Raw genomic sequence first — 72,089 nt, forward strand, 5'->3', positions numbered from 1 at the left:
GAGAAAGTAAGGACAGGAAAGGAGAAGAAAGTACAAACCATGTAGGCATATAAACCCCCAGAGAAAGAGAGAGGCAAAGGCCCCAGGCCTTTGTATTTTTCTTCCAAGCTTTATAATCTCTTCTGAACAGAGGCTGGGGGTATCTTGCCCACATGAAAAAGACTGGTTCTGAAATCAGTGCGGCCTGCATGTTCCCAGTTGTGACCATGAGCTATAAGCTCAAACCAGTAGGAATTTAAAGGTTACACAGGCTCTGGTGCTAAATATAAATATACATATATACGGGCCCTGGAGCAGGTAGATGGAGGTAAATAGTTAATTTTAGCCACAGAATTTTTTTTTTCCAAGAATAGGAGCTACTCTCTACCCTACTCCAACTTTTTAGCCCCTTTTCTCTACTGTGACATTGTTCTTATGCAATTTCAAGCTTTGCAATTTTAAGCAAAACTTCCATAGCTGAGTGCCCCTAGGAACATACTTAAAATGATTTTTCTAATTTTCTTCTACTCTAAAATCCCTAATCTCATCTGTTCTAATGCTACTTTTTGATTCCTGTTCATTAACCATTTTGTCTCAATTTAGGTCATGCCACCTTTCAGACACCAAGTTACAGATGCTATCACAACTCCATCCCAACTTCTCTGGGCAGATAACCTCACCAACGTGTCCTGGACCCTCGCAGAGTTCTGGTCCACTAGGGAAAGAGAGAAACAGGCTGGGGGTGTGGAGTGACCTGTCAACACCCATGCTCAGCGGAGAAGCAGTTACAGAAGCCAGGACTCCTACCTTCTGCTCCTCATAAACAACCTTGATCCATACTCCCAGGGAGGGAGAAGTGATAGGATGAAGATAAGAGGGCTCTGAACTCCAGCTCCATCAGCACCCAGAGAGAGAGAAGGAAAAAGAGAGGGACATATGGAGGTAGTTAATTTGTCATGAGTGGCTTGGAGGGAAAGAGAGAATTGAATTAGAAAAAAGAAAAAAAAAAAAGTAACCATTAAGAGGTAATCCTCCAGTCCACCTGGAGGATTCGACCTGGCCATGCAGATGGAGGGTGATAAAAAAGGGGGGGGGGCAATTATTTATAAATGTGGTCAGATAGTTGTAGTGATGATAGTTAGCCCATGTCTACAACTTTAGGGAACCTGGTGGATTGCAGTGGGGAGACTGAAGATTCAGAACTCTGGTGGTGGGAACCCCTGTTGACATGTAATTTTATAACACAAAAATAAATAAAATAATTTTTTAAAGAAGGGCAGGAGCCTCAGGGGATATGCTTCAGCCTGTGTTTTCATTTGCTTTCATCTGCCCACATTTGCATTTTATGATGTTTTGCAGACAGGCCCTGAGGGAGTTCTGGCAAGAGCTATGTTTCAGGCCTCTGATTCTGGTCCCTTCTCCAAATTTCCTGCAGGCTGCACAGGGAGTGGTGCTGCTTTCTCTAAGCTGCCGTTTAACAGGTTGAAATATGTAGAAGAATAAAATTAAACTACTACAGTTTACCACAAACAAAAGTAAACTCCAGAGGGATCCTAGATTTGGAGACTAGAGCAGAAACCATCAAATGCTTAACAGAAAACACGGGCAAAACCCTTTTCAACCTAAGCTTTAAAGATGTCTTTAATGACTTAATTATTTCCAATTGCAAGGAAAACAAGCATGATATTACATCAAATTGAGAGGTTTCTGCATGGCCAAAGGAGCCATCCCCACCCACACCCTCCCCAAACAGAGAGACTCCTTATGGAATGGAAGGAGATCTTTACATCCCATACATCAGATATACGGCTAATAAGCAATATATATATATATATATATATATATATATATATATATATATATATATATATATGTATTCAACAAATAACAAATAATCCCATCTCAAAGTATGAAGAAGGTATGGACAGAATATTCACCAAAGAGATGCAAAAATCCAATAGACATATTAAAAAAAAAAGCTTAATAACTGATTATCATGTCATGGAGGGTTGTGAAAGGGCCCTGAGTTCCTGGACGTCTTATGAATACTGACACTGAACTATATTATGTAACCAAAACTAAAGTTCTATTGAATAAAATCATTGAGAATCATGGTTACATAAACTCATAATACTAAAACTCATGAAGAAGTTGATACTTTGAAGTGGAATGTTGTGACTGCATTGTCTCAGAGATTAGGGAACCAATAGCAAGAAAAATGTGGAAAACAGGAAATCTAGGAAATCTACCACTGCTGTGGTAAAATGTTTGACTGAAAGTGTTACCTGCATTATCACTGCATTGGCCTGTAGCTCTAGGGAGAAGTGGTTTGAAAACAAGCTGTCAGTATTCAGTGGTGATTGTTACTTGATTAGCATTACAGAAGAAAGAGATGACTTCTGGCAAGTAATAAACAGTCTGTAGGTGAGGCATACAAAGGAAACAATCTTGAGATCCTTCAGAGTTGAAAAGCCATCATTTTTTAAGACTTCACACATATGAAGCAAGATTAAAAAAGTTTTGAGCAGCAAAATCACATTAAGACTCAGACATGTAGCAAAATTCAGATTAATGCTTCTCTGCCTAAATGTATTAAGTCAGATAGTCCTGAGGTAGTCACACACCATGTGTGTGTGTGTGTGTGTGTGTGTGTGTATAAGTAAATTAAGGGGGAGGATCAATCATTTTTAATAGTTTAGCTTGGATTTACTCAGAAAAAAAAACAATTATGCTTAGGAAAGAATTTTTGACATAGTTACTGGCACAGTGCTGCTTAGAACAGTTTATAAATTTAGAAATTAAATTCTAGTAAGACAAAGAATTTTTAGATTTATTTATTCCCTTTTGTTGCCCTTGTTTTATTGTTGTAGTTATTGTTGTTCTTGATGTCATCATTGTTGTATAGGACAGAAAGAAATGGAGAGAGGAGGGGAAGACAGACGGGGGAGAAAGAGAGACACCTGCAGACCTGCTTTACTGCTTGTGAAGCGATTCCCCTGCAGGTGGAGAGCGTGGGCTGGAGCCATGTGCGCTTAACCCGCGGCATTACTGCCTGACTCCGGAGACAAAGAATTTTTAAAGAATATTATCTTGCTGAAAAAAAACACAAGTTTGGAAAAAGCAAATAAACAATTTTTTTTGAATATTTTGACATTAAAGCACTTAGACTCTTCAACTAACATGAACAGAAAGGAAGCTGTTAAGGCTGTAAAACTACAACATAGAACATGGCCTGGTATGACGGTAGGGGTATGTGAGGACCTAATACCTGGTCAAGTCTTATTGGTTGTCTGGTTTTGTAAGGTTTGAAATTAGCCCGCGCTTTGCTTTGTATGGACCCCGCTTTTTGCTAAGTTTGAAATGATTGGATTTTGTGTTTGCTATAGCCTGTTCTTGGATGTAGGTTGATAAGGTGATGTGCTCCCCCTCCCTGAGTGTAGTCTGAATTCCTATAAATTGTGTGGTTTGAGCCCTGTTCGGGGTCGAGCTTGGTAGACTAACACCAGTCACCATCTCGGCCCGGATTGCAATTTGTCAATAAACATCTTTGCTTCCTTGCAGTGGATGGTGGTTTGATTTATGCTCGCTAACAAGGCCTTACTTACCCCTACTCTAACAGGAAGAACTTAACTTGCTGAAACAGACTGGAGATGATATGCCGAGAATAAGCACACCCCCCACCCTCACCAGAAGATTTACCCCTGTCTGCGCTGGACATCTACAATCAGAAATGGATCATAAAACCCATGCCATAGCCCTTCCCATACCAGACAAAAATAAGAGAACTCTATATAGGGACCAACAGCAGGTCCGACTTCATGATCTTAGCTCCCCTCAGGTGAGCTCTCCAGTCTTATTGGGGCTTCCCCCTTTCCCCTTCCCTCTCCCTCCTCCCCCCTTCCCCCTCCTTCTTACTCCTTGGCTACTCCATTAAACTTCCCTTTGCCTGCACTCCTAACTCTATCTGACTGAATTGGCTTCTAGTAATTCTAACATTTTGGTGCTAAAACCTGAGAGGGGCTAAGTAAAGATCTAGCTTCTCCCTCTGAGCCTTTAGTGTCACACTATCCTAACAGCACCAGAGGATCAAATAAATCTTGAACTCTTAAAGGTCACCTGCTGAATATCTTCAATAAAGTTACCAGAAAATAAAAGCGGTATTCAAGTCTTTTTCTAACAACATCCCACCACCATCTTGGAAATTTTGTTCAGTCTGTAGTGCCCCCACACCTGAGACACAGACATTGTGGATCAGCCAAAGCATTTGAACTTCTAGTACTCTAATAAATGTCCAGGTGCTTCTGTTCTAGAAATAGTTTAAAATCACAGATTGTGGTGGTCTGGCAGTAATGCAGCAGGTTAAGCGCACATGGCGTGAAGCACAAGGAAGGGAGTTAAGGATCTGGGTTGGAGACCCTGGCTCCTCACCTGCAGGGGGGTGGGGGTGGGGATGGGGGTTGCTTCACAAGTGGTGAAGCAGGTCTGCAGGTGGCTTTCTCTCCCCATTTCTGTCTTCCCTTCCTCTCCCCATTTCTCTCTGCCCTATGCAACAACGACAGCAATAACAACAATAGTCATAATTACAACAATAAAACAACAAAGGCAACAAAGAAAGGGGAAAAAATAGCCTTCAGAAGCAGTGGATTCCTGGGGCAGGCACCCAACCCCAGCAAAATAACCCTAGAGTCAAAAAAAGGGGGTGGGGGTAGATAGCATAATAGTTATGCAAACAGTCTGTCATGCCTGAGGCTCCGGAGTCACAGGTTCAATCCCCTGCACCACCATAAGCCAGAGCTGATTAGTGCTTTGGTAAAATAAAAAAAAATCGTTTTCTTCAAGAAACCTGAGATTACAGTGTTATTAATGACCAGTTTTAGAGTAACGCTTTAAGGAATGCTTCTTAGAATTTGTATGCCACTCAATTGTAGATTTTTTAAATCTTAATTGCCTTTACCTACTCCTGTTCCTCTTTTTCCTGTATTTATCCATCCTTTGTGATTAAAAAAAAAAATTACACTCTATTTTCTCCTTGACCTGTTTTAGAAAAGTTCTGAATAAACTGATTTAAGATGTGTGTTTTGAAGTTTTGAAAATTCATAGGAATTTGAGTCTTTACTTTCTCAAATCTAGAATGTTTTCCTTAAGAAAACTTTCTTAAGAAAAAGTCATTATTATTTGTGATTACTTGCTACTTAAACAGTTCCATATTCTTGTGAAGAGGTGATCTGCATACAATTAATGTTCAGACATTACTCTTCAGTGAATCATCTGTTACTTATGAGTCAAACTCAGAGGATTTTCAGCTTTCTTGTAGGAAACCAGGATGATCTAACAAATGAAAAAGTGAATTTAAAATAATTTGGGACTGAAAATGATAGTGATTCTTCTCTACTGAAATAAGACTTCTCTGCTCCTCTACTGAAATAAGACTATTATAAATTTTTTAGTACTCTGTATTGGAACACTAAAATTACTTTTAAAATCTTCCTTTTTGAAGGCTCAAATAAATGTATTTGGCAGCCACAGATGCATGGAAGATGTTGTTTTTGTTTTTCCTAAAATCCTTCCCAAGTCTCTTGCATTTCAATAAAGATGCATTTCTTATTCTTTTTTTTATTTTTTAAATTTTCCCTTTTGTAGCCCTTGTTGTTTTTCTTTATTGTTGGAGAGAGGAGGGGAAGACAGACGGGGGAGAGAAAGACAGACACCTGCAGACCTGCTTCACCACCTGTGAAGCTACTCCACTGCAGGTGGAGAGCTGGGGGCTCGAACCAGGATCCTTAGCTGGTCCTTGCACTTTGAGCCACAGGCACCTAACCTGCTGCCACTGCCACCGGACTCCCAAAGATGCATTTCTTAAATTAAGGTAACATTGAATGGTAATATTATATATGTTTAAGGTGCATAATATATTGTATTATGATCGTGAGCAAAATACTAATTTCCATTCACCATCATACAAATGACCTTCACTACCTAATTTTTTTTAATTTGTACTATTTTATTTTATTTTTTATTTATTGGAAAGAGACATAAATCAAGAGAGAGGGGGTGATAGAGAGAGGGAGTGACAGAGAGACACCTGCAGCCCTGCTTCATCACTCCTAAAGCTTAACCCCTGAGGTGGGGATCTGGGACACGAAGCAGGGTCCTTGCACATTGTAATACATGTCCTCAACAAGGTGTGCCACCACCCAGCCCCTTCTCTACCTATTTAAATATATATTTTTTAATTTTTTATATTTATTTATTTTCCCTTTTTGTTGCCCTTGTTGTTTTTCATTGTTGTAGTAGTAGTTGTTGTTGTGGATGTCGTCATTGTTAGATAGGACAGAGAGAAATGGAGAGAGAAGGGGAAGACAGAGAGGGGGAGAGAAAGATAGACACTGGTCCTTGTGCATTGCACCAAGTGGGCTTAACCCTCTGCACTACCACCCAATTCCCTCTCTACCTGTTTTATACCACTCCCCAACCCTTCTTCTGATAACTGCCATTCAACTCTCAACTGATTTTACTGTTTTCAGTTCAGATAAAGATAATGAGGCTGCCACCCTCTCTAGATTATTTTTCAAATATAAAAAGGTAGTGCTTTTGAAGCATACTTTAAAAGTATTTCAGTCTTATAATCTCAAAGTCTCACAATAATCTAGTTGTAATACTTTTTGAAGATTTTAAACAAAATTGTTAAAGGAAATATTTGTTCACTCTAGTGTAAGTAACTAAAGGTTTAAATTTAAAATTACTATGCTCTGAAATATACTGTCATAGTTGGGGATGTTTTCATGAGTTTTCAAATTTTCACCACCACTTCAAGTTTCTCACTTTATATTTCAATAATTAAGATGTTTTCAAGATATTCACTATATAATTTATATATAAATCGCTGATTGTATTCTTATATGTCAGTCTACTGGAATAATCTATTTCTCACTTGATTGAATCTTAGTCAGTCAGTATTCATTTCTCCAGATTCCTTTTCATGACCTTATTAATACATCTAATTTATATTTTGATGTCCTATAAAAGCACTGCCTGGGCAAATTTTAATTTTTACTTAATTGTTTTGGATATGTAGCTTTCTATGTAGTAGCAAAAAAAATTAACAAGTGATTATATTATAATCAACATTCATTTGAAAAACTACTTATATCCAAGAAATATTAATTAGCTTTTCAATGTAATAGGTAAATTACTTGCTAAAAGTAACTTTTATCAGACCTTTGGGAAGACAGTGTTTAGAGCAACGCAACAAGTATGGTAGTATAGAAGTTATCCTAACCAAATTCATTAGTCAATGTGCAAGATGAAATCTCTGCTCTTGGGGGCTGGGTGGTCACACACCAGATAACCATGCGTGTTACAGTGTGCAAAGACCCAGGTTAAAGACGCCCAATCCGCTAGACATGCAGCTTCCTGGGCCAATGGGGGGTGGGAGTGGGTAGGAGAGATGGGTCACAGTCTTTTGGTGGTGGGAATGGTGTTTATGTACACTCCTAGCAAAATGTAGACATATAAATCAGTAGTTGATTAATATGAGAGGGGGAAAATCAGTTGTATGTCTCAAAGTTTCTCAAAACACAAACTGAATCTTTTTAATATATAGGCTGTGTATTTGATATGCGGACTCTCTCAAAAGCCTAGACCAAGTAGATTAGAAGCATCCAATAGCACAGCTATATACAAGATACTGGGTACTGTCCAGCAAACCATAACAAAAGGACTTTTCAAAGTTAACCCAATTACCAAATAATGTGATGATAACATTAACTATCGATTGTCTTTTTGAACCCTAACTCAGCAGGAACCTCACATCTCCACTATAGAGCCCCTACTTCCCCCAGTCCTGGAACCCTTGGATAGGACCCACTTTCCCGTATGCCTCTCCCAATCCATACCAAATAATATTGCATCCGCCGATCACAACCTAACCAATGCAATGATTGCCACCTCAACATGCTTCACCTCAGACTGTGTCCAGAGACTTCACGTGTGGAATGACAACCCTTCAGCTTCATTACTCGGGTGAGACCTTTCCTTTTATAGTACACTCTAATTTCATCTCAGGTGGTTCACTTTCTAACAAAGTCCCATAACCTAGATATACACCACTTTCTGTGAGAGAGAGCTTATGTGCACACGTATCCATAAACTATTGCAAAATAGATACCTGAAAGCAGAAGTACACTAGAATTTGCAGTGAGTACCCCCCTAACACTTCCTCTCCACTATTCCAAGCTCGGGATCCATGATTGCTCAACAAATTGTTTGGCTTCGTATGTTAACTCTCTTTTCAATCACCAGGTTCCAGATGCCACCAGGATTCTGGCCAGGCTTGCCTGGATTGAAGACCCCACCAATGTGTCCTGGAGCTCTGCTTCCCCAGAGACACACCCTACTAGGGAAAGAGAGAGGCAGACTGGGAGTATGGACCAACCAGTCAACGCCCATGTTCAGCGGGGAAGCAATTACAGAAGCCAGACCTTCTACCTTCTGCAACCCTCAATGACCCTGGGTCCATGCTCCCAGAGGGATAGAGAATGGGAAAGCTATCAGGGGAGGGGGTGGGTTATGGAGATTGGGTGGTGGGAATTGTGTGGAGTTGTACCCCTCCTACCTCATGGTTTTGTTCATTAATCCTTTCTTAAATAATAAAAAAAAGACCCCTAATCCCCACCTGCAGGGGAAATCTTCACAGGTGGTGCAGGTATCTGTCTCTCTCCCTATCTCCCCCCTTCTCTTGATTTCTAACTGTCTCTATCCAATAAATAAATAAATAAATTTAATTTTTTTTTCAAAAAAAAAGAAGTCTGGGCTCTTTACCTTGCTTATCACCTATCTTTATTATGTCAATCATTCTCAAGTCTGTGACATAGTGTTTGTGAACAGTGTGCAAATTCTTACTGTTTTCTCTTATTTCTGTGACTTGAAATGCTATTGAATCAATTGCATTTTCCCAAATCTGCTGGAGTTGATGTTAATGAGTTTATGTAATTACATGACAACTAATGTGTTGTTTTTTTTTAACTGAGGTTTTATTTTAATATTTATTTATTTCCTTTTTGTTGCCCTTGTTTTTGTTGTTGTTGTAGTTCTTATTGTTGTTGTTATTGATGTCGTTGTCGTTGGATAGGACAGAGAGAAATGGAGAGTGGAGAGGAAGACAGACAGGGGGAGAGAAAGACAGACACCTGCAGACCTGTTTCACCGTCTGTGAATCGACTCCCCTGCAGGTGGGGAGACGGGGCTCATACCAGGATCCTTATTCCAGTCCTTGTGCTTTGCGCCACCTGCACTTTACTCACTGATTTATTATTATTGTTATTATTATTATTAGTAGTAGTATTTTGTCTGCTGATCTTTTTATTTGGGATAAGGGAATATTCAAATATCCCAGTACCAATGTATTTCTTTCTTTTCTTTTTTTTTTTAATATTTATTTTCCCTTTTTTTGCCCTTGTAGTTATTGTTGTTATTGATGTCATTGTCGTTCGATAGGACAGAGAGAAATGGAGAGAGGAGGGGAAGACAGAGAGGGGGAGAGAAAGACAGACACCTGCAGGCCTGTTTCACCGCCTGTGAAGTGACTCCACTGCAGGTGGGGAGCCGGCGGCTCGAACCAGGATCCTCAAGCTGGTCCTTGCGCTTTGCGCCACATGCGCTTAACCCGCTGCGCTACCGCCTGACTCCCTCTTTTCTTTTTTTTTTAATTGGCATTAGGCTTACTGCTGAGGCTTAGTGCTTACGCAACAAATCCACCAAGGCATTTTTCCCTCTTTTTTAAAAAAAATATTTTCTTTTTAAATTTTTTAAATTTACTTTAATGAGAAAGATACAAAGAGAGAGAGCAGAGCACTGCTCAGCTCTGGCTTATGGTGGTACTAGGGACTGAACCTGGGACTTCAGAGCCTCAGGCATTAGAATCTTTTGCATAGCCATTACTGTCTCCCCAGCCCTTAGGATAGAGAGAATTTAAAAGGGTAGGAGGAGATAGAGAAGAAGGGAAACAGAGAGACACTTGCTTCACTGCTCATGAAACTTCCCCCTGCAGGTGGGGAACAGTTTCTCAAACCCAGGTCCTTATAGCTGGTAACATGTGCTTAACCAGAAGTGCCACTACTTGGCCCCCTAATGTATTTTTTTTAAAAGAATTTATTTATTTATTCATGAGATAGATAGGAGGAGAGAAAGAACCAGACATCACTCAGGTACATGTGCTTCTGGGGATCAAACTCAGGACCTCATGGTTAAGAATCCAATGCTTTATCCACTATGCCACTTCCTGGACCATGCCCTAATGTAGTTCTATTGATGTATTCTTCTCAGTTCTCTCAATAGCTGTTTTATATAGTTTGCTGCCCCTTCATTTGGTGTGTAATGACTATTGTTAGTCCCTTTTGCTTCATTGATTCCTTGAGCATTTAGAAATATCCATTTCTCTTTTGTATTAACTTGACTGTTTTAAAATCTATTGTGTCCAAAATGAGTATAGTTGTCCCTATCCTTTTTTATGGCCCATTAATTAGCATGTATGATGTTTTTTCATCTTTACATTTTAAGCCTTTTTCTGTCTTGATAAGTCAGATGGGCTTCTTGCAGACAACTTATAGATGAGTTGTGGTTCCTGACACATACTTCTACTTTGTGTCTTTTGAAAAGTGAGTTTAGATCATGGGCATTAAGTGATTACAAATTTAAGATATTTCAAAGCCATTTTTATGTAAATCTTGCTTGTTTTTGTGTGTGTATATATGTATGTGTGTATATGTTTAAGTTTAAGTACTGATTTGTTTTTCTGAATTGTTAAAGTCCTCTTAGAACTTCTTGTACTGTAAGTTTGGTATTAATAGTTTCTTTCTGCTCTTCCATGTCTGAAAATATCCTTATGACTCCACCCATTTTAAATTAGTCTTGGAGGATAGAGAATTCTAGGTTGAAAGTATTTCTTATTTAGAACTCTGATAAATATCTTTCCATTACCTTCTGACCTTTATAGTTTCTGTTAAGAAGTCTGCAGATAGTATTATGAGTTTTCTTCTGTATGTGACCACCCCCCTTTCCTGTTCCCCTTGCTGTTTACAAGATTCCTTTTTTGTCTTTGTTCTTTGACAGTTTAATTATGATGTGTCTTAGTGTACATTTGCCTGAATAGATTCTCTTTGTGATTTTTTTGCATGTCTACAACCTTAGGGGGAATTGTGGTGAATTGCAATGAGAGTGGTGGTGGGAGTGGTGTGGATTCAAACCGCTGTCAACATGTAATCATGTAATATAAAAATAAATAAATAAATAAATAAGAAACTTAAAAGGTGCACTCTGAAATTGGGGCAGCTTAGAACATTCCTACTTATGAACACAGAATGTGAGCTCAGATCCACAGTGATGCAGAGATCACATAGTCTCCTAAGCTGAATATGAGCCCCAGATCAGATCAAGATGGGGTTTACAGTCAGCAATATTTATACCCCTTTCCCATATTTGGAAGCTATTCTCTTCCCTGACCCAGCTTTCTGGTCCTTTTTCAAGCAATGACTTCATCTCACCAGACAATAACTTAGGGACACCTGCATATCATATGTCATGCTCAGAAAAAAAAATAAAGTCACTAATATAGTCATTGACCTTTGAAATATAACTAAAATAGGCCTACTAACTATCTACAAAACGGAGACCCCCCAACTCTTCATCTGCACTATCCCAGCCATTAGGTTCATGATTAGTCAATAATTTGTTTGGCTTTATATGTTAACTTTTCTTTCAGCCATCAGGTTCCAGGTGCTACCACGACACCAAGCAGACTTCCCTGGACAGACAACCCCACCAATATGTCCTGGAGCTCCACTTCCCCAGAGCCTAGCCCAACAAGGGAATGAGAGAGACAGGCTGGGAGTATGCATCAAACTGACAATGCCCAGGTTCAGCAGGGAAGCAAATAAAGAAGCCAGATCTTTCACCTTCTGCACCCTATTATGTCCCTTAAGGAATAGGAAAGCTATCAGGGGAGATGATGGGATACAGAGCTCTTGTGGTGGGAATTGTGTGGAGTTGTACCCCTCTTATCCTATGGTTTTTGTCAGTGTTTCCTTTTTATAAATAAAAATTATATAAAAAAATAAACTTAAAAGTTACCACCAAGAGAAGTGTTGTAGAATTTATGTGTATATAGCTAAATAACAAGAATCAACACTATTGGAAACAAAAAGGCCTGGAGGGATGCTTCCTTAGCTGAGCTGGTAAAAACTTTACCCCCTTTCTTTGTGCGATGTCAGTAAAAGGATCTGGGCCTTTTGGGCTTCTGGATGGTGCCAGAACTTATGATAGATAAGCAGAAATTATATGTTTTCCTGGAAATGACTGACGCCAAGTTGTGTCTCTTTGCCATATTGCAGAGAACAGACTGGGGTAGAGTTAGGTATTCTAGCTTTTAGTTTCCTTTTCTCTTCTGTTCCTTCAGGGTATTAGCTGTTGGGTTGTCAGTCATCCTTTACTCCCTTCCCTGTGTTATTACCAAGATGTTGTCAGTTGGATGCACCTGCCTTCTCCCTATGCGTGATCTGAATTTCTGAAGGGGCTGAAGAGGAAGCTGCTAACTTCCTTCCTTTTGTCTCTATAGGGCAAAATGCCCTGTCTTATTATGTCTGAGTCTAGCCCCTTCTTTTAAGCTGTGGTGAGGTACCTGGCCCAAACCTCTGATCATCTCTCAAGCTGGAGGGGATGTCAAAATACTTAATTCCCTCAGGTTCAGGTTCCCTGAGTAGTTCTTGCCAAAACAGTGCTCCAGCTCTGGAGAAGGTATCCTACAATGGCACTGTGCTGCTCAGTGAGGGAGTGGAAAATGAGTTCCTTTTCACCAGAAAGTGCTAACCAAAACACTGGGGAATTTAGTAATTAGTGCAGCTATGTTACTACATTAGCTGTGGGAGTGCCTCTAGAAATTCAAATCCTCGGGAGTCCCTAGGACATTTTCCTCTAGATATTGGTTCCAAGGTTTAGCACGGGTGTAGGAACTTGCTAGCCCTCTTTAGATTCCAGTTACTGTTGGGGTCCCAGCACAGGTATTACCTCCTATTGCTTTTTGCTGTCCCTGTTACTGAAAACCAACTGGATTGTGTGCTCCAAGCCTAAGTGGGGATCTCTCCTAGTTCCAGTGCTCATCTAGGCTGGCTTACTCTTCCACAATCGCATACACAGACCTTCTCTTGCTCACTGTAGTTATATCCTGATTTCTCTGAAAAGCTGTCAGTTTGTCGAGTGATTTATTCTACGGCTTCATCGGTTTGTTATTCCTCTAATTCTGGATTTAGTGGTTTTCTCTTCAGACCCAATTCAATTTAAGTTGCAGTCAGGTCTACTTTGGAGCTAAAAGAGAAGGCTTTGTCTGCTTGCCACCATGTTCCCTTCTCTAAGTGTTAATTCTTAAACTAATAATTTTGTGTGACATGTGAATTATGTTATAAGCATCCAATCAGGCCCTGACAGAGAAAAGGTTCCCCACTCCTATTAATCTTAAAAATGTGTAGTCTTTTTTGTTGATAGGTTAGACAATTTTTAAACCAACATCAATTTCTAAAGTCTTGTCTGATTTTAAAACAGAATGCTTTTGCTTATGCTACCACTTCAACTTCTTTTGGATAGCAGAATACAAACTCTGAATATGACAACTTTCAAATGTTCGAAACAAAATTTGGAAAGACTATTTATGCTCTGTAAGACTTTGCTTTTCCATTTCCAAATCAAGGTTGCTGATATTATCTAGTACCTGCCTTTTTAAGGATGTTGAATAACACCATTAAACTGCTTAGCATAGTTCTATAGAAAGAAAATCAAGACATGTCACATATTATTATAAGCCCATTACCAGTTACATCTGTCTCTATTTTTATACTCAAACAATATCTAAAGGTCTATTTGCAAATTGGCTACTCATTCTTTCAAAAAATTGTTTAAGAGAAGTATTAGATTCATGGAAAAATTAGGAGAAAGGTACAGAGACGTGTCTTATCACCCAAGTCCTTGGTATATGCATACACTGTCTCATTACCAATATACCTCAACAAAGTGGAAAATTCCATGCAAACTGATGAACCTGGCCAAGGAACAAGCTCAGTCTATTAGTATAAGGCACTCTGGATGTCGCAGGCTTAATCCTGAGTAATCCATTATGCTAGAAATGAGCAGTGTTCTGCTTCTCTCTTTCTCTCTGGAATAAATAGGTGATTGAGAGATGATATATCCTAAAAAAGAAAGATGATGAACATTCATGAACCTGTTATAATCACAGAAAGACCATAATTTACAATGGGCTTTCCTTAGTGTTGTATATTCTATAGGTTTGACCAAATGATAATAGCATACATTCAGCATTACGGTATCAAATAGCCTTTTTCCTGACCTTAATATTCTCTGTGTAGCACACACTGATTTTTCTTTCATCCAGCTCATAGCACTATTTTTTTTTTTTACTATTGTCATAGTTTTCTCTATCCTAGGATGTCACACAGCTGAAATAATACATTGAACATTTCAGATCTAAATTTCCTCCAAGTCTTTCTTAGCTCAATAATTTGATTCATGCTAGTTCTCACTAATGTTTCATGGTCTAGATATTCCACAGTTTATCCATTGATACACTGAAGAGATCTTGATTATTTCCAAGTTTTAACTATAAATAACATTTGCAGTCTCTTGTAAGTAGACATATTTTTCCAATTTTTAGAAGTATAGTGAATGTTGGATTATATGGTAATGATTTATTATATACTACTAATAATTATTATATGGTTATAAGATGGTAATAATAATTTATTATACGGTAATAGTTTTATAAGAAACTAAAAAAAAATAACAAAAATAAAAAAGACACTAGGGGCGGTGTAATAGCTTATTGGGAAGGCAGCTATGCTCACCACTATACCACAACATCCTTGTAATAGCTTATTTGGACAGAGTACCACTTTGCCATATATGCAACCCAGGTTCAAGTTCGACTTCCAAAGCTTGAAGGAAGCTTTGGTTCTGTTCTCTCTTTCCTTCTCCCTCTCCCTCTCCCTCTCCCTCTCCCTCTCCCTCTCCCTCTCCCTCTCCCTCTCCCTCTCCCTCTCCCTCTCCCTCTCCCTCTCCCTCTCCCTCTCCCTCTCCCTCTCCCTCTCTCTTTCTGCCTATCTCTGTCTAGAAATAAACAAATGAAATAAAAAACATAAAAGGCCCCAAACTGAGAGGAGAACCAGATGCCCATCAAAGCCTGCTGAAGACAAGTTCTCACTTGCCCACTGCCACCCAAGTCAAAGCTAAGCCTGACTCTAAGTATAAAATAAAGGAAGGAAGAAAGAAATAAAATAAAATAACTGCATATATCACCTTGCATCCCTATCATTAGTGAATTAGAATTTCTGTTTCTCCATTTCCTTGCCACCATATGTTATCAATGTTCTGAATTCCATATACATTCCAATATATGTGCAACAATATATCGCTATTTTAACTTATAACTTACTGATCCCTTGACTTCATGTATATATCTCCTTCATCAAGGTGTCAGTTAAAACCTGTGACCTTTGTTTTTGATTTATTTTCTTATTGATGAGTACTGTAATTAAAAAATAAAAGATGCTGAAGGGTTGGCTTGGTGTGGGCTTTAAACCATCAAGGTTTATTACATGGCAGTTATTAGGTATGATGAAGAGGCAAATATCAGCAGGGCTTAGACGCGACCTTGCCCATGAGTCCATAAGTTAGTTACCAAAGTTCAGCTCCACATCTTCGTTCTCTCTGGTGAGAGGCAGCATAGAGGGTCCTGTGGAGTTTAGTTGGCATGAAGCACACAGGAAAATAAGGAGCTGGGGGAAAAGGCAGAATTCCAGGTGCCTGGCAGTTAGATAACTGTTTATGTAAGTCCATCAGCCTGATATCAGATATATACTAATTATGTCCTAAAATCTGTGCTGTGTCAAACAGATGAGTTTTTTAAAAAGTTGTCTTTTATTAGACTACAGTCTTTTCACAGAATAAAGTTTTTTTTTCCCCAGATATTGTCTCCCAACCTGTGAGTTGCATTTTGTTTTGTCTTGCATGTCTTTCACAGAGTAGAAGGTCTTCATTGTCCCTGGATTCCATTAGCTCTGAGCACAGCTTTGTCTCTTCCTTCCCAATCTGTATACATTTTTATTTAATTTTATTGTATGATTGCCTTAATTTTTCTGATGGTGAGAAAACTGCAAGTGTCTTATCATTAAGTATGATATTAGCTACAGGTCTTTGTAGATATGTTGTATCAAATTGAGAAAGTTCCCCTCTATTTATAATTTAATATAATTTAATAATTTTATAATTTAATATAATTTAATTATTTATAATTTAAGTTCCCCTCTATTTATAATTTAATTATAATATAATTTATAATTTAATTATAATTTAATTTAAGTTTTTAAATAAGTGTTGGATCTTGTCAAATATCTTTACTGTGTCTATTTAAATGATTGTGTTTCCTCCCGCCCCCATTTTCAGCCTGTTTATGTCATAGATTATATTACCTGACTTTTAGATGCTGGGCTAGCCTTTCATAGCTGGAATAAATCTTATTTGATCATGACTATATAGTTTATACATTGTTGGAGGGCATGAGTGGAAGCAAAAAAATTTAAAAATTAAAAATGCTAGCAAATAATATATCAAAATTAACCAACAATTTTAAATTTTAGAATTGAGTATCCTTCTAAATCTCAAATAGGATAAATTTATATTATATGGAAAATTTTTTATTGGAAGGATATAACATTGCTGGTATGCCTTATAAATAAGTGTAAATATAGAAAGATGTGCCTTTTAAAGCACTAAGCCAAGTCTAATGAGAACACTTAACACATATTGCTGGATGAGTTGTTGGTGCCATTAGCCCCCTAAAGCTACAAAGAATAATTCCAAGGCATTACATAACCATATATCCAGAATATAACTTAAGATTTGGCATTTGTATGTAGCAACTGTACATCATCAATATTTTTATATAGTCTAGTGAAAACATAATCTGACAGTACACATCTTAAAGACTAACCAAAACGGTTACGTAGAAGCTCCCAAAACTTCTCTGTTCCTCTGGTGCTACATATAATGATGTACTGATTCTGACTTATCAAGAAAATAGTATAATTAAAAGAGAGTAACTTTAATTTAAAACAAAATCCACCACTTGTTTATGAAAACATTGAAAAATGTACAAAGCAAGGAAAAATATAAAGCCTAGCTGTGTAGATAAATCAGTGTTCCCAAATGAACAGGGAGATCAGCTAATAGAGATCTGCATTTGTTGAAATGTAGGAACTGAATTAAGTTAATCTTATCACTCTGGACTCCAGAGTGATAGCTTTTGAAACCTTCTCCAGATTTTTGAAGTAAGCTATTGGAAGCCCTGTCCAATGACGCAGACTTTTTCTTCCCAAGGAGCTAATATGGAAAATAAAGTGACCCAAGTGCCATAGCATTTTAGCAAAAAAAATTCTATTAGTGGTTCATAATCTGCCCCTTTTTGTGATGTGGCATAAAATTATAAATATGAATTTTTTGCTATGCTAAAGAAATAAACAGTTTCAGAGTTAGATCAGAAAACTCTCAACCTTTAGACAGAGCTTAAGATATTTGCAAGTGTAAGGACTGGATCCTTATTATTCTGATTCAGAATATCAATTAAGTCAACTCTATACTTTCTTATGGACTCAAACATAAAGCCACTCTGCACTTGACAAACTTCTGTCTCTATTTACCCAGTAGAACCCACTCTCAATTGGAAGGAAGAGACACAACCCGTGAGTTCTTGCTTAGCAATGGCAATTTCCTCCTTACTCACTTGCCCTACTCTTATCTTTTTTGGAGGCAGATGATTCTTTTTACTGTCCACTCAATCTCTTCTCTTGGTGTTAATAAAATTTCAATAACCTTTACTGAATGATGGTTTATCCCCTGTGCATCACTGACTAGATGATGGCAGAAAGAAGAGACCAAAAAATCATCATTAAGGAATTCTAAACTGTCTCTATTATTGTTGAGGAAAGAAGTCTTGTTTGCTTCCATTATACCTACTAGTTTTAGAGAAATTTTAGTTTGACCTTTAAAACCTTGTCTTTAAAAAAAGAACTTTAGTTGCATTTGTTTGTTAAGAAAGGAACTCTAGGGGAGTCGGGCGGTAGCACAGCGGTTAAGTGTAGGTGGCACAAAGCACAAGGACCGGTTATAAGGATCCTGGTTGGAGTCCCGGCTCCCCACCTGCAGGGGAGTCGCTTCACAGGCGGTGAAGCAGGTCTGCAGGTGTCTGTCTTTCTCTCTCCTTCTCTGTCTCCCCCTCCTCTCTCCATTTCTCTCTGTCCTATCCAACAACAACAATAAAAACAATAATAACTACAACAATAAAACAACAAGGGCAACAAAAAGGGAAAATGAATAAATAAATATTAAATAAAAAAAAATGAACTCTAGTTTGATCCTCCTGAATATCCTGTACTGAAAAGAAACATTCAGTTTTACAGGATTAGCTTTTGGCTTATGACTGACTAAAAATGTCAAGTCTTACATGTACACAGAGGCAACAGAGACTATGTAAGAGGAAAAAGACAATAATGGCAGAGAAAGTTGAGAGATTTTGAATGATTTTCCTCTTTTACTTCCATTAGTCAATAGAGCTTTTTTATAAAGTTTGATTCTTTGTTTTTATTATAAGTAGCCTGTGATATTGATTTGGGGGGAATAGTCCTTTTTTATATCCAATTGAATTATATGCTTATTTTCATGTAGTGTAATTTTTTCTCCAGTAAACCAGATTGTAGTTATATGTGACCGGTTTCAGTTGTAATTGAAAACTCTCCAACAAGGTAAAAGCTAGCATACTGAAATCTAACCAGTCTTTCTTCTACACAGACAAACTGAAGCAAGTCATTTTGAGAGGAATTCATAAACAAGCCAGGAAATTCAGAAACAAGCCAAATATAGCTACTTCATGACTATAAAAACAGCTACCTCAACCCCCCCCTTCCATCTATGAATAACTAACTTTTAAAAAAGGACTCAAAGTATTGCATAAAGAAAGGACTCTCCTGTAATTGGGGTTGGGAAAATTGGGTTTGCATCTGCAGAGAAAAATGAAATTGAACCACTTGATCTCAATATGCACAAAAGTAAACTTCAAATGAATAAAGTATTTGGATGTTAAACCAGAAACCAAATGTTTAGAGGAAAACATTGGCAGAACTCTTTTCAATATAAGTTTTAAAGATGCTTTCAAGGACTCAAATCCATTTGCAAAGAAAACAAAAGCAAAAATAAACCAATAGGATTATACCAAGTTAAAAAAAATTACACAGAAAAAGAAACCACTATCCAAATAGAGAGACTATTTAAGAATGGGAGTTTTTTTTAATGCCACATGTCAGGCAAAAAGTTAATAACCAAAATATACAGATAGCTCAACAAACTCAGAAAAAAAAATATTCAAAAGTATGAAAAGGATATAGGTAGAATTTTCACTAAAGAAGAGATCCCAAGGACCAACTGACCTATGAAAAATGCTCAGTGTCACTTATCAGAGAAATTCAAATAAAGACAGCAATGAGATACCATGCCAATCCTGTGAGACTATCAACCATTAGAAAGGACAGGAGGGGGGAAAGCAAGATGGTGACTTTGGAGCCTCAGCTGCCCTGAACTCCAAGAGGTAGCAGCTTGCAACCTGAGATCCGCTGAATAGGGTAGGATACTGGGCTGTCTGTAGGAGTCCCATAACAATCCCATAACTCTTTTGGGCTGAAAAATGGAGGTCAGGGGGACAAAAGAAAATCCTTTGATTATTATCTGAGCTCACTCCCCCCCAACCCTAGTACCAGACCACATGGGCAACACAGCCTCTCCTAGTAGGCTCCCCGCTGAGCTGCTGAGCTATTTTCTTTACCAAGATTCCTGGCACACGAGGAGTGTCATTCCAAGCCTCTTCGTTTAACTTCTCTTCTTTTTTTAAGTGGCTGAAGCTCTATTTGAGTGACAAAATACCTGACCAATCAGAGTCTCATCCCTGTCTGGGAAAGACTACCTGGAGGGTTTGGTTTTTTTGTTTGTTTGTTTGTTTTTTGTTTTTGGATACTTCTTAGAATTGGCTGTCTTTGCTCAGGCTTCCTGCAGCCAACTGAGCAATCCAAGATGCAGACTGACTGTTAGGGGTTTTCTACTCTATTCTATCTTATTATATTACTACTACTTTACATCAGGCTCAACCTGATGCTGTTGTCTGGCTACGGAAGAAGGGCAAATGCTAGAAGAAGAAGAAGAACTACTATTATTATATCCATGTGTCCCTTTCCCATCCACCTTCTTCAGGTTGACCAAAATTAACCATTGTTGTTTTTTCCATTGCTAGGTTACTGGGTGTCCTATTCATTGTGAGAGTAACTTGTTTCTCTCTACCTCTTCTCTTCACTCTCATTTTCCCTCCTCCTAACTAATTAAAAAAAAAAAACAAAAAACTCTTTCACTGCTCTTCCTTTTTTCTTTCTTTATTTTATTCTTTTTGTTCTTCCTCCTTTTTTTGTTTTCTGAATTCACTGATACTCACTTGTGAATTATTTTGAGGAAGAAATCTGACTCAGAGTGGACTCTATGTGTGTGTGTCTTCTCTACTTCCCTTTCTCTCCTTTCTTTCCTTAGAATTTATAGTGGACAGTAGATTTGCATAATTGTCAATTCTTACTTTCCCTTTTTTCCTGTCTCTTTTTCTTTTGTTTGCTTGCTATTTTTTCTTGGACTGGAGGTGTTGTTTGGCTAAATGGTATTGGCTGAACTGCATCAATCCTTGCTTCAGTAACTATTGTTGTAATCTCTGAGGATGGTGACTGCACTTATCATAAAGGTTGTTAGTATAGCATGACTTGTACTCAAAACACAACAACTGAAGAACTATAGATCAGAAAAATAAAAACCACATCAATTTAAAAAAATGGTTAAATCAAGAGCAAATAAAAATGCTATCATAATGAATCATGACAGAAGCCCAGAAGAAACCCCAAATCAGTCAGAAGTAACCATAGATAAGAAAAGTATGCAAGCAATAGTAAACCTAATAATCAAAGAAATGAAAACAACTATGGAGGAAAGGGCTAGCAGAATGAGGGAAACCACAGAGAGGCACTCAAGCAAGAAATTCAAATGTCCCTGGAAACAAATGAAAATGAAGACACAACCTATCAAAATATTTGGGACACAGCTAAAGCAGTATTGAGAGGGAAACTTATAGCCATACAATCACATATTAAACAACAAGAAAAAGCTCAAATGAACGACCTTACTGCACACCTCAAGGATTTAGAGGAAGAGGAACAAAGGAACCCTAAAACAACCAGTTTCTGCTCTAACTAAAGTTAGAGCAGAAATAAACAACATCGAAAATAAGAGAACCATACAAAAGATCAATGAAGCCAAATGTTGGTTCTTTGAAAGATTAAACAAAATTGACAAATAGCCAGACTCACCAAACAAAAAAGAGAGAAGACACAAATTAATAGAATTGTAAACGATGGAGGAGCTATCACAACTGACACCACAGAAATCCAGAAAATCATGTGAAACTTCTATGAAGAACTATACGCCACCAAGCTAGAGAATTGGGAAGAAATGGAAGAATTCCTAGAAACATATGTTCTTCCAAAACTGAACCAAGAAGAACTACAAAACCTAAATGCGCCAATCACAGTCAAAGAAATTGAAACTGTTATTAAGAATCTCCCCAACAACAGAAGTCCTGGACCAGATGGCTTCACAAACGAATCACAAACAAAAGAAAAACCTAAAGAATCTAGCAGAAAACTACTGCAAGTTATTATGCAATATATCAAGGTATCAAGGCTACAAAATTAATGTACCAAAAATCAGTGGCATTTCTTTATGCAAACACTAAATCTGAAGAAGAAGACATCCAGAAATCACTCCCATTTACTGTTTCAGCAAAATCAATCAAATACCTAGGAATAAAGCTGACCAAAGAAGTGAAAGATGTACATACTGAAAACTATGAGTCACTATTCAAGGAATTAGAAACTGATACCAAGAAATGGAAAGACATCCCATGCTCATGGATTGGAAGAATAAATACCATCAAAATGAATATTCTCCCCAGAGCCATATATAAATTTAAAGCAGTACCCATCAAAGTTCCACCAAGTGTCTTTAAGAGAATAGAACATAAACTGCAGTCATTTGTCTGGAACCAAAAAACACCCAGAATTGCCAAAACAGTCTTGAGGAAAAGAAACAGAAATGGAAGCATCACACTCCCAGATCTCAAATTATATTATAAGGCCATCATTATCAAAACAATCTGGTACTGGAACAAAAATAGATACACAGACCAGTGGAACAGAATTGAAAGCCCAGAACTAATCCTCCACACCTATGGACATCTAATCTCTGATAAGGGGTTCCAAAGTATTGAATGGAGGAAGGAGGCTCTCTTCAATAAATGGTGCTGGGAAAACTGAGTCAAAACATGCAGAAGAATGAAACTGAACCACCTTATCTCACCAGAAAGAAAAATCAACTCCAAATGGATCAAGGACCTGGATGTTAGACAAGAAACTATCAAATGCTTAGAGGAAAACATTGGTGGAACACTTTCCCACCTAAACCAAAAGCTGTTTATTCTTCTTCCTGCATCCACTCTGTCTGTTGCCACTGTCCCACACCCACCACATTGTAGGAAGCTTTGTTGCTGTGGTCTCTATCTTTCTCTGCCTTTCTGTAGGAAAAGCTGAAATGCAGTCTCGACATAAACCTCACTACTTATTCCAGCTTTTTTCTGAGGAGCAAAAGTCTGGTATTGAACATCAGGCACCCTGAGAGATGGGTACAAGAAACGGAGATTCCAGTGGGGCTTACATATCACAAAGAAGCAATTCTCTGAAGGCTTGTGAGCACTCAGTGCTAACTGTACCCCAGGACTATTACAGATGAAGTAAACAGAAACATCTAGCTTCTAGGTTTTTATCTGGAAGGAGTTATACTGTTAGGCTCAATACTTCACAAGCTTCCATCTAATGGTCCAGCTTTAATTTACACACACCTAGGTGTTGTCTGTGATTCTGAGCCTAAATGAATCAGTAGCACTTTCTCAAAATTTCCCTCTGACTCTTTCCAAATATAAACCAAGCTACTAGTATCTCTCCGGAAGGATGTCGCACAACCATCTGCTATGCCTGTTTTCACAGCTTGCTGTGTAAACTTGAGGGGTCAGTCTTTGCAAAGATTTATACAGTCTGTCTGCTCTTCCTTCTGCTCACCTGTGACTTCTCACCATGATGGCTTCATTTTCTGCAACTTTTCACTTGCTCATTCCAATTCCAGCCCAGTTGCTATGGAGGAAGTTAGGCCCCCTGAGTAATACAGGGCTCCTTGTCTTCTAGCACCGTAAATGTGACTGTGAAGACTGTAAAACCAACTATCAAAATTGCTGTATCATAAAATTATAAGGCTTTACCAGGCTGACAGATGTAGGTCAGTGAAAACCTCCACCTTTAAGACATTTACAAATCTAAATATTCACATCACCAAGTTGAATATCAAAATATAATACTTCTCACATGGCAATTGAATAGAAGACAAATGACTGGGACAGAAAGAAATCTGCCCCTTATATCATGATACATAGAGACACAAACCTTCCCTCTATTTTCCCACAGACCCAGTTTTCATTGTACTGTATATAATCGGTGCATTCCTGCCTAGCAGGCAAACAGCTCTCTCCTTACAGAAATACTTGAGATGCAGATGACTCTTTGCAACTGTCCACCCTTCTCTTGATGACTATTTTATTATTTTATTTATTTATAAAAAGGAAACATTGACAAAACCATCGGATAAGAGGGGTACAACTCCACACAATTGCCACCACCAGAACTCCGTATCCCATCTCCTCCCCTGATAGCTTTCCTATTCTTTAACCCTTTGGGAGTATGGACCCAAGGTCATTGTGGGATGAGAAGATGGAAGGTCTGGCTTCTGTAATTGTTGGTAATTATTTCTTTAACAATAAGATCCCTAAGGGGCCAGGAGGTGGTGCACCTGGTTAAGTGCACACATTACAGTGTGCAAGGATGCAGGTTCAAACTCTTGGTCCTCACCTGCAAGAAGATGTTGTCACCCCAACAAGAGTTTGGACTATTAGCATATGAATGACATCAGCCTGAGGCTCTCTCTAGGATCCCTTGTATGTCAGTGACCAGAAGAAGGAAAAATATGTCTTCAACAATGATTGAGAAAGAGAATTTGTTGTTGTTGTTGTTGGAAATTAGAGAACAGCTAGAAGAAAAACAGGCTCTATGGTGCAGGTATTCCACAGTTAACCTGGAATTTTTAATGCTCAGAACACAGAAGTAGCCTCCAGATTCCTCCTCTGTCCAAAAACAGATGTTTCTATTCTTATTTAAAAGATTTTCCGGGTCCTTTATTATCTGAAACAAGAAACTAGAGGGCATATAGTCTTTCTTTCCTTAGCAATGACTTATTGCGTATTCATATATGTATGTATATATATATATGAATATATATGTATATATAATTTTATTATCACTATTTATTGAACAGAGACAGCTAGAAATTGAGAAGAAGTGGGAGGTAGAGTGGGGGAAAGAGACGGAGAGACACTTGCAGCCCTGCTTCACCACTTGTGAAGCTGTCCCCTTGCAGGTGGGGACTAGGGGCTAGAACCTGGGTCCTTGAGCATTGCAACATGCACTCAAGCAGGTGAGCCACCACCCAGCCCCCAAGTGGCAAATTTTTTACCTAGGTATGTATTTAATTTTACATGGAGCAAGGGTTGCAGGCAGTAATGACATGTGCCATAGCAGCGCACTGAATAAGGCAGATCCCATCCAGTCTTCACTATTGCTCTCCCCTCTGTCTCAACACTCTTTTCCTAGATGTCTGCATGCCATGCTATAAAATTGTACTCTTGGACTTTTCTATCAGGAATTCATTGACCACATGCCAGTGTTCACACTTGAACACCTGCCACCTCCTATTTCTCTCTTCTATATTCCTCTATATACTGCCTCATTGTTTTTATTATTATTATTTAAATTTTTTATTTATCAAAAGGAAACACTGACTACACAGGATACGAGGGGTACAACTCCACACAATTCCCACCACCAGATCTCCGTATCCCATCCCTTCCCCTGATAGCTTTCCTATTCTTTATCCCTCTGGGAGTATGGACCCAAGATTGTGGGATGCAGAAGGTGGAAGGTCTGGCTTCTGTAATTGTTTCCCCACTGAGCATGAGCTTTGGCAGGTCGATCCAGCAGTATATTTTTTGTTTGTTTATTTTGCCTCCCATCACTGACGCTCTGTGCTGGCACTATGAACTCACCATTTCTGGCACCCTCCCCCCCCCCCTTTGATAGGACAGAGAGAAATTGAGAGAGGAGGAGGAGATAGAGAGAGGGAGGGAAAGACACTTGCAGACCTGCTTCACTGCTCTTGAAGTGTCCCCAATTCAGGCAGAGAGCAAAGGCTTGAACCTGGGTCCTTGCACATATCCTTGCATATAGTACCATGTGTGCTTAACCAGGTGTGCCATCACCCAGCCCCCATGAAGGAAGTTCTTAAATTGGAAGGAGAGGAAATGCACATTCTCAGGGGATTAGCAGTGGATCTCACTCTCAGAATTCCAGACTTCTTGGTGGCAGTGTTAAGGGCAGCTGAGTGTTAACAACAGCTGAAGGGCGCTGGAATACATACATGACCAGAAGCTGGGAGGTGACTAACTGATCAAGCAGTCCCTCCCCTCTGCCGTTCCTCACAGAGAATGAGAGAGAATTCCTACAGCAGTATGAAATCTCTCCCTGCAATCTGGTTTGAGGCCATAAAGTGCTAGTGAGCATACCAGAAGACAAGGACTAAAAATTAATGATTACAAGATGGGGAGAGGGTTGACAGTCTGAGAAACCAGTGTGGTTCAGCACACACATGCCCCATCCCCCAACCCACTATAAAACAAGGTAGGCTAGGAAACGGAAGCATTCACCCTCTACGTCCTATTTACCTGTGCATCAATCTCTCTTTTCTGCTTTGTTTCTAAACATTTGCCTTACATGAAATGTCTGCAGTGAAGAATCAGAATAATTACGTAGTTTTCATGTAAGTCAAATGTTAGTACTTTTCACAAGCAGTGAAACAGTTTTATAGATAACTCTCTTCCTTTTTACCTGTCCTTTCTCTCTTGATTATTTTCTGTCTTTATCCAATAAATAAATATATAAATTAAAAAAAATAAACAATCTTTAAAAAGTACTAGTAAAGAAATAGAAAACTTTAAAAAAAATTTTTATCTATAAAAAGGAAACACTACAAAAAACATAGGCTAAGAGGCGTACAACTCCTCATAATTCCCACCACCAGATCTCTGTATCCATCCCCTCCCCTGATAGCTTTCTTATTTTTTATCCCTCTGGGAATATGGACCCAGGGTCATTATGGGGAACAGAAAGTGGAAGCTCTGGCTTCTGTAATTGCTTCCCCACTGAACATGGGTGTTGGCAGGTTGATCCATACTCCCAGCCTGTCTCTCTGTTACCCTTGTAGAGCAGGATTCTGGGGAAGTGGGGCTCCAGGACACATTTGTGGGGTCATCTGTCCAGGGAAGTCAGGTTGGCATCATGTTAGCATCTGGAACCTGGTGGCCTCTCCAGAGAATCCTAGGTTATAAGCTGCATCTTTTTGGAGTTCACACCAGATGTCTCTAAGTTGCCATCTTGGCTCCACCAAGAAATAGGAAACATTTTTAAAGATTAGAATAACTTTCTTTGCTTTGTTTCTTTTCTTTTTCTTTCTTTCTTTTTTTCCCCCCTTGTTTCCATGGGTCTCAGTGCCAGCACTATGAATCCACTTCTCCTGGTGGCCATTTTTTACATTTTATTGGATAAGAAAGAGAGAAAATAAGAGGGGTGGGGGAGATCTGATAAGAGAAAGATAGACACCTGCAGACCTGCTTCACTGCTTCTAAAGTGACCCTCTGTATGTAAGGAACACGGGGCTTGAATGGGGATCATTGCATGGGTCCTTGAGCTTTGTATGTGCACTTAACCCTGTGTGCCACTGCCAAGCCCCTGAATTATTTCTCAATAATTATGTCAGGAAAGACAATCATGTTTGAACTGAGATTAGATGATAAATCAGATTGGGAGTGTGATCATGGAGGTAACTTTAAACAGAAAGCCTAGTATAGCTACAGGCCCTTTGAAATATAACTAAAATATGCCTACTAGCTATCTACAAAATGGAGGAACCACCAAATCTTCATCTGCACTATTCCAGCCTTTAGGTCCATGATTGTTCAGCAATTTGTTTGGCTTTGTATGTTAACTCTCTTTTCAGCCACCAGGTTCCAGATGCTAGTGTGATGCCGACCAGACTTCCCTGGACAGACAACCCCACCAGTGTGTCCTGGAGCTCTGCTTCCCCAGAGCCCCTCCCTTCTAAGGAAAGAGAGAGGCAGGCTGGGAGTATGGATTGACCAGTAAAGGCCCATGTTCAGTGGGGGAAGCAATTATAGAAGCCAGACCTTCCACCTTCTGCATCCCACAATGATTTTATGTCCATACTTCCAGAGGGATAAAGGATAGGAAAGCTATCAGGGGAGAGGATGGGATGTGGAGATCTGATGGTGGGAATTGTGTGGAGTTGTACTCCTCTTATCCTGTGGTTTTGTTAATGTCTCCTTTTTTAAAATAAATTTAAAAAATAAACAGAAAGCCAAAGGTCCTAGATAATAAAGAAACAAGAAGAAGATAGCCTATCAACCTGACAGGAAGATAGGCAGAAGACCAGAATATAACTTGGGACATGTAAGATAAGCAAAGAGCCTATTTGGGGTTTTGAAGTATATAATACAGCTCTCCCCTTCCTTGACCAAAAAAGCTTATCTTAGCATATTACCTTTAGATATGAAGTTTTCGCTAGGGAGTTAGGTGTAATAGTTGTAACATCTTCCTCTTCCAGAATTCTGCTGTGACAGCCTTTTTATTTATCAGGCTGACTGAGATAAAACTGAATCAACAAACCTCATTTCTTATTGATGCAGACCAACTATTTTTCATGCACATTTATGGAATATAAGTTTCATTTTCAAAAATTTCAAACTATGTATTATTTTAAATAAACCATAAAATAATTATAAGCAGATAGGAATAAAATGACTTAATCCAAAGGGGTTTTACATTTAAATATTTCACAATAATTGCTTTTCTACACTGAGGAGCTTGGGAAATGCAATTTTCTAACTTACATAATGAGATTTCAGATGAAAGAGTCTAGCAAAAAATTCTTGTCATTGACAAGGAGCTCTTCATTTCCCAGTCCGTATTTTGTATTCCTGCCTAAATCCAAACCATAAAATTCTAGCTGGAGACATTTTTTCAACCAGATTTTTAAAAAAATATTTTCTCTACATTCATCTATTTTAGAAATTATGAAACCAGAGGCCCTAGTTTCTTTTTTTTAATTTATTTCTTTATTTAAGAAAGGATAAATTAACAAAACCATAGGGTAGGAGGGGTACAACTCCATACAATTCCCACCACCCAATCTCCATATCCCATCCCCTCCCCTGATAGTTTTCCCATTCTCTATCCCTCTGGGAGCATGGACCCAGGGTCATTGTGGGTTGCAGAAGGTGGAAGGTCTGGCTTCTGTAATTGCTTCCCCACTGAACATGGGCGTTGACTGGTGGGTCCATACTCCCAGTCTGCCTCTCTCTTTCCCTAGTAGGGTGTGTCTCTGGGGAAGCTGAGCTCCAGGACACATTGGTGGGGTCTTCAGTCCAGGGAAGCCTGGCCGGCATCCTGATGGCATGTGGAACCTGGTGTCTGAAAAGAGAGTTAACATACAAAGCCAAATAAATTGTTGAGCAATCACGGACCCAAAGGTTGAAATAGTGGAGAGGAAGTGTTAGGGGGGTACTCACTGCAAACTCTAGTGTACTTCTGCTTTCAGGTATAAGGATAAGAGTGAACATATGCTCTCTCACACTGAACCTGGTCTATATCTAGGTTTTGGGACTTTGTTAGAAACTGAACCACCTGGAATGGAATTAGAGAATACTCTGAAAGGAAAGGTCTCACCCGAGTAATGAAACTGAAGGGTTGTCATTCTACACGTGAAGTCTCTGGACACAGTCTGAGCTGAATGAAGCATGCTGAGGTGGCAATCGTTGCGTTGATTAGGTTGAGATAAGAAGATGCAATATTATTTGATACGGATTGGGAGAGGCATGCGGGAAAGTGGGCCCTATCCTAAGGTTCCAGGACTGGGAGAAATATAGGCTCTATAGTGGAGATGTGAGGTTCCTGCTGTCTTAGGGTTCAAAAAAACAATGGATAGTTAATGCTATCATCACATTATTTGGTAATTGGGTTAACTTTGAAAAGTCCTTTTGTTAGGGTTTGCTGTATAGTACCCAGTATCTTGTGTATAGCTGTGCCATTGGTTGCTTCTGATCTATGAGGCCCTAGTTTCTATTACTGCCTGCATTTTATTTATCTCACTTTTTTTTTTCTTTTTTGGCTAACAGAAATGTCACAAGTGCTATTTAGTCAAATTCTTCCAGAATTAAAATCTTTCAGAATGACTCTATCATCATGGAGAGACACAGAGAGAACAGGGCAGGAACAGGACCAGGGAGATAATTCAGTTTAATAGAATCCCAATCTACCTGCCCTAGGCCTCAAAGACCACAAATTCAGCCCTGGAACCATCTTATGACAGAGCTGAGGGGTGCTGTGGCCCTTTTTTTGCCTTTCCTCTCTCTCTTTCCCATAATACTAATATGTATATATGGAGAGAGAGAGAGAGAGAGAGTAGTGGTGAAAATGGATTCCATAATTTTATTCCTGATTTTAAAGAAAGATTTCAGTTTGAAAAGAATTCCATATCTTGTATATGTTTTTCATATAACATTTAGTGCCTAGAATAAATAGCATCAATCTTCAGCTGTGTAGTTCAAAATAAAACTTAAATGCTCTCAGTGACTTTCCCATGATTATATGAGAGCAAAAGCATCACAAAGTAACAAATGTACAAAATACTAATATGTTGTTGCTTTATGGAGGCATGGAGTAAGCCTCATTTCAACCTTGATTTGGGATTATTTGTACAAAACCCATAAAATAAAAATTGATTGACGTGGTTAAGTACATATGTTACCAAGTGCAAGAACCCGGATTCAAGCTTCTGGTCCCTACCTTCAGGGGGCAAAGGTTCACAAAAAAAAAAAACAGTGCTGCAGGTGTTTCTCTGTCTCTATTCCTTTCTATCCTCATCCCTTTCCATTTCTTTCTGTCCTATCAAACAAACGAAAAAAGAATCAATTTAACTTATTCAATGGACAGTTGTGTGTAGATTCTATCTATTATAAGGGTATGAGGATAGGTGATGATATTAAGAACTTTAAGAGTTAGGACCAGTAGTGCATAATTTATTTTATTTTTTCTTTGGAAAATATTTATTCACTTACTTTTTGTGGAAGAGAAACTAGAACACTGCTCAGGCATATGTGGTATTGGAGATCGAACTCAGCGTCTCACACATGAATGTACTCCCTTTATTGGTCACCAACATTGACATGGGAATTCTGATTACAGTAGGAAGTAAGTAGCAAGTCAAGTCATCAGTATTATGGCTTAAAATTATTTAAACTTTAAATAAGAAGAATTTCCTTAAATTTGTGATAGTATGTATGTACCTGGAAAACATTATACTAAGTGGAAATAATCAAACACAGAAAGACAAATACTGTATTATACTCTGTCCTCGAGACTATATCTTCTTCTTCTTCTTCTTCTACTTCTTCTTCTTCTTCTTCTTCTTCTTCTTCTTCTTCTTCTTCTTCTTCTTCTTCTTCTTCCTCTTCCTCTTCCTCCTCCTCCTCCTCCTCCTCCTCCTCCTCCTCCTCCTCCTCCTTTTTTATTGCCAACAAGGTTATAGCTGGGGCTCAGTGCCTGTGTGATGTGCTCCTGGCTCCTGTCAACCTTTTTAAGTTTCTTTTTTTTTTTTCTGGGGGGGGCTTTCCGGTAGAAACCGGAAGACCTGCTAGACAAATTCTAAAAGTTTCTTTTTTTTATCTTTTCTGATAGAGACAGAGAACAATGGGGTTGGAAAGAGGAGAGAAAGAATGACTCCTCAAACACAGCTCTACTATTTGCATAGCTTTCCCCACTACAGTTAAGGGGCACAGGATTGAACCTATGTCCTAACACATGGAAATGTGGGTGATCTCCCAAGTCACCACTCCTTTGAGCCTATCTTTTAGAATGTGTCATTATGTAATTATGAGACCTCTGTCATACTGTTCTGCAATGAAATCCTCTGTAAATATCCATAAATATATTTGATCAAATCTGTCCTTTTAGATAATGTGAATTTTATGAATAGTTTTTCCACTGTCACAGTGGGGGGTGTCATCACTGTGTTGTTGCAAACATCTCCCTTTGGGTCTGCTCATATTTTCTTGATAAATTTTTCTGTTTTTTATATATTGAGTGCCTTCCTACAATATTAAGCCATTTACTGTTATATTATGTCTATCGTGGTCTCTTGTTACCTTATTTGGCGAGAAGTATACCTTGAGTAGTGGAAGACTTCCTTCTTGCACTCTGTGAACTTGAAATAGCAACGGACACAAAAGCAAAGTTAAAAGAGTGGAGCTACATCCATGTAAAATGCTTCTTTACTGTACAGTAAAAGTAGCAATTATGAAAATGAAAACTATCCGAGTAAGTGGGACATTTATGTGCACCATATATCCAATAAGGGGTTAATATCCAAAATATGCAAAGAAATAACAAAATACAACAGCAACAAAATCAATTTAAAGAATATACAGAAGTTCAGAGCAGAAATTCTTTAAAGAAGACATCCAGATGATCAACAGGCACATGGAATGAAAGTTATAATTTTACAAAACGGAGACCCCCCCCAACTCTTCATCTGCTCTACTTCAGGCTTTAAGTTCATGATTAGTCAACAACTTGTTTGGCCTTTTATGTTAACTCTATTTTCATCCACCAGGTTCCAGATGCTAGCATAATGTCAACCAGACTTTCCTGGACAGACAACCCCACCAACGTGTCCTGGAGCTCTGATTCCCCAAAGCCTCGCCTCACTATGGAAGAGAGAGACAGGCTGGGAGTATGGATCCACCTGTCAATACCCATGTTCAGCACAGAAGCAATTACAGAAGTCAGACCTTCAACCTTCTGCATCCCACAATGACCTTGGTTCCATACTCTCAGAGGGTTAAAGAATAGGAAAGCTATTAGGGGAGGATATGGAATACAGAGTTCTGGTGGTGGGAATTGTGTGGAGTTGTACCCCTCTTATACAATGATTTTGTCAGTTTTTCCTTTTTTTGTTGTTGTAATTGTCATTTTAGTTATTATTATTTTTTCTTTTTTATTTAAGAAAAGATTAATTAACAAAACTGTAGGGTAGGAGGGGTACAATTCCACACAATTCCCACCACCCAATCTCCATATCCCACCCCCACCCCTGATAGCTTTCCCATTCTCTATCCCTCTGGGAGCATGGACCCAGGGTCATTGTGGGTTGCAGAAGGTAGAAGGTCTGGCTTCTGTAATTCCTTCCCCGCTGAACATGGACTTTGACTGGTCGGTCCATACTCCTAGTCTGCCTCTCTTTCCCTAGTAGGGTGGGTCTCTGGGAAGCTGAGCTCCAGGACACATTGGTGGGGTCTTCAATCCAGGGAAGCCTGGCCAGCATCCTGATGACATCTGGAACCTGGTGACTGAAAAGAGAGTTAACATACAAAGCCAAACAAATTGTTGAGCAATCATGGACCCAAAGCTTGGAATAGTGGAGAGGAAGTGTTAGGGGAGTACTCACTGCAAACTCTAGTGTACTTCTGCTTTCAGGCATATATTTTGCAGTAGTTTATGGATACGTGTGAACATATGCTCTCTCTCACAGAAACTGGTGTATATCTAGGTTTTGGGACTTTGTTAGAAAATGAACCACCAGAGATGGAATTAGAGTATACTATGAAAGGAAAGGTCTCACCCGAGTAATGAAGCTGAAGGGTTGTCATTCCACACGTGAAGTCTCTGGACAGTCTGAAGTGAAGCATGTGGAGGTGGCAATCGTTGTATTGGTTAGGTTGTGATCAGTGGATGCAATATTATTTGGTATGGATTGGGAGAGGCATACGGGAAAGTGGGCCCTATCCAAGGGTTCCAGGACTGGGGGAAGTAAGGACTCTATAGTGGAGATGTGAGGTTCCTGCTGTCTTAGGGTTCAAAAAGACAATCGATAGTTAATGTTATCATCACATTATTTGGTAATTGGGTTAACTTTGAAAAGTCCTTTTGTTAGGGTTTGCTGTACAGTATCCAGTATCTTGTATATAGCTGTGCTATTGGTTGCTTCTGATCTACTTGGTCTAGGCTTTTGAGAGAGTCTGCATATCAATTACACAGCCTATGTATTGAAAAGATTCAGTCTGTGTTTTGAAAAACTTCGAGACATGCAATTAATTTTCCCCCTCTTGTATTAATTAATTAGTGATGTATGTTGTTAAAATTTCGGGGGCTCTAGCCGGGCTGGCTTGCTTCATGGCGGTTAACAGAGACGCGGAGACAACGGCTGGGCAGGGAAGCTGTATTTCTTTATTCAGGAACAACGATTCATAAACTAAGACAAACTAATCACCAAACAGAACTCTGCTGTCTGTTTGCGGCGGCACAAGCACTCTCTCTTTCTCTGGAACTCTGGAACCCTCTCTTACTCTGGAACTCTCCGAACTCTGTCACTCTGGAACTCTAGCGGATTTCCTCGGGGCGGGGCCAAGCAGGCCCGCGAAATTAACTGGACTGATCTAATTCTCTTGGCGGGGGAGAACTAGAACCCAATGTAAAGCATACAACAATTCTCCCTTTTCTTTTAACTAAATGGCTACAGTATCAAGGGTGTGGGGTGAACAGAAACATATATCATACAGGCATTTTTAAAAAAGAAACTGGCACAAACTTGGAGAAACATGCAAGCAAATAACAAGAACCAGCGTGTTGCCAAGGGAAGGCCTGAGGGGGCCCTATCTGCCTCTGTGGGCTAAACTTTTTCAGCTTAAAAAAAACATTTCTTGCCTCTGGGGGGCGTACTTTCTTCGACGGGCATTTGCATGGGGGCAGGGAACGGCCTAGAGTCCCAAAGGCAGCTGGCTGCAATTTACTTACTATGAAACAAAACTTGTTATTAGCATATCTACTGCACAATCCAACGTTTCTAATAGAGAAGGAATTTGAGACTTTTACATATCAACAACGTCTTTTAACCTTTTGTTACACCCATTCAAGATGGAGTCACATTGTACTCAGGAAAGGAAACATCAGGCATGAGAATAATTAGCATAGCCATTGTGCGATCTACCATTTCTAATAGAGAAGGTAATGGAGAGTTTTACATATCAACAAGTCTATTTAACCTTTTGTTTAGACCAACTTAGTTAAAATATATTGCTTGTTAACTAATTTTTACCTTAGACTTTAAATGTAAGTTAATTTTATCTTTATGAGAATTACGTTGAAAACCTTTTTCATTTAACTTTGACTAGTAAGAATTTAGCCTTAAAGTTACTGTTTACCAAACTTTAAACATATACATAAACATGATCATTAATACACAAGGAGAGAAACCTTTGTTATGAAGACATGTCATTTTAAACACAAATTTAAATCTGTACTGTCTTAGTTGTTAGGGGGGGTTCACCATCCGGAGGTGGCTTCCCGCGCAGCTTTACTACTAGGAATTGCAGGTTGTGATCTCTGCACAAATCTCTGCGTACTCCAGCTTGTCTGCCTTCAGACCGGACCGGCGGCTGGAGATCTCATGTGCCCAGTTTTGGCAGGGAGCCCGGGGGTCCGAGAGGCCTGGGATGGTTCCAGAATTCATAGCAAGAGGACAGGCGGGCCAGTTTTGTAGAAGGTGTGGGCCTAGGTGCCCAGGGGTGGCGGCCATGATGGGCCGCCGCGGCCCTGCCCCATGGCCCTGCCATGTCTGCTGCCCTGCTCACAGTGGCCAAACAGCGTGGAGGGATCACGCGTCCAGTGCCCTGCGCCACGCGGTGGAGAGCCAGCTCCTGTGGGCTGGCCTCGGGCTCTTGCGTGTTGGCATCGGGCTCCAGCATGTTGGCATCGTGCTCCAGCATGTTGGCGTCAGCCTCCTGCAGGCTGCGGGGCTCTTGGGGCTCTTGTGTGCTTGCGTCGGACTCTTGCGGCCTGCGGGGCTGCGGGGCTGCGGGCACGGTGCGTGGGGTTGTCTGGGCGCAGCCGGCTGGCTGGCTGTTTAACCAGGTGGAAACAGCAGCTCCGCGCCTCGCCTCCCTCCCGCTGGCTCTTCCCGCTGGCTGTTATGAGTTCACCCGAGCGAGTGGAAACCACAGAGTGGTCCAGAGATAAATGTTCCAGAAACAGCAAAACAGTCTCGTGAAGAAAGAGCAGAGGCCTTTGGAGATCTCTTCACAAGCAGAAGAGAAGGCCATAGTGCATAGGTAGCCAAATTGTCTTTACTTATCTGAGAGATACGCAGGTCAGGTCCACGTGGGTGCCATTTGTTAAAATTCGGCGGCTCTAGCCTGGCTGGCTTGCTTCACGGTGGGTAACAGAGACACGGAGACAATGGCTGGGCAGGGAAGCTGTATTTCTTTATTCAGGAACAACGATTCATAAACTAAGACAAACTAATCACCAAACAGAACTCTGCTGTCTCTTTGCGGCGGCACAAGCACTCTCTCTTTCTCTGGAACTCTGGAACCCTCTCTTACTCTAGAACTCTCCAAACTCTGTCACTCTGGAACTCTGGCGGGTATCCTCGGGGTGGGGCCAAGCAGGTCCGCGAAATTAACTGGACTGATCTAATTCTCTTGGCGGGGGAGAACTAGAACCCAATGTAAAGCATACAACAGATGTATATGACTACATTTTACTGGGAGTGTACATAAACACCATTCCCACCACCAAAAGACTGTGACCCATCCCTCCCACCCACTCCCACCCCCCCACTGGCCCAGGAAGCTGCATGTCTACTCCTCACCACAGGGTTTTTACTTTGATGCCCTACTTACAATTTGGTCAGGTCCTGCTTTTAGTTTCCTTTTCAGATCTTCTTACTCAACTTCTGTTGATGAGTGGGATCATCCCATACTCATCTTTATCTTCCTGACTTAGCTCACTTAACATAATTCCTTCTAACTCTGTCCAAGATGGGTCAGAGAATGTGGGTTCATTGTTCTTGATAGCAGCATAGTATTCCATTGTGTATATATACCACAACTTTCTCAGCCACTCATCTGGTGTTGGGCACCTGGGTTACTTCCAGGTTTTAGCTATTATGAATTGTGCTGCTATGAACATAGGAGTACACACCTTTTTTTGGTTGGGTGTTATGGAGTCCTTGGGGTATAAGCCCAGGAGAGGAATTACTGGATCATTTCTAGCTTTCTGACAGTTTTCCAAGGACTAGTCCATGTCTAGCTTTCTGAGAGTTTTCCAAACTGCTCTCCACAGAGGCTGGACCAATTTACATTCCCACCAGCAATGTAAAAGGGTTCCTCTGTCCCCACAACCTCTCCAGCATTTGTTGCTGCTGTCCTTTTTGATGTATGCCATTCTTACAGGAGTGAGGTGGTATCTTAGTGTTGTCTTAATTTGCATTTCTCTGACAATCAGTGACCTAGAGCAGTTTTTCATATGTTTAACGTTAGCCTTTTGGATCTCCTCTGAGGTGAATGTTTTGTTCATATCCTCTGCCCATTTTTGGATGGGGTCATTTGCTTTTTTGGTGCTAAGTTTTCTGAGCTCTTTATATATTTTGGTGATTAGTTTCTTGTCTGATGCATGGCATGTGAAGATCTTCTCCCATTCTGTGAGGGGTCTCTTTGTATGTTTAATAGCTTCTTTGGATGTGAAGAAGCTTTTCAATTTGATGTAGTCCCATTGGTTTGTTTCTGCTTTAGTCTTCCTTGCAATTGGGTTTGATTCATCAAAGATGTCCTTGAGGTGTAGGTGGGAAAGTGTTTTACCAATGTTTTCCTCTAAGTATTTGATTGTCTCTGGTCTGACATCTAGGTCTTTGATCCATTTGGAGTTGATTTTTGTTTCTGGTGAGATAAAGGGGTTCAATTTCATTCCATTTATTGAAGAGAGCCTCCTATTTCCATTTAATCCTTTGGGCCCATTTATCAAAGATTAGATTCCCATAGGTATTGGGATTTATTTCTGGGCTTTCAATTCTGTTCCACTGGTCTGTGTGCCTATTTTTGTTCCAGTACCATGCTGTTTTGATGATGATGGCTTTATAATATATTTTAAGGTCTGGGAGAATGATGCCTCCATTTCTGTTTCTTTTCCTCAAGATGGTTTTGGCAATTCTTGGTGTTTTCAGGTTCCAGATAAGTGATTGTAGTGTTTGTTCTATTCTCTTAAAGAAGCCTGGTGGAACTTTGATGGGTATTGCATTAAATTTGTATATGGCTCTGGGGAGAATATTCATTTTGATGATATTTATCCTTCCAATCCATGAGCATGGGATATCTTTCCATTTCTTGGTATGAGTTTCTATTTCCTTGAGTAGCGACTCATAGTTTTCAGCATACAAGTCTTTCACTTCTTTGGTCAACTTTATTCCTAGGTATTTGATTGATTTTGCTGAAACAGTAAATGGGAGTGCTTTCTGGATGTCTTCTTCTTCAGATTTAGTGTTTGCATAAAGAAATGTCACTGATTTTTGTACATTGATTTTGTAGCCTGATACCTTGCTATATTGCCTAATAACTTCCAGTAGTTTTCTGCTGGATTCTTTAGGTCTTTCTATGTATACTATCATATCATCTGCAAATAGTGAGAGCTTGACTTCTTCCCTTCCAATTTGTATTCCTTTGATTCCTTTCTCTTGCCTGATTACTATGGCAAGAACTTCCAATACTATGTTGAAGAGTATCGGTGACAGTGGACAGCTTTGTCTAGTCCCCGATCTGAAGGGGAATGCTTTCAGCTTCTGTCCATTGAGTATGATGTTGGCTGTAGGTTTGCTATATATAGACTCCGCTATCTTGAGGAATTTCCCATCTATTCCCATTTTTTGTAGAGTTTTGAGCATGAATGGGTGTTGGATTTTGTCAAAGGCTTTCTCTGCATCTATTGAGATAATCATGTGGTTTTTGGCTTTGCTTTTATTGAATGTGGTGAATGACATTGATTGACTTATGGATGTTGAACCAGCCTTGCATTCCTGGGATGATTCCCACTTGGTCGTGATGAACAATCCTTTTGATATGTTGCCAAGATCTTTGTTTAATATTTTGGCATCTATGTTCATCAGAGATATTGGTCTGTAGTTTTCCTTTTTTGTTCTGTCCCTATCAGCTTTTGGTATCAGGGTGATTTTGGCTTCATAGAAGGTGGAAGGGAGTATTCCTGTTTCCTCAATCATATGGAAAAGCTTCAGAAGTATGGGTACTGTTTCCTGAATGTTTTGTAGAATTCATTTGTGAAGCCATCTGGTCCAGGACTTCTGTTGTTGGGGAGGTTCTTAATAACGGTTTCAATTTCTTTGTCTGTGATTGGTGCATTTAGATTTTGTAGTTCTTCTTGGTTCAGTTTTGGAAGGGCTTATGCTTCTAGGAATTGTTCCATTTCTTCCAGATTCTCTAGCTTGGTGGCATATAGCTCTTCATAGAAGCTTCGCAGGATTCTCTGGATTTGTGTGGTGTCAGTTGTGCTATCTCCTCCATCGTTTACAATTCTATTAATTTGAGTCTACTCTCTTTTTTGTTTGGTGAGTCTGGCTACAGGGTTGTCAATTTTGTTTAATCTTTCAAAGAACCAACATTTGGCTTCATTGATCTTTTGTATGGTTCTTTTATTTTCGATGTTGTTTATTTCTGCTCTAACTTTAGTGATTTCTGTCCTTCTGGATGCTTTCAGGTTCCTTTGTTCCTCTTCCTCTAAGTCCTTGAGTTGTGCAGTAAGGTCATTCATTTGAGCTTCCTCTTGTTGTTAAAATGTGATTGTATGGCTATAAGTTTCCCTCTCAGTACTGCTTTAGCTGTGTCCCAAATATTTTGATAAGTTCTGTCTTCATTTTCATTTGTTTCCAGGAACATTTGAATTTCCTGCTTGAGTGAATCTCTGACCCAATAGTTCTTACAGAGTATGTAATTTAGCTTCCAAATTCTGTGTCTTTTAATAATTTTCTGTTTGTTGTTAAATGTTAGTTTTACTCCACTGTGTTCTGAAAAGATACTTGGGATGATTTCAACGTTCTTTAATCTATTGATGCTGTCTTTGTTGCCTAACATGTCATCTATCCTTGAGTATGTGTTATGTGGATTTGAAAAGAAGGTGTATTCCAGTTTTTTGGGGTGAAGGACCCCAAAAATGTCCAGGAGCTCTAGTCTGTCAATCTCTTCATTCAATTCTCTTGTATCTTGTTGGTTCTCTGCTTTGTTGATCTGTCTAAGTGTGAGAGTGGGGTATTGAAGTCTCTGACTGTTATTGTATTACTATTGATGTATTTTTGAAATTCTTTCAGTAAGTGCTTGATGTATTTAGATGGTCCCTCTTGGGTGCATATATGTTAATTATTGTTAAGTCTTATTGGCTGATTGATGCTCTAATCATTATGTTTTGTCCTTGCCTATCTTTTATTACTTTATTTAATTTAAAATCTATCGTGTCTGAGATGAGAATGGCTGTTCCTGCCCTTTTTTGTGGTCCGTTAGCCTGTATGATAGTTTTCCATCCTTTCACTTTAAGTCTGTGTTTATCTTGTGTGACAGATGGGATTCTTGCAACAGCATATGGTTGGATTATGTTTTCTGATCCATCCTCCAACTGTGCCTTTTGATGGGTGAGTTTAAGCCATTGACATTTATTGATATTATGGATTTAATGTATTGTAGTGCCATTGTTCTAAAAAAATTTGTTTACTCTGATATATTACAAGTATTATAGTGATGTTCTTGTTTATAAGAGGTCTTTTAGTACCTCTTTCAGGGTCAGCTTGGTGATGGTTGCCTCCATTAACTGTTGTTTGTCTAAGAAGGTTTTGATCCCTCCATCTAGTTTGAATGAAAGTCTAGCAGCATATATTATCCTTGTTTGAAACCCTTTTTCATTCAGGGCTTGATAGATATCTTGCCACTCCCTTCTGGCTTTTAGAGTTTGAGTGGAGAAGTCTGCAGATAATCTTATGGGTTTTCCCTTGTATGTGACTTCTTGTTTCACTCTTGCAGCCTTTAGGATCCTTTCTTTATCCTTACTTCTTCTCATTGTGACTATGATGTGTCTTCAGGTCTGGGTGGATTCTTTTTGGTACTCTCTGGGTCTCTTGAATCTTGATGTCCTATCTGTTATTCAGGTCTTGGAAGTTTTCTTCTATTATTTCCTCTAGAATGTTTGCTTCCCTTTCCTCTCTTTCTTACTCTGGCAGGCCAATTATATGAATGTTACTTCTTTTGAGATCATCCCATATGTCTCTGTTGTTGTTTTCACTGTCTCTCGATCTCTTTTTGAGCTCTTTCACCTCTGTCTTCATTTTCTCTAACTCATCCTCTGTCTGACTAATTCTGTTTTCTGCTTCTGTTAGTCTGCTTTCCCTTGCCTCAGCTTCTTTCTTCATTACAGCTATTTCAGCTTTCAGTTCTCTAATTGCCTCAAGAAAATCAGTATTTCCTTGGGGGTCTCAACTGTTGTTTCCCTAATACTGCCATTCCTTTCCTCCAATGTTGTTTTCATTTCTGTGATTAATAAGTTTATTATTGCTTGCATACTTTTCTTTTTTTTAAAAATTTTTTATTTAAGAAAGGATTAATGAACAAAAACATAAGGTAGGAGGGGTACAACTCCACACAATAAATTTATTATTGCTTGCATACTTTTCTTATCTATGGTTCCTTCTGGCTGATTTGTAGTTTCTTCTGGGCTCTTGTCTTCATTCATTGGAGTAGCCATTTTATTTGTTTTTGATCTACCCATTTTTTTTATTTATGTGTTTCTTTTTTTATGCTCTGTTTTTCCTCAGCTGTTGTGTCTTGAGTACAAGCAACACTGCACTAAATACCTTTATGACAATTGCACTCACCAACCTCCGGAATTACAGTAGCAACTGAAGCAAGGATTGAAGCAGTTTAATCACTATCAGTTAGCCAAACAATTTCTCCAGTCTGTGAAAAAATAGTAACCATATCCCAGTGAAGAAGAAAGAGAAAAGAAAGAAGGGATAGCAAGAATAGACAGTTATGCAAATCTACTATCCACTGTATATTCTAGGGGTAACAAGAAGGGAAAGGGAAGTAGAGCAGAGATACGCACATAGAGAGTCCACTCTGAGTTAGATTTCTTCCTAAAAATAATTCACAAATTCAGAAAGGCTAAGAAGAAGGAAGGAAGAAGTGTATGACAAGGTTAAAAAAAAAAGAAAAAAAGAGACAAGTGAGAGAAAAGGGAAAAGATAAGAAAAAGAGCTGTAATTAAAGAGCAGTGAAAGGAAAGGCTTTTTAAATTACTTTATTTTTAATTTAATTTAATTTTTTTAATTAGCTAGGAGCAGGAGGGAGGGGAGAGTCTGTAGAAGAGGTAGGAGCAAGGAGACAAGTTCCTCCCACAATAGATAAGATGCCCACTACCCTAGCAATGAAAGATACCCTAAGAGTTAATTCTGATCAACCTAAAGGGGCGGAAGATATATGCCTTTATATAATATTAATAATAAAATAGAGCAGGGTAAAAATAAAAAAAAACACTGTCCCAGATTACCTCAAACTTCGTGATCAGAGGCAGCTGATTGTGAAGAAAGAGAAAAAAAAAAAACACCTCAGGACTAGACAAGGATAGCTGAAATAAACAGTTATGCAAATCTACTATCCACTGTATATTCTAGTGGTGGCTAAAGGAGGAAGGGAAGTTGAGCAGAGACACTCGCAGTGAGAGTCCACACTGAGCCAGAATTCTTCCCTAAAATAATTCCCAAATGTGTATCAGTGAATTCAAAAAAGCACTGTTTGGTCGTGTGGGGGATGGGGCCTATGGCTTTGGAAGCTGTAGGATTAAGGAAGAAAGGATGACAAGAATGAGAAAAAGAAAAAAAGAAAGAGAGAGAGAAAGATGAAAAGGATAAGAAAAAGAGCAGTCATAAAAGAGCGGTGAAAGGAAAGAGTTGTATTTATTTATTTATTTTTATTTATTTAATTAGCTATGCAGGGTGAGGTGGGGGGTTGGCTACTTAGAAAGAAAAAAGGCCAGAGGTTTCAGAAGGGTATAGACTTAGAATGAATGATACTCCCTGGTGGGATAGGAATTTGGTAAAGACAGAAGCTCAGCAGGAGAGCCTGCTAGGAGCTGGTCCCCAGGAACTGGTTATGGGGAGGGTGGGGAGGGGGAGGAGATGTGCTTACTAATTAAAAGGAAAAAATTTATTTTCCCTTTTTTCCTACTCTATTTCTTAACCCAAATTAATTTATAGTCACCTCCTTGGTGTTACTGCTAGGACCCCTTATTGACTGGCCTACTAAAGGCAGAAAATCCTACCGTTTCCAGAAGATGTGGTCAGAGCTCAAGCCACTAGCAGCTTCTCAGTCCACCATCTTTTGGGAACCCCCAGTTTTTCCTTTTTATAAATTAAATAAAAAATTAATAAATAACAAGAAAAATTCAAATCAAACCCATCACATGTGTGAGACTGGCTATTATGTAAAAGACAAGAAGTAACGTGTTGAAGAGGATGTGGAACAAAGGTGAAATCTTGTATTTTATTGGTATAAAAGTAAGCTGGCATAGTTGTTATGAAAATAACTATGGAGATTTTTCAAACAGTTGTATGTACTGTGATTATTTACAATGCCCCAAAGAAAGAAGATTCTTCAATTTCCATTGACAGACAATTGGACACAGAGAATATGCTATATCTGTGTAATGGAATAGTATTCAGCTATTAAAAAATATGATCCTGTCATTTACTGACAACTTGGATGAACATAGAGTGTGTTAGGTTTGAAGTATGTTAGAGAAAGACAATCATATGATTTCACTCATATGTGGGGAATGGAGCCAAATAAATGGACCAAATAAAATAAATCAAACATTTTAAATACAAGATCAAGTTAGTTGTTACCAGTCAGTTAAGGAAAGGAGGAAGGGTGGTAAGTTTGGGTTAAAAAAAAAGGGTGGACTGCATCATGAAGGTTAGAATTTGGCACTAGTGATAAACTCAGTGTAGTGTATAAAAATGTTTGTTGTTTTATGACACACATTTGAAAGTTATACAATGTAACAATGAATTGTTCATTAAAATTGTATAAAATGAAGTAAGCCCATCAAACTCATATAATCAGTGTGAAGATGAAGTTGCTAGAAGCTGTGGGTAGGGAGAAACTGGGAGATGCTGATCAATGTACAAAGGTTCAACTATGCCAGTTGAGTAAGAATGAATAGTTAGCTGTAGTGTATTATACAACGCTCCTAAAATCCTTATAAGTTCATATGACATAGGAACATCTTTTGTCTTTTGACAGGAATCTCTGAGTGAGCTCCTGGATAGTGTCTGGTTACCAGAAAGTCTACACCAGAGTTAAAAGCTTAAGATTTTAGACCATTGTCCTACTGTGTGTGTGTGTGTGTGTGTGTGTGTGTGTGTGTGTTTAATTTTTATTTATAAAAAGGAAACACTGACAAAAACCATAGGATAAGATGGGTATAACTCCACACAATTCTGACCACCAGAACTCCATATCCCATCCCCTCCCCTAATAGCTTTCCTATTCTTTATCCTTCTGGGAATATGGACCCAGGGTCATTGTGAGATTCAGAAGGTGGAAGGTCTGGCTTCTGTAATTGCTTTCCCACTGAACATGGGTATTGACAGGTTCATCCATACTCCTAGCCTGTCTCTCTCCCTAGTGGAGCGGGGCTCTGGGGACATGGGGTTCCAGGACACAATCGTGGGGTTGTCTGTCCAGGGAAGTCCGGTTGGCATCATGCTAACATCTGGAACTTGGTGGCTGAAAAGAGAGTCAACATATAAAGCCAAACAAATTGTTGACTTATCATGAACCTAAAGGCTGGAATAGTTCAGATGAAGAGTTGGGGGTGGTCTCCATTGTGTAGATAGTTAGTAGGCCTATTTTAGTTATATTCCAAAGGCCCATGACTATACTACATTTTTTATTAATGAAACACACACACACACACCATATATATATATATATATATATATATATATATATATATATATATATATATGGAGAGAGAGAGAGAGAGAGAGAGAGAGAGAGGAAGCACAAGGCAGAACTTGGACCAGATTTGGTGTATTGCCCCAAAGTAAAGGACTCTTGTGAGGTGCACGATGATCTCATGTCCAAGAGCATGATGGTGGAGGAATACCTAGGTGGGGAGTTAGAGTGTTATGCAGAAAACTGAGAAATTTTACACATGTACTAACAACTGTATTTACTATTGACTACAAACTTTTAATCTCCCCATTATTTTTTTTAAGAATTATATAGAGACAGAGAGAAATCCAGAGGTAAAAGGTGAGAAAGAAAGAAGGATAGGGAGAGAGATGCCTGAAACACTGCTTCACCACTTGTGGAAAATCTCCCCTGCTGGTAGGGACTATGAGCTTGTTCACTAAATGGTCAGTCAACTAGGTATGCTTCCCATATTTCTATAGACTGCCTAATTGGAGTGGGGGTGCCTCTTCCCGGGCACGTACTCTCAGGGTTGGAGAGAATGAAACCAAAGCCAGCCTGGGCTGCTACTCACTCAGTGATTAGAGAGAGATGATTCAGGAACTAAACATGTGGCACGAGGCAATGCAATACCTTTATTGATCAGAGAGCCTAGGCTTTTAAAGGGTAGACACAGAAGTGGCAAGTTGGAAATGGGAATCTCTAGGAAAGAGGTGGAGAAAGGCAAAAGGGGCTGGGAAGGTAGAAACTTCCTTAGCAATTGTTGAGAGGATTTTAACTGGTAGGATTAATATTACCCTGCAGGCGGGGAGGGTCTCAAGGGTAGAAAGAAGATAGATCAGAGGAATGGAATGGGTGGGGATCTGGCTGCTAATACATCTTAACTTCATAAGGACATTAACTTTTGAGCTAGAAACACTCCCATACTCACTCCTCTATCTGGTTGTTTAGTGATTCCTTTTCCATACCTACTAATAAATATGTAAACACATGGTAGAATATTATATAAGTGCAATTGCTAACAGTGTAGTCTTAAGTGTTCTCATCATAAGAGTATGAAAAAGAGGAGAACCAGAGAGAGAAATAGAAAACAAAAGGGAGTAATAAAAGGGTAGAGGAAGAAAGGAGGGGGGAAGAAAGGAAGTAAAAACAGTTGAAGTCAACGTGGTAACTCAATATGTAAATAATTTACATCACTTGCACACACAAGTTCCCTGACAATGCATATGCAGAGTAATGTTCTGTTCTCTCTCATAAAATAAATACCAAAAACAAAAAATGTTACAAGAAAGGAAAAAGAAAAAAAGAACATATATGTAAGAGGACATACACATCCATTACCTTACTTGTGGCTTATAATGCTTACACTATATCAAATCATCAAGTTTAGCATAATAAGAAATATGTGTGATTTGTCTCAATATGTCAAGTATATAAATGAGACTGAAGAAACTATCACCAATAATAACAAAAATGTTTCTTTTTTTTTTGTTTTGTTATTGCCTGGAGATGGCTCTGAAATATCAAAATGTGGAAACAAACAGTGCTGGAAAAGAGTATGGAATGCTATGTCAAGGTTGTTGATTTTACTTGGAACTAAGTCTGTAACTAAAATTACAAATGAATAATCAGATTTAAACTTGCTTTAAGGATATGTGAAAAAAATAAGGTTCAAATTAGGTACCTTACCCAAAAATTTACACATAACTGTATTCTCTCCCTCAGTAGTTTACCATTAACTTTTAAAAAGACAATATAAAAATTTTAAAACTAGCTTATCTTCAGGCTACACCATTGCTTAATGATACACTACTGCTATCTCCTTTAGAAATGAATGCAGTTTTAGAGAGTATGGTTAATCAATTAAAAAAGGATGCATGGGACTGGAAAGAAAGCACAATGGTTTTGCAAAATGACTTTAATGCCTGAGGCTCTGAAGTCTCATGCTCAATACCCAGAGCCACCTTAAGCCAGAACTGAGCAGTATCCTGGTCTCACCTTTCCTATGTATTTTTTTATCTCTTTTATTAAGATAAATATCTCCTTTATTAAGATAAATAACTATATTTTTTAAAGATTTTATTTATTTATGAGAAAGATAGAGGAGAGAGAAAGAACCAGACATCATTCTGGTACATGTGCTGCCGGGGATCAAACTCAGGACCTCATGCTTGAGAGTCCAAAGCTTTATCAATGTGCCACCTCCCAGACCATGATAAATATTTTTAAAAGGCTGTATGAAAAATAATAAGTACACTAGAGTATATCTGTTCTTAAATTTGACTAGTTATTCAGAGTAGATGAACCAGTACCTTGAAATAAGACAAGATTTACACTATTTCTATTTTTTATTTTTATAAATAATTTGCAGAACTCCAGGATTCTACTGCATTACAAATTTAATACAAAACCACAAAAGAATTGTGAATATCATTACATAAATATTTCCTTGTCACCTTGTTTTTCAAAAAGAATGTAATAAAATTAATGGTTACAAGTAATACCTCAAGATGTTCTCTCATCACAAAGAAAGAATGCAAACTTCACAAATTTACAGATTAGGCAGTACAAATTTGTTTTCAGCAAGTTGTGAATGATTGCAGTATCAAAATAAGTCTCTTATGAATAAAGATGTGCAAAATCATCAGTCAGAAAGCTAGCTCTTTGAATAAGTCATGTGACATGGCTTATGTAAGGCTTAACCTAGTCATTACAAAGAAGTTGCTGAAGCACTAGAGGACACTCTAGTGATCTTTCCTTGGCCCCATGGTGGGGGGGGGGAATCTGTGAGTTGTGAAATTACACAGATTTGGCAAAAATAAAAAAGGGAAAAAGAAGAAAGAAAGAGAAGAGAGAAGGAAGTACAAGTATCTTTAATAGTGAAAATTCATTATGGATGTTAACTAGATTGGGGGGAGATCATTCTGCAACATATACAAATACTGAAACATTTTCACAATAGAAAGTAAATATGATGCTTATACTCAATGATAATTGGAGTTTATTTAACAAGAGTTATGATAATAGAAAGTACTTGGTGTGGGTTTCACTTTCCAAAGATTCAGATTCAATTGGTTTGACATATGTACAGCAATTTTATGTTGTCTTCTCACATAATTCTACTGTACAGAGTTGAGAACAGGATAAAGTATTATCTCCTACTTATCTGTATCACCCCTTTTTTCCTGTAACATCTTAGTATTGAAATTCTTCCCCATCCTAAAAGTTCAACAAAAATGTTTTTGTGCTGAGGACTTCCGTAGGCAGGGCTACAGAGCAGCAGCAGCAGCTGTGTTTCTCTCCTCTCCTCTCTCTTGTCAACTAGGTATACCAAAGGAGACCACCTGAGACCACAACTAGACAGGACTAGAATGACTTCAGGAACCCACCAAATCACTGGTGAGTGCAAACACATGTGGCTCCTGGACAGAAAGGAGCCTAGGGAGAGATTAAGTGGCTAGTAATAGTCCAGCAGTTTACCAGTTGAGACACCAACTCCAGTCTCTTTCACAAAGAAAAAGACAGCTGCAGGGAGGAAAGGATTCCCCTAAGAGTCACGAAACACAAATGTGCATCTCCATTGCTACTGCCCTCAGAAGCTGAAGCAGCAGGAGGGGAGGACCTGTGCTGACACCAGGAGACAGAGAATTAATGAGGAAACTCAGGAGAAAATCTCTACCTCTTTACCTTGGTGGCCTAGCAGTGGGGCTGTGAGAGTCTCTTTGCATAACCACTAGATTATCTCTGCCCCACCCTGCTTTATCTCTTGTTCAGGAGTCAGTGATTAAGGTTAGAAGCTTACTTATAATTTAAAAGCCCTTAGGCTTCCATAGCCTACAGGGAAGAAAAAGAACAAAAGAGGCTTTTAAGCCACTGAGCTCCAATTCAGGGATTAAAATAATATTGAAACAATTGTCAATTTCCACAACTGTGAACCCTTTAATTATCCTATTTAGACACAAGTAAATCCATGCAAGAGTGATCAGTAATTTGAAAAGTACTGAGAGAGGGACCTCATAACATACTATATAGAATGGTTAAACCAACAAGAAGAAATATTGGAGAAATGAAGCCGGACAAGAGTCCAGTGAAAAGCCAAATGTTGGAGCACAGAATAATGAGGTCAACATCCAAACACTAGTTAAGGAAATAATAACAGGAGTGAGTAAAGAGTTTGAAACAATTGTCATCAGAAATGCAGAAAAACACTAATTATCTCCAGGTTATTAGAGAGCTGAAAGCTGATATAGCTGACCTAAGAACACAACTAGCTGAACAAATTAAAACAGTATCAGAAACAGGGTAACAATATAGATGTAATACAGAAAACAGTAGAGGAGAGAGAGAATAGAATAAATGAGGCTGAAGACAGAATTAGGAAGATCGAGGACGAATTAGAGACAGTTAAACAAGAAGTAAGAGATCTCAGAAAGAGATTAAGAGATACTGAAAACAACAACAGAGACCTATGAGATGATTTCAAAAGAAATAATATACACATTATTGGCTTATCAGAGGAAGAAAGAGAGGGAGAGGAAGAAAGCATTATTCAGGACATAATAGCTGAGAACTTCTCTAGTCTAGACAACATCAAAGACATAAAGGTTCAAGAAGCCCAGAGGGTCCCAAACAGAACTAAACCAGACTTAAAGACACCAGGACACATCATATTTAGAATGGAAAAAAGTGGGTGGGGTAGCATAATAGTTATGCAAAGAGACTTTCATGCCTGAGGCTCTCAAATCCCAGGTTCAATCCCCCACACCACCATAACCTAGAGCTGAGCAGTGCTCTTGTTAAAAAAAAAAAAAGAAAGAAAGAAAGAAAGAATGGAAAGAAGCAAGGATAAAGAAAGGATCCTGAAGGCTGCAAGAGATAAACAAAGAGTCATCTACAAAGGAAACCCATAAGATTAGCAGCAGACTTCTCCACACAAACACTACAGGCCAGAAGAGAATGGCAAGATATCTATCAAGTAGTCAATGAAAAAGACTTTCAACCAAGAATACTGTATATCCTGCTAAACTGTGATTAAGACTAGATGGAGGCATAAAAACCATCTCAGACAAGCAATAGTTGACAGAATCAACTATCACCAAGTCTGCCCTGAAAGAAGTTCTTAAAATATCCTACAAATAGACCACCATAAATATGTCATACATTGGAAAACTCTAAAAATCTACAAGAATGGCATTAAAATATCTTCAATCTTTGATATTAATAAATGTCAATAGCCTGATTTCACCTACTAAAAGGCACAGAGTAGGAAGATGGATCAGAAAACACAACCCAACAATATGTTGTCTACAGGAAACCCACCTAACTCAACAAGACAAACACAGACTCAAAATGAAAGAATGGAAAACTGCTTTGCAGATGTTCCCTCAGGCTAGTGCCTGTTCCCGTGAGAGTTAATACAATATTCTTGAGGTGCCCTTCCCAACCAATCCTGTCCTGGCTCGTCACTCCCAGTTTTTGCCCTATAAATCCCTTCTTCTTCCGCCCCCTCTCTCTTGCCCACTTTTCACTTCAGTGATTAGACACATGGAAGGTTGCTGTGCGAGGCAGCCATTTTTGCTACCTCCACGTGGCCCAAACCACTATACTCTCACCCAACTCTGAGGTGCCCATGCAAATAAAGAATTGTGTTCCCTCTCCACTCTGGATCTCCTCTCTCTCTCCTCCACATTGCATCATGACAGAAAACTATCATACAAGACAATGGCCTACAAAAAAGGGCAAGAACAGCTATTCTCATATCTGACATGATAGACTTTAAAATAAATAAAATTTAAAAGATAGGGATAGACACTACTTAATGCTCAGAGGATGAGTCAATCAAGAGGGCTTAACAGTTATTAACATCTATGCACCCATTGAGAAGTCATCTAAATATATCAGACATCTACTGAGAGGGCTGCAGCAATATATTAACTGCAACACAGTCATAGTAGGGGACTTCAACACCCCACTCTTTCAACTTGACATATCATCCAGGCAGAAAATCAATAACGACATTAGAGAGCTAAATGAGGAGACAGATAAACTAGAACTATTGGACATTTTCAGAGTCATTCATCCCAAGAAACTGTAATACACATTCTACTCAAGTCCACATGTGTCATTATTAAGGATAGACCATATGTTAGGCCACAAAGACAGCATCAGCAAATTCAAGAGCATTGAAATATTCCCAAGCATCTTCTCTGACCACAGTGGAATTAAACTAACACTTAACAATCAACAAAAGATTAGTAATGGCCCCAAAATGTGGAAGCTCAACAGTACACTTCTTAACAACTACTGGGTCAAAGAGGAAATAAAGGAAGAAATCAAACTGTTTCGAGAGTTCAGTGAAAATGAAGACACAAGCTATCAAAATATTTGGGACACAGCTAAGGCAGTACTGAGAGGGAAGTTCATAGCCATACAAGCACACATTAGGAAACAATAAAAAGCACAAATAAACAGCCTGATTGCCCATCTTAAAGACCTAGAATAAGAAGAACAAAGGAACCCTAAAGCAATCAGAAGGATAGAAATCACTAAAGTTAGGGCAGAAATCAATAACATAGAAAATAAGAAAACCATACAAAAGACCAACGAAAGTAAATGTTGGTTCTTCGATAGAGTGAACAAAATCAACAAAATTCAGCCAGACTCACAAATCAAAAAAGGAAGAAGACCCAAATAAATCGGATTGTAAATGAAAGAGGAGATATTACAACAGACACTGCAAAAATTCCACATACCATGAGAGGCTACTATGAATAAATATATGCCAACAAGCTAGAGAACCTGGAAGAAACTGACGATTTCCTAGATAGCTACAAACTTCAAAAATTAAGTCAAGAAAAACTAGATAACATGAACAGGCCCATCACAACTAATGAAATGGAAATATTTATCAAAAACCTTCTCAAAAATAAAAGTCCTGGTCCAGATGGTTTTACAAATGAATTGTACAAAACTTTCAAAGAAGAACTAATACCTCTACTTTTAAGTCTTCCAGAAGATTGAAGACACTGTAATAATCCCTTCCAGTTTCTATGAAGGCAACATCACTTTGATACCAAAGCAGACAGGGACACAACCAAAAAAGAAACTATAGAGCAATATCTCTGATGAACATAGATGTTAAAATATTGAACAAAATTCTAGCCAACTGGATACAGCAGTCTATTAAAATGATTGCTCATCATGACCAAGTGGGGTTTATCCCAGGGATGCAAGGGTGGGTTAACATATGTAAATCAATCAACATGATGCACCACATCAATAAAAGCAAGACCAAAAACCACGTGGTCATATCAATATATGCTAAGAAAGCCTTTGACAAAATACAACATCCCCTTATGATCAAAACTCTACAAAAATGGGAATACATGGAAAATTCCTGGAGATAGTGCAGTCTATATAAAGCAAACCTACAGCCAAATCATACTCAATGGTGAAATACTGGAAGCATTTCCCCTCAGGTCAGATATTAGACAGGACTGCCCCCTACCACCATTGTTATTCAACATAGTGTTGGAAGTTCTTGCCATAGCAATGGCAAATGCTAGAAGAAGAAGAAGCCATAGAAATCAGGCAGGAGCACGGAATTAAAGGGATACACATTGCAAGAGAAGAAGTCAAACTCTCCCTATTTGCAGATGACATGATAGTATACATTGAAAAACCTAAGGAATCCAGCAAGAAGCTTTTGGAAACCATCAGGCAATACAGTAAGGTGTCAGGCTACAAAATTAATATTAAAAAATCAGTGGCATTCCTCTATGTAAACACTAAGTTAGAAGAAGTTGAAATCCAGAAAACAATTCCTTTTACTATAGCAACAAAAACAATAAAATATCTAGGAATAAACCTAATCAAAGAAGTAAAAGACTTATATGCTGAAAGATAGAAAAAGACACAAAAAAGTGGAAAGATATTTCATGTTCATGGGTTGGAATAATTAACATCATCAAAATGAATATACTACCCAGAGACATCTACAAATTTAATGCTAACCCCATGATGATCACAACCACACTTTGTAGAAGAGTAGAACAAATACTACAAATGTCTATCTGGAGCCAGTAAGACCTAGAATTGCCAAAACAATCTTAAGGAGAAAGAACAGAACTGGAGGCATCACACTCCCATATCTCAAATTGTATTATAGGGCCATTGTCATCAAAACTACTTGGTACTGGAACATGAATAGACACACTGACCAGTGGAATAGAATTGAGAGCTCAGAAGTAAGCCCCCACACCTATGACATCTAATCTTTGACAAAGGTGCCCAGACATTAAATGGGGAAAGCAGAGTCTGTTCAACAAATGGTGTTGGAAAAATGGGTTGAAACATGCAGAAGAATGAAACTGAACCACTGTATTTCACTGAATACAAAAGTAAATTCCGGGGAGTTGGGCTGTAGAGCAGTGGGTTAAGTGCAGGTGGTAGAAAACACAAGGACTGGCATAAGGATCCCAGTTGGAGCCCCGAGCTCCTCACCTTCAGGGGAGTTGCTTCACAGGCTGTGAAGCAGGTCTGCAGGTGTCTATCTTTCTCTCCTCCTTTTTGTTTTCCCCTCCTCTCTCCATTTCTCTCTGTCCTATCCAACAATGATGACAACAATAATAACTACAACAATAAAACAACAGGGAAACAAAAGGGAATAAGTAAATAAAATAAATACTAAAAAAAAATGTAAATTCTAAGTGGATCAAGGATTTGAAGGTTAGACCAGGAACTATCAGATACTTAGAGGAATATATTGGCAGAATTCTTTTCCCCATAAATTTTAAAGACATCTTCAATGAAACAAATCCAATTACAAAGAATACTAAGACAAGCATAAATCTATGGGACTACATCAAATTAAAAAGCTTCTGCACAGCAAAAGAAACTACTACCCAAACTAAGAGACCCCTCACAGAATGGGAGAAGATCTTTATATGCCATACATCAGACAAGAGGCTAATAACAAGAATATGTAAAGAGCTTGCCAGTCTCAACAACAAGAAAACAAATAACCCCATCCAAAAATGAGGGGAGAACATGGACAGAATGTTCACCACAGAAGAGATCTAAAAGGCTGAGACACATGAAAAAATGCTCCAAGTCTCTCATTGTCAGAGAAATGCAAATAAAGACAACAGTGAGATACCACTTCACTCCTGTAAGAATGTAATACATCAAAAAAGGTAACAGCAACAAATGCTGGAGAGGATGTGGGGTCAAAGGCACCCTCCTACACTGCTGGTGGGAATGTAAATTGGTCCAACCTCTGTGGAGAACAGTCTGGAGAACTCTCAGAAGGCTAGAAAGGGACCTACCCTATGATCCTGCAATTCCTGTCCTGGGGATATATCCTAAGGAACCCAGCAGACCTGTTGGGCTAGCGATGTGAGAGAGAGATGACCCAGGAACCAAGCTCTTGGCAGCGAGGCTGTTCCAAATCTTTATTCATCCGAGCACCTCAGAGTCGGGCAGTAGCACACTTTGTTAAGCCACATGGCTCTACCACATCCTCACAATTTCCCTATACACACCCATCCAAAAAGATCTGTGTACACATATGTTCTTAGCAGCACAATTTGTAATAGCCAAAACCTGGAAGCAACCCTGGTGTACAAAAACAGATGAGTGGCTGAGCAAGTTGTGGTATATATACACAATGGAATACTACTTAACTATTAAAAATGGTGACTATACCATTTTCAGCCAATCTTGGATGGACCTTGAAAAATTCATATTAAGTGAAATAAGTCAGAAACAGAAGGATGAATATGGGATGATCTCACTCTCAGGCAGAAGTTGAAAAACAAGATCAGAAGAGAAAACACAAGTACAACCTGAACTGGAATTAGTGTATTGCAGTATTGCACCAAAGTAAAAGACTCTGGGGTGGGTGCAGGGTGGCAGGGGATACAGCTCCAAAAAGGATGACAGGACCTAGTGGGGGTTATATTGTTATATGGAAAACTGAGAAATGTCATGCATGTACAAACTATTTCCTTTTGAATGTAAAACATTAATTCCCCAATAAAGAAAAAATTAATTAAAAAAAAATTTGTGCCAGGCCACAGTGCACCCAGTAGAATGCACATTACACAGTTCAGGACCTAGGTTCACACCCTTGGCCCTCAGCTGCAAGGCGGATACTTCATAGCGGTAAAGCAGTGCTGTAAGGATATCCCTTTTTCCTTCTCAATCTCTTCCTTCTCAGTTTCTCTCAGTCTGTAGCAAAAAAGTAATCAATCAATTAATTAATTAAAAAAATATATTTTAAAATGCTAAATGCTTTTCATGTGTTATTTTACTCCTGTAAAAGTGGGTGTATGCTTGTATAAATATGTATCCATGCCTAACCAAATGATAACAGAGGAATTTTTTTAACTGCACAGTCAGATGAAAATACATACCAAAAAAAGAGTATAATTTCTGCATCTATTAATCATCCCAGATCTTTATTAATGACATCAAATGCTTTTAAAAGGGGGAATTTGAAATCAGAAACAAGCTGTATGCAGTAGCCAACCCAAGTCTTCTTTCTTAGAAATATCTTCCTCAAAATTTGATTTTTACCTTCAAGGCACTTTTTCTTAGGCACAGAGGTCTGAGAAACAAAATGACATTACTTCATAAGGCAATATTAATATTTTCTTCTCAAGTAGCACTTGTTTTATCAACAAAGGATCTCAAAGAATCAATAAAAAGAAACTAGCAGGAAGTAGGAGGGACGGTTCTTAGTTTCTTGAATATCTCTCAAATTGAAATATTTCTATCATGAAGTTTGTTAAACTCACTGTATTTTACTTCTCTTCCATATATATTTCAGATCAGTCAGCAGTTATTTTTTTTTAATATTTTCCCCTTATTGGGGGATTAATGTTTTATAGTCACCAGTAAATAAAATAGCTTATACCTGCATAACTTTTCCCAGTTTTCCACATAACAATAAAATCCCCACTAGGTCCTCTGTCACCCTTTTCCAGGACCTCTACTCTCCCCCGCTCCCCAACCCAGAGTATTTTAATTTGGTGTAATACTCCAACTCCAGTCCAAGTTCTGCTTAGTGTTTTACCTTCTGATCTTGTTTTTCATCTTCTGTCTGTGAGATCATCCCGTATTCATCCTTTTGTTTCTGACTTATCTCACTTAACATAATTCCTTCAATCTCCATCCAAGATGGGGTGAAAAAGGTGAATTCACCATTTTTAAGTATTCCATTGTGTATATATACCACAACTTGCTCAGCCACTCACTCATATGTTGTTGGACACTTGGGTTGCTTCCAGATTTTGGCTATTATAAATTTTGCTGCTGTGAACATGCAATCATTACAAGAAGTAATCATATGGATTATGATTACTTCTTAGTGCAGGCTAGTGACTGTCTTTAAGGATTGCAGTTACAGACTCGGGGTATGAATCAATCTGTCAACATACATGACCAGCAGAGAAGCAATTACAGAAGACTGAACCTCCATCTTTTACACAACCTATAAAGAGTTTTGGTCCATTCTCCCCAAAAGGTAGGAGAAGTTAACCAGAGGGGTCTGAACTCTAATTTTATCCGGATCTGGAGAAATAAGAGGAAAAAATAACTGGGGTGGGGTCAGGGGCACATAAATGTAGTAGGTGTGACTTAGAAGGGAAGAGAAAGCAGGACTATAGAATAAAAATGGGTAAATATATATAAGTATAGATAGATGTTATAGAAATAAGAACCGACCCATATCTGTGACCTTGGGAGAACTACTGCAGTTTCCAATGGTGGGAATAGAAACATTACTCTGGTGGTGGGAAAGGTGTGGAAATATAGCCTTGTTATAATTTTACAAATCAATACTATAAATACTAAATAAATACTAAATTTAGTATAATAATTTATACTAAATATTAAATACTAACCTAATTAATACTTAATACTAAATACTAAGTAGGGGGCAGAGTGGCAGTTCAATGGGTTAAGCACACATAGTACAAAGCTCTAGGACCTGGGCAAGGATCCGGGTTTGAGCGTCCAGCTCCCCACAGCAGGGGTATTGCTTCTCAAGTAGTGAAGTAGGTCTGCAGGTGTCTATCTTTCTCTCCCCCTCTCTATCTTCCTCTCCCCTTTCAATTTATCTCTTTCCTATCCAAACAACAGAAAAAATGGCTGACAGAAACTGGATTTGTAGTGCAGGCATCAAGGCCCAGTGATAACCCTGGAGGCAAAGTAAATTAATAATGAAAATATTAAAACAAAATAAAACAACTACAGTTTACTGGAGAGACAAAGATCTACTCTTCTTATAATAGGACAAGTATGTGTCTGATACTTCTGATATACAAAATAAAATAGTGGAATATGTGGACTCAGGGAATGCTGTAGACCCCAATAATTTAAGAATAGGGATGAACCAAACTAACAAGCGTGGCAAAGCAATTGCTGTAAAGTTACCAACATCTAAAGAGAAAAGAAATGAAAAATGATTACTAAAATGATTACTAATAACTATAATAAAAACAAAGATACTTTAATTTCTTTATTCTTGTTTGGTTGAATTGGTTAATCTGAAATTTAACACACAATGTTGACTAGCTGAATGGAACTACATCATCTAAGCTAGACAGATATTATCATGCACCGAAACATTTCTACAAAACTTTTCTATTCTCTGAAATATTGTCCTTAAAGAAATAAATCTGGGCATGGAGGTTAAAACTATTACTATAATGTACTACTTTATAAACCAATTTGTTTGCAACAGAGGTAGAGAGGGCACATATTATTTGCTACAAGAATAAATTGAAAAGTTCTACAAGAGTTCAAGTGTTGACTACATAGTTATGTGACTATTCAATTTTCAGATGTTTGGCTTGAGGATAATTGACACTAAGGTCTCATGAAAGAACATAATAATTCTTTTGAAGTCATTTTTGATATACCCTGTATGATTCAGATTGTGTCATTTGTTCAAAACTTTTTACTTCTCACTGAATTTTCCATCAAAAATTAACTCTTGCAAAAAACTGTTAATTTATAAAAAGTAAAAAATTCTGACAGTCATAAGGATGTTTGAATTTGTAAAAAAAAAAAAGTAAAAATTCTATAACTTAAAGTTATGAAGTCCATAAATATATTTTACACTCACCAAAATATTCACTCTAATATTAGTACTTATACTTATGTTTTATTATCAATTGAATGGACTATGTGGTAGAAACTGACCTACTGAATAGAATTGTTATTCAATTTACTATATTAAGGTTATTATGAAAATTTCTAGAAAAAAATTATCTTTTTCACCTAATGGTAAAGCTCTATTGTTATCATAAATGCAATTAAAAGCAGGTTCAATAATGCAATTATAAGATTTGCTATCTATGAACCTCTTTTTATATTATGCCAATTGTATAATGTTGGTATTTATTGTTTCCACCCATAGACCCCAAATAACAAATGAAAAAATAACTGCTTCTACTAAAAACAGACTAAAGAGAGAAATCATGTTTGATTCTTTGCTTTACATAAGAATTTCATCAGTATCTGTTATTTTTTCACACACTGGCAGAATGATCTTTTCAGATTGCTATACAGTGTATTGCTGGTAGTTTTCTTTCTTAACAGAGGATAACATTACTCTACATGCATGTACTATGTTGACATGTGAACAACTGAATTCTTCTTACACAATCTTATCTGACTGATGTTGACAAATAAATCCTTGAAAACTAGATAGATGAAAAATTTGTATTGTTGTAGACTAACAACAGAAAGAATATATTATTTATAAGTAATAGTTTCCCAGGACTTCCAGCAAAGAGCTAAGGAGATTTAGTCACAGAAAATTGCTTCTTTTCCAGAAAATATACTTTACAATGAAATAACAACACATTTCATTAGAGCATAGCTGGGATGTTTATTGAGGACAAGACAGCACTATCTGAAGGCTTTGGACTATAGGCATAGCTAGAATACACTTGCCTTGGTTGCTGCTGTAGCCTCTGCCTTCTGCCACCTCTATTGCAGCCCACCACTGTGGCCCACTGCTACCCATCACCACTTCCAGGAAGTGTGGCCATGAAGAAGCAGGTACCAGACCATAATCTTCCCTAAAACAACAAACACCTGAACTTAACAAAACTCACCAACTATAACTGAGACATTCACAAAAGCACAACAGCCTTAGATGGTACTCGTGCACATGGTTGGGTTGAGTAGGAGCATGTGACAAAGAAATTAGAGCTCCAGCAGAGCAAGGCACCATTTCCCCTCTACATGCAGCAGCAGTCAAAGCAAGACACAGTGCTGGCAGTGAAGGAAAAGAATGAACTTTATGAACTTTTAATCTATAACTTCAGGGGTGTTAACCTACTGAATTATAGGCAAGGGAACACCAAAGAAATGGGACATTTGTGAACAAAAAAGTCCAGTTTGTTGCCAAAATATAAAGATAATTTGCAGCAGCTGGCAGCTAAACGGTAAAGAAAGTCCTGCTTCTTTGATATAGCTGAAGCCCAGAAGCAAATCTCTGAAAATTGGTTTTAGATTGAAATCATACCTAGAAATCATATACACTCAACCCACGGTACACAAAACAGCTCAAGGAAATAACAAAAACAAATCTTAATTGCAGGACCCATCCCTCTTCCAGGCAGCATACAAACAAAAAAAGCCCGGAGATCACAATAATAGCATCACCTACTGGACAGAAATAACCATCACAATAAATGTGCAAACAGAAATAGAAAAGAAAACAAACTACCAAACATGCAAAATCAGACAGATAGAAATGAAGTAGAAAGACTCAAAGAAATATTGGGCCTATGAAAGAAAGACTACAAGAAGTTAATTATGGTACTCTCCAAGCATCTAAGCATAGTATGGAGAAGCATATTCAAGAGTTGGAAGAATATTTCACTATGAGTTAGGAAACACAAGAGAAGAGCTTAGAACAAAGTTCTCTAAGAAAGTAGAAAACACCTAAGACAGCAGGAACCTCACATCTCCACTATAGAGCCCCTACTTCCCCCAGTCCTGGAACCCTTGGATAGGGCCCACTTTCCTGTATGCATCTCCCAATCCAAACCAAATAATATTGCATCCGCCGATCACAACCTAACCAACGCAACGATTGCCACCTCAACATGCTTCACTTCAGACTGTGTCCAGAGACACGTGTGGAATGACAACCCTTCAGCTTCATTACTCGGGTGAGACCTTTCCTTTTATAGTACACTCTAATTTCATCTCAGGTAGTTCACTTTCTAACAAAGTCCCATAACCTAGATATACACCAGTTTCTGTGAGAGAGAGCTTATGTTCACACGTATCCGTAAACTACTGCGAAATATATACCTGAAAGCAGAAGTACACTAGAGTTTGCAGTGAGTACCTCCCTAACACTTCCTCTCCACTATTCCAAGCTTGGGATCCATGGTTGCTCAACAATTTGTTTGGCTTTGTATGTTAACTCTCTTTTCAATCACCAGGTTCCAGAAGCCACCAGGATGCTGGCCAGGCTTCCCTGGATTGAAGACCCCACCAATGTGTCCTGGAGCTCAGCTTCCCCAGAGACCCACCCTACTAGGGAAAGAGAGAGGCAGACTGGGAGTATGGACCGACCAGTCAACGCCCATGTTCAGTGGGGAAGGAATTACAGAAGCCAGACCTTCTACCTTCTGCAACCCTCAATGACCCTGGGTCCATGCTCCTAGAGGGCTAGAGAATGGGAAAGCTATCATGGGAGGGCATGGGTTATGGAGATTGGGTGGTGGGAATTGTGTGGAGTTGTACCCCACCTACCTTATGTTTTTGTTCATTAATCTTTTCTTAAATAAAAAATTTAAAAAAACGAAAGTAGAAAACATGAAACAAGGACTTTAACTAGAATGTCTATGAATTTAGAAAACATAAAAGAAGAATTTGAATTAGAGTTCACTAAGCAATTAGGAAGTGTGGGAAAAAAACTTCAAACATAATTGCAGGGCATGAAAACCACTTTTAGTGTAGTTCAAGCTCAGGTAGAAGGTTCAAGAAGTAGACTCACTACTTCTTCATGATGAAGAAAGAATATCTAATTTATAAGACACAATTACCCTACTCTTTCAGTTTAAAGATGAGGGAGAGAAAAGGTATAGAAAGAAATAAGCACTCCTTTGTGAAATTGCAGCCTATCAAAATGTCAAATGTACAAGTGTAAGGAATTTCAAAGAAAGATGACAGGGGCAAAAGAACAGAGACCATTTTCAGGAAAACTTTAGCTGAGAATTTTTCTCACTTATGCAATCCTCAGAAGATATTCATTCAAGAGGCAGCATGTACACTCAGGTACATGAATTCAAAGTGACCAGCACCAAGGCATATCACTGTAAAACTACTAAAACTCAATGACAAGGGAAAAAATTAGGCTGCTAGGGAAAGAAAGCATACTAAGGTTGCATTATCAGGCTTTCATCTGAACATATTGGTGAAATATTTCATGATGTTAACACTAAAAATGTATTTGGAGATTCCATTCCCATGGGCAAGGAAAACAAAATTGAACGAATGGTACTATAGCAAATTAAAAAGCTTCTACACATCAAAAGAAAATTCCACAGGATAAACAGGAAACCTACCAACTAGGAAAATATATTTGCACACCATACTTTAGAAAAGCTGTTGATACTAAACATCTATAAGAAACTCATATGGCTCAACAAAAAGAAAAAGAACAAGCCAATAAAAAAGTGGGGGTTGTTGCAAGAGACACCAAACTTGAGATGACTAACAACCAAATTCCTTTAATCTGATAAGATCTTTCTTAACACCTGGGACTATCTAGTTGCATTTCATACAGCACATTATCCAAAAAAGCTAAAGATACTAAATATAGGCTGGGGGCTAGGTACTGAGTACAACTGTATCTATAAGACAGGGGCAATTTTATAACTCAAGGTAAAAGTGCTTAATTGCCATCTGTGATTGATCTTAACCCTAATAAATCTAGTATAAGGGTTAAAGAAGACAGTGGGACTATGTGAATGCTTGGTAGAACTTAGGGGAGCTCTCCTCTCCTTGGATGGAGGTCTAGAAAGACACCCCACTTGTTAGCATCTCTCCTTATAGAGATGAGCCAAGAGGAAAAGTCTCCCAGACTCAGTTTCTCCTTGTTAGTCTCTCAAGCCCTCTCACACTTACTTCCCCCTGCTAGCAGGCCAAATGGCTGCCTGCTTGAGGGTTCACTCGAAGTTCACTATAGTCATTCAAAGTTCACACATTCACTATAACTTCACCTTTTGATCATATAGGAGAACACACTCTGTTTACGCCCCTGCCAGTACCAGGCAATGAGACCCCATATTCTATTTCCTTGTGCCCTTTGATATCTGTGATTTACATCAAGTTTTGTTTTTCTTCTTCTCTACCTCACCTTTCTGGTTTAACCCCTATGCTTCTCTCAAATACCTTTAGATGATTAACTTGCCTGCATCATGGAAACTAATTGTCTAGATCTTTATGTATCTCATCAATTCTCATCATACCAACCCACTACCATGGGGGCAAGCTGACCTTTAAGAAACCTGTAGTTTCTGACATATGTGAAAAATGTTCTTTGTTTAACTCAGTATAAAGGCCTGTACCCATCTTCAAATAAATGGATGTTCGTACCAGAATATCTCCCGATGCCTCTTTCTAATTCATGCAGCCACTAGAGCTGGTGAGGGAGGTCAGAGGCTCCGCCCCCCCCCCCCCCCCCGTTGGAGCCACTCCACATGAGCACCGGCAGAAGACATCATAAATTCTTAACCCATTAGACTTAAACCTAATAAGTTTAGCAATCTAGTAGAAAGACTCAAAGAAGACAGAACCCATAAATCTAATACCAGTTTTTATACAATAAATGGCACTCAGTGCTTTAACAAATGGAAGAAAGTCTAAGCTTGTCAGATAAAGAAAGAACTACAAAAGCTGGATATGGGCAAGTGACTGGCTCCCTTAAGGATGATTTTTTGAGCAATACCAGACCACTCCATCATCTGGGGTCCTATTTAGGAAATTCTTGTATTTCCACAGAGATATAATGGACCTAGACCTCTAACAGATCCCTCTCTTCATCATCACTGATCACTTTCATCAGGAACATCATCATAAGCTCTCTCATGGGCCACTGCAGGAACTTGTCCTCCCCATAAATTAGCAATGGTACGGATTGCCCTACTCTCCAAAAGGAGCCTCGGTCATCCTACTTTGCCACTCAATGAAGACTGTTCCTGGAATGAGAGAAGCCTAGAATATTCCCAAATACGACGGCAATTCGAGCTCAGCTCAAAAGGGATTCAGACGTAACACAGGTTCCTGTGGTAGATATGAATGTATATATGGACTCTGGGTCAAGTTAATTGTATTTATATACTTTTCTCAAGTTCAGGAGCTACTCTGTACCCTAATCCAGCTATCTAGCCCTATTATCCATTACGATAGAATCTTCCCAGACGTTATTTTTGTCCACCTATGTTAATTATCAAACTCAAGGAAAATCTATGGAAGGCATGGGAACATACCTAAAGTAGACGTCCTCTGCTTCTTTATGAGACCTAAAAACCCTATTCTCATCTTGGGTTATGGATCGACCTTCCAACACCCATGCCCCATGGAGAAACAAGTACAGAAGTGAGACCTTCTGCACCTCCAAAAAGAATTTTGGCCCTTACTCCCAGAGGAGGAGTAATTAAAGTGGGGAAGGTGACCAGAGGGCTCTGAACTCCAACTCCATCAGGACCTAGAGAGAGAAGTGGGAAAAAGAAAAGTTATTTGTACATAGTATTTTTGTTTTACAAACTGATCTCATTTTGGTATTATTAATTGACAAGACAGCAAAAGGCTGCATATCCCACAAGGGTTCTATAAATTTGAACTTCATACTTTCACATGAAACACTTCCCTTTCAGCCATCTGACCTAAAACCAGGAATTGAAAGGTTACACAAAAGACAACAATGAGAAATCACTTAAGGTTGTGCCACACTTGATGATGGAAATATACTTCTTCTTGATTGTCAAGAGATGCTCTCTTTATAGTAGAAAAATATATTCCATTCTACCCTTTTCAGTTGGACTTTCCTTTCCTCTGCATCTCATCTAAATTACCACATGTAACGATTTCTTCAAGTAGTTTATATAACGTTTTCATGTAACTAACTTGCTTCTTTGTCTCCTATTTGGATGTATTTTTTATTCTCTTGATGAATGTACTTGATTTTAAAAGGATTTCAAAGAGTCTTGCTCAAAATTATTAATTTTTGAAATTGTTCAGCAACAGTACTCACAGTACAGACTCTTACTGCCATTGTGCTTTTTAGTACTTAAAATGTCATGCTATCAAGCCTTTTACTCATATCTGTGGAAACTGTACCTGAATGACACTGATTAAACAGCTGGGCCATTGAGTTTCCCTAACAGAAGGCAGCCATTTTCTCTTTTGCTGCCAGGAAATGGCAGCCTTCATCTCTCACTTGACTGTTTCACGGCTGTCCTTCCACAACTTTCTTTTCAAATTATGCAATGAGATCCCACTCAATCGCATTACTACAGACCCCAGCAAAGATCTTATTTTTTTATTGCTGTAGTTGAACTACAAATTCCCTTGTGGTAGTGCTGCAGTCAGAGTGATGTTCCCTGGCTCTGATAATTTGGAATTATTCATATATTTTTGCTGCTATAACATGTACTTTTTAAAAAAAGATTTTATTATGAGAAATACAGGAGAGAGAGAAAGAGAGAGAGAGATAGAGAAAGAACCAGACATCACTCTGGTACATGTGCTGCCGGGGATTGAACTCAGGACCCCATACTTGAAACTCTAGTGCCTTAGCCACTGCACCACCTCCTGGATCACAAAATGTACTTTAAAAACTAATTTAGAAGGTTCCAAAAAGTGGTGATGCAAGCATGGGAATCTGAGTGAACGACATCATTTTTAAAGTCTTTGATCTCTAATCCCCTTGGTTCCACTGAGTGGATATACTGAGAAAAGAACTTTTAAACCTCAAAAGAAAAATGTTTTATTCTCAGTGCCAGTCCACTAGAATTTATAGAAATTATAGAAATGCACCAGTTCTGTTTTTAGAACATGGATAATTAAACATTAATTAAGCCAAAATTTGCTTTTAGTCTCTAGACTAATAGAAGTGTGCACATATAAAACACACATACACACACCCCACCACTACCAACAACAACCTCAGGACTTTGGAAGTGACTGCATAAGAGAATTGTAATTTCCAAAGTGGAAATAACATACAAGTGAAGGAAAGCTACTTGCATCTCATTTGAGTTTTGATATTTTTTTCAGATAGTGTCAATTTAAGTAATTCTTAATCCATAGTAGTTGAATATAAAAGATTCAAATATAGTTCTGAGTTGAATACAAAATATTGGAATATATTTCTCTTCATTCATAGAATTTTGATAATGCATTCCTTATAGCTAAGAAAGTACACTAAAGGACAGTAACACTTAATTATCTTAAAGTTTGATAAACAGGAAGAACAACTATAACAAATGGGTGTGTGGATCAATGTATCTATCATATGGGCTGTCTTTCTCCTACTTTCATTTATCTCTTTTGATTTGTCTTATCCTATGGACTTGTCAGTGTTTCCATTTTATAAATAAAAACTTTTTTTTTATTTAAAAAGAAAAAGCTTTTGGGTTAGAAAGACAATTCAAGTTGTGATGTCTGGTGATAAGTCACAAAGGAGAAGTGGGTGGGTGGGTAGGTGTGTGTGTGGGGGGAGGTCTGATTCAGAGTAGCTATAGTAAATGCTTACTAAGTGTTTATACACACTTTCTACAATTTGATATTCCAGTAGCTTTATGAACTAAGTACTAATATTATTACTGTTTTACAAATAAGAAAACTAAACTATGAGGAAGCTATTTGTCAAAGGCTATTAATACAGTAAGGCTTTGAACACCAGATGTTTACCTATACTTCCTGATCATCCAAATGTTATCATTAGAGAGCTGAGATAGGAAAACAAATAGATTGAAATGTAGGTTTGTACATTTCACAATGGTATCACACACAGTTGGCATCATATCCATTCATGTGTTATCAAAGAATTTACAGGAATGACTGTATGGAATGAAAGGGCTGGTGATGGGGATTGTGTGGAACTGTACCCCTCTTATCCTAAGAACTTGTCAGTGTTCTCATTTTATATATAAAAACTTAAAGAAAAAAGAAAAGGCTTATGGATTGGAAAGACAACTCAAGTTGGGACGCCTGGTGATAAGCCTCAAAGGAGAAGTGCGTGTGTGTGTGTGGGGGGGGGTGGCATAGGGATCTGATTTTATATAGTAGTTTGAATGACTTCATAGTCTATACACACTTGGAAGTTTTCCAGGAAAAATACTGCATATTTATGAAGGGTAAGGATTGCTATGCTCAGTAGAGGAATATATAATGATCATAAAGAATACGCTCAGAAAAAGTGTTGAAGCAAATGTCCTCACTGAGAGATGTTGGAATGAGGAAGTGACCACTATAAAAAAAAAGTCCAATTACACAACCTGACTACTCACTCTTCCTACTGTGCACCCCTCACCTCCCCACTGTAATTCAAAACTAGGATGTATATGTTTCTAAATTAATTCTTTTTCAAGATCATTTTTTTGCTATCTGTGGTCTTCTTTTTTATTTCATTCACACTTGAGTATTAATTGTCCTCTTTTTCTGAAAGATATCATTAAAATTTTAACAAGGATATATAAAAAATAAAGATGGACTTATCAGTATGGATATATTAACAAAATGAATTTTTCCAACCCATGTGCACAGTATTTATTTCCATTAATCTGTCTTTTGCATATTTTAACGAAGTCTTATAGGTTCTCCTAGTTGTGTTTGCTTTTATATATTTGTTACTCTTGTGAATGAGATAGCTTCCTTATTTCTTTTTTAGACATTTCCTTACTAGTCTATAGCAACACAGCTTATTTCTGTACACGTATTGCATAGCAAGGCAGTCTCGTATTTTACTTAATTTTTGTCAAGCCTTTTATCCTGTCTAAGAGACTGATATGTATTGTGTAGTATCCAAAATTGTACTTTGAAATCCACTGAAATAACTGATTTAGTCAGTGAAAGCCCCTGGATTTTGTGTATGGTGTGCATTTTGTGTGTCTTCAAACTTTACTGTTACTTTATTTGTTGCTTTGGTGTGTTTATGTGGTTATTTTAGAATATATGTTGACGACCATGGTTGTCTAGTACCATACTAACCTGGAAACCCTGCGTCACCTACCAACATGACCTTTATTTATCTACCATCTATCTATACCCCATCTATTACCTATCTAGCTGTCAGTCTGTCTATCTACCTATATCTATCTATCTATCTATCTATCTATCTATCTATCTATCTATCATCTATCTAATCTATCATCCAGCTAGCTAGCTAGCTACCTGTCATCTATCTACCTATCTACCCACCTATCTTTTATCATAATTATCAGGGTTTCACTGCTCCAGTCTCATTTTTCAGTTAGGAAGAAAGAAGCAGAGAGATATTGAGAAGCACCAAAGTTTCCTCCAGTGCCACAAGGTCTGAATCTGGGTCACTCATTTGGCAAAGCAGGAACCTTGCTGGGAAAGCTATCTCACTCATTCCCGCTAATGCCTTTCTGACTTCACATACACTCACACAAATGCAGGTTCAATCTGTGTAACAATTTTTCATAACTCTTTCCAGGAACCAAGAGAATCTTTAAAAGTGCAAAGACAGAATCTCAGTTCTGAAATTAACTCTATATATCATCTAGAATAATTACTTCATTTCACCGTTAATATTGAAAAGTTAAGTGACTTACATAATATCATAGTGTCTTTTTTTTTTTAATTTGCTCTTGGATTCTTTTCAAGTATCTGGTCATCATTGACCCACTTCTCAAACCTTGATTCTTCATGTTTTTTTTCGAAATATAATATGCTAACAGCAAAAGTGCTTTTCAAAACTCTTTCATAGTCACAGGATTTAAACATACTATAAAATATCCTCACTTTTCTTGAAACTTTCACTTCCTCTTAAAACTTGTTCTATTGGAGCCATGTTGAAAATTATTCCAGAAAGTAGATCTTTGGCTGGGCTTTATTGATTCCTATAGTGGTGGGTGTTTAGAGAAAGTCACTTCCAGGTTCTCAGTCAGATTTAGAATGTGTTTCCTGAATAATCTTTTGGGTATCTTGAATCTCCATCCCTGACAACATAGAGTTTATACTATAGTTACTTTTTTCTGAAGTAATAAAATTGCTGAATATACTCTTATTTTTGGAATAAGACACCATCTGCAGATAGATTCCATTCTGTCATGTAGAAAGTTATTAACAGGATGATTCTTCTTGCTTGTGCCCTGGTTTCAATGGTCTCTTAATCTCAGTCATGTTATTTAAAGTACATTTTAGCTGGTCACCTAAGGGATGGTAATTCATCTTTCAGCTCTTCATGTCTGTCTCTGTTTCTAAGGTTTTGCCATCACACTATGGCTATTTGAAATACTGTTGTTATGGAATCCTTTCCATGCCCCCTGGAAAAATAAATGAGCTCTTCTTATTACTGAAGAATGAACACATTAGTTAGTTGCACCTGAGTCCCATTTTGGACCGTGAGGGTTGTTTCCTGTGAGGAATTTCGTACAACACCTAGAAGCCGGACTTTTTTTCCCTTTTGCACTGCTAAAGCAGCCGTTGTGTGAAGTGTAAAGTCCAATCAACCTTTTCCTTGCATTCATACTGTGGCTAGTTTCCTTCTTAGGGCTCAAATCAATATTGCAATTCCTGCTGTTATATCTCTGATTCACTACTAATAAGTCTCAGACATATTTCTGCTAGTTCAAAGGAGCACAGAAACCCCCACAGGCATACGAAATAGACATTCAGTGGTAAGTCTATAACGCTGACAATTATCTAGCAGTGTCCTTCCTTTTCTTTCTTTTTTAAAAAAAATATTTATTTATTTATTTTCCCTTTTATTGCCCTTTCTGTTTTATTGTTGCTGTAGTTATTATTGTTGTTGTTGTTACTGATGTCGTCGTTGTTGGATAGGACAGAAAGAAATGGAGAGAGGAGGGGAAGACAGAGGGGGAGAGAAAGAGACACCTGTAGACCTGCTTCACCGCCTGTGAAGCAACTGCCCTGCAGGTGGGGAGCCGGGGGCTCAAATCAGTATCCTTACTGGAGTCCTTCTGCTTTGCGCCACGTGCACTTAACCCACTATGCTACCGCCCAACCCCCCCCCTCTTCATTACCTATTGTTGGTTGTGCTCAAATTTCTGCCACAAATTAAGTTTGCACAGTCTTATCCTGCAGTTCCACTTTTCATAAATACCAGTAATTCAAGTAAATTGAAAACTCACTGTGTTAAAGATGCATAGTGATATTTTTTAAATTAACTAATTAATTAATTACTGGGTAGAGACAAAGAAATTGAGAGGATCAGGGAAGCTAGAGAAGGAGAGAAAGGTGCCGGGTGGTAGCACACCAGGTTGAGCACACATGTTACAATGTGCAAGGACCAGGGTTTGAGCCCCCAGCCCACACTTGCAGGGGGAGAACTTCACAAATGGTGAAGCAGTGTTGCAGGTGTCTCTGTTTCTTTCCCTCTCTGTATCACCCTTCTCCTTCTCAATTTTTGTCTGTCTCTATCCAATAAATAAATACAGATAACAAAAACAAATTGAATAGTGAGGGAAAGAGGCAGAGAGACACCTGCTGCTCTGCTTCACCACTCATGAAGCTTTCCCCCTGCAAGTGGGGACCAGGAGCTTGGACCCGGATACTTGTTCACTGCATTGTGTGCTTAACCAAGTGTGCCACCACCCAGCCCCTATAAAGTTACTTTCTTCAATCAATTTCTAGTTGGGTGGGGCACATAGTCTTTGAAACTTTTTTCTTTTTTTAAATTTTTTAAAATTTGCTTCCCCCCTCCTTTTGTTGCCCTTATTGTTTTATTGTTGTAGTTATTATTGTTGTTATTGATGTCGTCGTTGTTGGATAGGACAGAGAGAAATGGAGAGAGGAGGCGAAGACAGAGGGGGAGAGAAAGACACCTGCAGACCTGCTTCACCGCCTGTGAAGTGACTCCCCTGCAGGTGGGAAGCCAGGAGCTTGAACCCGGATGCTTATGTGGGTCCCTGTGCTTCATGCCACGTGTGCTTAACCTGCTGCGCTACCGCCCAACCCCCAACACTTTCTAAAGAAGTTGTAATGGGAAACAAACCAAAAGAGGTGGAGAAATAGTTTATACCAATGGAAATCACCCTCTAATTAAGGAGCTGGTCATGATGGACTAGAAAGAATGTTGGCTTAGGACATGAGTGCTTTTAAAATCCATTACTTAAGAGGAACACTGAATGAAAAATTTCATCTCTTTATCCGTTTATATGATGTATGGATCAAACAGCTATGTCAAAGTACTTTACAGACTGCATTTTAGCTACCAAATGGAAGCTGTTGCTAAGAGAAGAAGATACGATTTGATTGGCAGTTTAGAGGATAAGAATAATTATATTTATTGTATATAAAGAGGGACTAAATCTTCTTGCTCCTGCTTTGTAAACTTCATTTTTCCTCTCCTTCCTCTTTAAGTTTACATTTTCTTTTGGTCTGTACATATTTCTTTATAACATAAACATGTAATAGGGAACACTTCAGCTGTAAACAAGAGGTATAGAGACCAATTCATGCCCTCAGACTTGTCATAAAACGTAGGAAATATGTTACTAATATAGTGTATGTCTCCCTCCCTGAAAGTATTCTTTTCCTTTCTGATTACTATGTTATTTGGCTTTACCTCCCCCCCACCCCATGAAAACGAACTCTTTAATTTTTTTTTTTTTTTTTGCCCTTCAGGCTCCATCCAAGATGAGTTAAAGAAGGCGATTTTTTTATAGCTGGGTAGTATTTCAGTGTTATTGCTGGGGCTCAGTGCCTGCACCTCAAATCCACTGCTCCTGGAGGCTACGTTTTCCCCTTTTGCTGTCCTTATTTTATTACTGTTGTGATTATTATTATTGTTGTCCTTGATGTCCTTGTTGTTGAATGGGACAGAGAAATGGAGAGAAGACGAGGGTGGGGGGAGGGAAAGACAGACACCTGCAGACCTGCTTCACCACTCCTGAAGCGACCCCCTGCAGGTAGGGAGCTGGGAACTTGAACTGGGATCTTTACACTGGTCCTTGCACTTTGCACCATGGGCACTTAACCCACTGCACCACTGCCTGACCCCTTTCTTTTATTATTTTATAGTACTTAAAATGATTTCAAGTTTGTAAGTTTGACATCGTTTTTATATTTTCACTATATTTGAAATATAAATCAATTAACGAAAAAAAAAACATTTGGATTGTAGCATATCCATAAGTACAATATAACTTTCTTTTGTTTACATCTTCTTTTTATAATAGAATCTTTCATTCTTTCCATAAAGGTTATTTGCAAATTTTGTTGGATATATTTATGAAAATAATTTGTTTCATTGGAATTTTTAATACTTCCTTATAATTTGCATTGGCTAGAAATTTAAATCTAGGATCTATGTGGGGGTTTGTATATCCAATGTAGGCAAATTTCTTGAGCTTTTTTGAATCAAGTCTAAAACTATAATGAGATTTCTCTTGGGATTGCTATGACTGTCTTCACACTGTTTTTGTATGAGCATAAGCTTGGTTGCTTCTTTTTTATTCTTGGATTATTTTTTCTTCTTCCCTGATATACTAGTTAGAACAAGTGTAATGGTGTGAAAAAATAATAGTATCTATGATTTTTTCTCATATTTTAAAAACTTGTATTATATCCCTATTTATGTTTTATATTCATAAATCTGTTCCTTATAATTTCTTGTTAAAATATACTTGTACCACTAAAGTCACTTATTACAAAATATTTTGATTCTTATCACACCTTTACTAATATTTCATGAAATACATTTATTATGCTGAATAAAATTTAACTATCATCTTTGATTTCTGTTTAGGTATGATATGCAGTTCTAACTGCTACTGTAAATTGTGATCACAAATTTTATTTAACTAACCTAGATAGTATCTAGGATTGTGACTTTATTAGTAGACTTTACTGATTAAATTCCCTTAGTCAGTACTGAATTGCATAGTTTTGAACTGTTCTTGTATTAATGAAAACATTTTAATTTTTCTAAGAATATGATAAATTACCCTTTTCCCATTTGTTGAGATAAAGTTATATATATAGCATATTCTTAACTGCTACAGCTTGGTCAGGCTTACATCTTATTTCTTTTTAATACTAGTATCTTTTGATCAATTTTGTCTAATGTTTATATTTAGTCTTTCCTAATTCTCAGAATTTGTGATTACTGACTATTGATAATCTACATACATAGTTCATTAAACTTTTATTTTTATTATTGCTATCTTTCCTCTGTCTTCAGAATTAGGATTGTCTTTTTTGATGTTTTAGTACCTTACTCTTACCCTTGATAAATTTTTATTCAGGCACTAAAGGGTCTAGGTGCAGCTGCCCAAATTTGAAGTTGTCTCATCACTCAATGCTAAGTATTTCACAGTTAATGGTATATTTTATTCATCATTTACTTAGAAATATAGCTATACATAATTTTTTATTTTGTTTTACAACTGATATGATTTATGTTTAACAACAAATGCTTGTATGAAATATAATCCTTGGCATTCTTTGAAACTTTATGGAACATTTTTTACTTTATGGAATATTCATGGTCAAATTTTAAAATATTATTTATGTATGCTCAAGAAAAGCAATTCCAGTAAAATTTGGATACTTTAATAATATGCTTCTTCTCGGTGTCAGCTATATT

At 38.2% G+C, this 72,089-nt stretch overlaps 1 pseudogene; it reads right to left on the reverse strand.

The window, feature by feature from the left end:
- Positions 1–31,055: 31,055 nt before the first annotated feature.
- LOC132532531 (U7 small nuclear RNA) lies at positions 31,056–31,112 on the reverse strand (annotated as a pseudogene).
- Between the last annotated feature and the right edge of the window lie 40,977 nt (positions 31,113–72,089).

The sequence above is a fragment of the Erinaceus europaeus genome, chromosome 13 (assembly GCF_950295315.1).
Source record: "Erinaceus europaeus chromosome 13, mEriEur2.1, whole genome shotgun sequence".
Classification (NCBI taxonomy): Eukaryota; Metazoa; Chordata; class Mammalia; order Eulipotyphla; family Erinaceidae; genus Erinaceus; species Erinaceus europaeus.